Raw genomic sequence first — 70,398 nt, 5'->3', positions numbered from 1 at the left:
ACCCCATTACTATCTTAAATAGATAAATAAGTCGCTAGATTCAAGGCAGAGCCTTTTAGTGAAGTCCAATAATAATGAATTATAGTGACCTAAATAAACAGGATAGATAAAAACCGAATGTGTTAGTATCAAGTACTTTGAAAAAAGTCATGTCAAGAAAGATTAGGTTTTCAAAGAAAGTTCAACGAATTAAATTTAGGTAAAAGCATGATAGCCCCTTTATCATCAAGTGGATGTGTTTAGTAACTGGAAAAACAATCGAACTAAAACTAGTCAATAATTAAAAATAAGAAATGAAATTAACCCTACATAACAAATTTTCTTGGATTATAGATGAAATCGAGGCATGCGTACATCCTTTTGAAAGAATTTCTATCTCCTCTTTTAAAATGAGCGAGGAAGGGAGAGATAAAGACCTTAATGGGTTCTTTAATAAGAGAGTGGATAAATAACGTAAAGTCCGTCTAGAATTTAAATATTTTCACAAATTCTCGAGCTCGACATTTAAACGGCTTCAATTAGCTAACAATCTGATGGAATTCAATTTTTTGTGAATAATTCACATTTCATTTGTAACTGCTTTAAAAAAATCCTCTGTGAAATGTGGAGTTCTTGCTTCTACCATTATCAACCAAAGGATTCATCGTCCGTAAATGAGCACAAAGTCATTTATACTATATGCACCCTAAGAGAAAATACCTTACAAACGAGACGACTGACACTTACATTTTTGAAGGGAAAAAAACATGCGGCAGTGATAAAGGCACTAATCAAAAAGAACAAGTACTAGTTGCAACTATTTTCATTTAAATTGTTGGTGAATCTCCATAATCGTCCAAGTGACTCGGTGCCATATGCTGACAGAGTCATTTTTTCTAACACCACTGTGCGCCCTATAATCATCTATCACTTGATTATGTCGGCCTACATCTAAGTCCTCATCAAGTTCGCCGCTCTCTGCTCTGCTCAGCAGTCAGCGTTTGCAAACAGATGCTTGTGGTGGTTATGAACCGAAGCGCGCCTGTCACTGTCACCAAGTGCGATGCTTCAACTCTTCAGCCAGCTCCACAGAATACTCGCAACGCAGCCGGAGATGCCGGGCATTGTTGTAATTTTTGCAGCAGCTCTTTTTTGCTTTGTAAACCGCAATCTTAGCTAGTTTGGCTTGCTTGTAACTGGGTCAGTGGTCGTAATTGGAGCTTTGCTGATAATCACAGAGAGCCACAGGCAGCGACCGCTTGACGGCTGATGAAGATTCTTATTCTACTGATGTTGTACATTGTATGTGTTTAGGTTTTTTTGTATCTCTAAGCGCTATGTGTTTGCCCTGTTTGATCCGGCTGGCGCTCCAAACTTACCCACCTCTTACCTCCCGTTTAAATTTAGCATATTTTGGAATTTTTAATTGTTTTTGCTTTCTTTCTTAGCTTTTATCTTCTTTCATCTCTATGTAACCGACTCTTATTGTTTGCCGCTTTTGACTACTTACCGTAATTATACTTACTCACATTATCATTAGTTGCAAGTAACTCTTAAATTATTCGTAGTAATTGCTTGGTTGTTGTTTTTCGGTAAGTTCAACTCTTTTTTTGCTCGACACATTTTCCCTTTATTTCTACGACTTTATTTTTTGTTCTTCTTATTTGTGTGTCATTAATTTTGCTTTCTTTTCAGTAAGCTCGCGAAAGTTGTGATCTATTGTGGGACAGAACCGGTTATTAGATAAATTTTTCACATTGTCATTTATTTATTTCTTTGCGAATTTTGAATAAGGTCCTCTTACAGACCCTTACTTATTTTACTACCGTTAGAAAAACGACTTCAAAAATCAAATCGCTCAAAGCTTCTGCCGCATTAAAACCTGCCGGAATGAAATAGAATCGTGGCTTCTAAAATTCGGTTCAATAAATTGTGTCGTCCGTATAATGCTCGAAATCGAAAGTTTATCGTTTTCAAACAGGTCAACAAATCGTTATTTATAATCTTCCTCTCACTCATACATATATCTCAAATGAGACTTAATACGAGTTCTTTATAAACTAATATATTGACATTTATGTTCAGTATACTTTGACAAGACTGTTGCCGGAAAATGTTTAAAAATGTAGGAAATTTATTTCCAAAAGTAATAAGACAATATTGGGGGCCTCCCCTTACAGAAAATAGTGGGAAACGTGCGTGTTGACGCAGAGACAATGTCATCCAAATAGGATTCCATCAAAACCAAATAATCTAGCGGGAGGTGGTGTATGTTCAGCAAAATCAGATACCAAAATCGCCTTCCATTTGCCATTCCACTGCTGTGTGTCCCAAGTGGAGCAACTGTGAAGCAGATGAATTAGCCAGAGCAGCTGCCACTTGTAGATATTTAATCCGAATTTCAGTGGAGTCAATGCCTAACGTGCTCAGCCAGCAAACGTGATATGAATGGAATATACACGGCAATGCCACTATTAAACTTCAAAACAAATGACTAAATAGCAGACTAGAAATACCATATAATGATTATTATAGAAACTGTCAGGAAGTAGAAGAAGAAGAGGCAATAAAACATCTTCTATGCGAATCCAAAGCTTTGTATAGGAAAGGAATCTCAACTATCTGTCGAGGGTTTCTTCACGATGTTGCGGCGGTTGCACAAGTAAAACTTATTATACTAATTAACTTCATCAGAAGCACGAAGTTCAGAGACAAGACAATAGAGTGAAGGGATTTTAGTCCCGATGGTTTCACAATGGGTCTTCTTAAAGTATAGGTGCGTGGTCAGGTAGCCACTCTACCTACCTATTTCCACAACTGATGGTTAAGTCAACTTTAGCGCTAAGACACATTTCTGCCCTAAAAAATGGAGATAACCCTAACTTTACCAGGATAAACACTACCGACACTTAGAATCGCAACTTTTTGGTTCCACACATCAATATCATTCGTCCAGGCACGATAAATTGGCGACTCGTCTTTAAATGTTTTCTAAATAAAAGGCTTTCCAATGCCGCGATATATTTAGAATTAAGTTGTCGCCCAGAAATGTTGTAAAATCCAGAAATGTAGAGTCAAAAAAGTATTTCAATAAATCAACAAATGATGAATTTTCTTGATATTTTTACTAGTGTCTCAAAATGAAGTGTTTGAACCACTGTTCCTATCCGCTAGATCCGGCTAACAAATGCATACGTGCACACATTTTTGCCTAACAGCGTTTCAGGTACGTGCCACAAATGTAATACCCGCAATATCCTGCTGTCTAACTACCGAATTTCATCGCAAAAATTCTTAGCCCTTGCTCAGCAAATCGGTGGCTACCATAAACGAGCGACTATCGAAGAGATCAATTCAAATGTTTTGTTTGTTATTGCTTTTGGTCAAGTCGGTAAATGTACATATGTTTGCAGCAAAAGCTAGAGGCGCAGCAGCGCGCACAACTTCGAGGAGTATTTTACGGTATTATTCTATATATAAACACATGTTAGCCTAAGCCGCTGCTGATGCCACTAAATCGGTAAAACTACGTGGAAACAGCAGGAGGCGCTACGGACCAGTAAGTTCATATGTATGCCAACAAGGGGTATGCGATGATACTGGTTAGTTGCTTAACTAGTTTAGCTAATGTCAATGTTTCTATACATATGTTTGTAGGTATATATGTACACGCAATTCATATTTTCATTTAGTTGCGTTGGTGTTCTCGGCAACGAAATAATGGCAGAAACATTTGTCAAAGCGCCTAATTACAATTTGACAAGACACTTTTCAAGCGTCTCTTATTTCTTTTTCACTTTTCTTCAGTTTTTATTACTTTTTTGTGGCACTGTTTTTATATAATTATAACTTTTTTTATTGTACGTCTTTACGTGTTGTGCTTTACACTATTATTAGTTTACTTTTTGTGTTTCTATTTTCGGGTATTTTATGTGGTTATTGTTGCTTAATTTTTTGCCATTTTGTGTCAAAGTTATAATTTTCTCTGTCAACCAGAATTTTGTGATCTAGAAAATTTTAATGAGTTCGACTTTTTTTGGCATTTTTTTGGTATCATAATATTAACAAGTAAGGAAGAGCTAAGTTCGGGTATAACCGAACCTTTAATACTCTTGCAACTTGAAAAAATTAAAGCCAGGGCAGAACCTTCAGGTACATAAGTCCTTTGGATATATAGGGTCTAGGACGAGTTCTCACTCGATTTTATTCATTCCAAACCCAAATGTGTACCTTTATAAGAAACACGCTCGTATGAAAGTCTTCTACAGATCATATTACAACTGTTTATTAGTTATTGCAAAATCTTCATTTTATCATATCGTCATCTTACTGAGGACACAATAGACCCTAGGTCGCGGTGCATTACCTCATAACATTTATCTATCTTACTGAGGGTGATTAGGATCTTCCAGGATCTTTACATTTATTAAAACGTTGAAACTAGTGAATGTTACTTAATTGTTCCAAATCTTTCGACAGTTCAAAAGTACCACAATTTTCGAAAGAATTTACGTTCACAACGTAAACAACTTACCCAAGCTTAAAATTAATCCATTTTAGCTCACGTTTATTTGGATGACTTCATCGATCTAACTACTAAGCCCATTTTAGGAGAAAATTTAAAAATATTTTGATATTGTAAACGAACTGCGTCAAATACCGCGCAAAAATTATCACATGATTGCTCTTAGTTTCGAGCCTTAGCTATAATAAACGGTCTAGCGGTTTTTGTGATAGGAAAGAAATTCTATAAACCAGTTTCGAACTAGTGAAATTTCAAAACACCCCTTTTAGAAGTTTTCATCAATTTCACCTTTCACTCCCTACATAGATAACATGAGTCTTGAAAGCAGCAGCAACCTTGGTTAAAAATGGGCGAAAGTAATTTAAGATACTGTTCAGTACACATTTTCGACTTGCTTTTTCCATCCGACTTCGATAACATTTCTAGACTTACTTCGAAATAGTACATAACCAGTTATCTGACGTAACTTTGTTCCTTTTGACACGTCTTATCTACGTATTCGTATGACAGATTTGACAGCGTTCAACTTACAAAGTAGGGTACGGTTTCGGTGGAGTACCTTATTGCTGAAAATTGTGGATTTTTACAAAAGATAATAATTTGTATTTTTTTATTGCAAATTTTCAACTTTAAACGCGAATATCTCGAAAACTATAAGCTTCCTGCGGCTATAACCTCTCCTCTATCCGACCATACCCATTTTGTTCCCGAAATCCTGGGACGGTATACTAAAGCCGACCCGAAGCGTTTCTTTCTCATTTCTGGTGTTTTCTTTTTCTTTTTGCACAAAGCACGCCTTCAATGTACCCAGCACATGCCTTTCTTACATTCTAGTTCACAAATTTTCTACATAAAAATTTTGATTTTTTAATCGTTGATTATTAAATACGTTAATAGTTTTTGTAATTCGCTAGTAAAATTTAATTAGGTCAATGCTCAGACAGTTTTTCAATCACCTTTTTCGCAATTACTTTTATGCGGTTGATTGCCAATCAAATGTTCAATCAATCAGCTAATCAATCAGTTATTATTTCTCTGCATTTTTATACAAATTTGTTTCCATTTTTATTCATATTTGTTCTACTTCTTCACAAGCTGTTATTTCATTCTTTCTATTCACTTATATGTGAATAAATATTTGTAAGTGTGTTTCTTTCTTTTCAAATCAAGTCCATATATGCGATTTACTTACAAGAAATAATGGTTATAATGTGAAAGTAATTGTGTCATTTACCATTTGTCATTTTTCTGATGAGTCAATTGTACGATTCTTTCACTTCTCGTTCAATAGTGTGTAGTATAGCTTTACAACTACTATGTTGGAATATCTCGTAATGGAAGTATTTCATAAAATGGTTAAAATGAATTATAATTACTTGAGATTAATTAAGAGAATGTTACTATGAAAAGTTCAATACTGTTGATAGTTTTCAACATCACTTTTCCAAGCCTCTGAAAATTCAACGAAGTTTATTGAATCTTTAATACTTGTTACTAAATATTCAGATATTTCTAAGATGTTTGTAAGAAATCTACTAAATGGCTTGACGCGAAATATTGGTGGTCTTCATAATAATATTATGTATATATTTAAAATCGAAAGATGATGCAGATAACGTCGCCTTTAAAGCAGCGTTATAATAAACAGAGTTGGTATGGAAATAATAATTGTGGGACATAAACTCCGATAGGCGGGCAGTAATACATACTTGCCTTGAACTTATTGGACGTGAGCTCGTGCTTAGTTTAGGAATGCCTTGTTTCGCTAGCGAGTTAATTCATGGCAAGACTAGTGTGTGAACCTGGTCACTGGGGAAGCGCAGGGAGTTGTAAAACTGCTGAGAATGCAAGGAAAGGTACTTCCATTTCCCTATTAGCCGAATGGAAGTTGTCGGGGCTCAGCTGTCTTTTTATGGCTAACTAGTAGATGCCTATTTTTGCATTAGTTCAGTGAGAAATTACCAACTAAGTTCCAGCGAATACTATTCGGTCTAGAGGGTCGTCGTCTATAGTTGTGTGGGCTTAATCGAGATTTTGTTCACGATAGGGTTAAAATCTTCACAGACTCAAACTGTTTAAGTTTTTTTTAAGAAGACAATGGCAAAACTTCCCTTTTGATCGTTCCTGTTCATCAGTTGAACTTATGGCCGACAAATCAGTTAATATATAAGACAAGCCGATTTAGTTAGAAGGACATGCTGGCACACTGGAAGGTGTTGGGTAGGTCCAATTTCGAAACCATTGACACATAACAGCGTACGTCAATAATATCTGATTATTCGGATTGCAAGGACGAGGACTAAATGCACGCATGATTTCACAAATTGTGTGCTAAAGTGACCAACCTTTCAGTCAATGGAACTCAGTTAAAAATTCCAATGAAAATTATTGCATAAAGTGAAGGAGTAAAACAAATAAATTATGGGTTAGTTTGCTTATTGTTTCAAAAATTATCGAAAACTGTTTGAAACAAAAAGAAAGGTGAAGTTATATTATTTAGATGATGTCATTTTCTATTCAGATCAAACATAAACATTTTCAAGGTCCAAAATGCAACTGAAGCAAAAGGAAGTGCGAGTAGTGTTACAAAATAATGGTGGCACACGTCAAAGGACTAAATCATTGCCATTGTATGAAAATGCAAGGACAAATCAATGTCGTGTAAGGCACGATTGGGAAGTTACGACAACTGAGAAATGTCAATTATATAATATTCTAAAGTTTTGAGAAAGGGTAAGGGTATAAGTATACAAAGGATATATACATGCATGTATACACATATTTTCATGATCCATTTTCCTGTTCAAAACACATATATGTAAGTGGTGTTTACAATGTGCGGATGTTCATAGCTTAAGCTCACAGGTAGATAATAATATCTATACAAATATAGCCGTAAACACATAAATATATATATGTATATATGTAGGTGTATGGTTTTATGTCGGCGGTAATAGGTGTGACGTTTTCCTATTTGCATTTAACTTAGTGTAAATATTTATATATTAGTGTCCAACCCACAGAGCAAACTCTCAAGCGGCAGGTCAGCAAATGCACATCGTGAGGCAAGCAGAAAGAAAGTGAACGAAAGAGAGCTCTGTAACGCGTTACTAGCAGAAATTGAAACAGTGTTGCCATTACAATTATGTGAAATAGAAGAATTTATAAAAAAACTATTAAAATAAAATCGAATAACATGGCATCTTCAAAATTAGTTTTTAGCTAATATATTAGTATATTTCAATAGGTCATTGGAAAATAGGTGCATACGGAAGCTTCTAACCGAAGATTTTCTATAAATGTTTCTGTCAAGATTTCCTTTTAATCATTCATCGAACTTCTTGTTATAGCCTCAAAGGGATTTTTGTCATAACACCGAAGTAGATATTTAATTTTTAGTAACTAAAGCATCTAGCTGATCTGTCACAATCGAGCTGAATTTTGAAGGAACGTGTGAAAAAAATGCATACTTGTGTCGGTGTCTATACTACTGAGAGACTTAATTCCGTTGGCTCGCATAGACGAGTTCGGGAAGTCCTTAAAAATCAGCGCTAAATATTGAAACACACAATTCTCACGGCTAAATTCGAAAAGCGCCGAGAAAAGGGGGACTCCTGGTCGATACCAAGGTGCTTCTGATTTACTGTTCTAAGCAATTTTATGTATATATCGAACGCAGGTTCCGAGTAATAGTACCGCCTTGTATCATAAAAAATAAACTGAATATTAAATATAAATAAATTTTATTATAGTAACCATTTTGAAAACAGATGGTAACTCTTTCAACAACTAAATCTGTACATTTACTGTTGTTAAATATTTGCCGAACGGTACTCGATGGCTGTCCGCAGTGCACAGTTGGTTGTTTAGGCGATAAATGTCACAATGTTGCAAGCATAAGCCAATGTGCAACAATGCGCCCAGTGTGGGCGTAACAAATGCCAGTAGCTGAACTGGCCGGCCAAAGGTCCGTGCATAACTGTCGTTTTTATGCGAGCAAATTTCACATGTTTACATAGTTGTGCTCTTTTCAGCGTGCTCGTGAGCGGTACACCTAATGGCAACATCGGTTTGCTTGTGCCCTGCTAATTACCTGTGAATGGCCTTCAAGCAAAAGGAGCTAACTGCGTGTGTTTTCTTTTAAAATCTAAATGTACAAATGCATGTTCGTTGTTATTGTTTTTGCATTGTTGAAATCTCGAGCCGCGGGGCGTAAAGGCGTGCACCGTAAGTAGCCACAATTGCAGCAGCAACGACAGCGGCACAACCTCGGTGGTCGCAATAAGTGTACGTGTATATTGTGACAGCAAAAACAACAACTTTTAACAACTTAATAAATATGTATGTATAGTATATACTTGAACTAATTTTGGCTGCTTCTTATTGCCACACACTGTGCAACAATTCTGATTTTCTATTTTTTACTTTTTTGTTATCTTCCAGCAATGTCTCCTGCCATCTATCAGAAGAATGTTGATGTAAAATGAGGTACGAGTATTATTATCTTACGGATACACTCTAGAGTAAGTAAAAAGAGATCAACAGCACTACTCGACCAATTTGATAAGTCAATTTTGGCCACATCCTGAATAGAGGAAAAAATGTAGTGCAATATAAATTTCAAGGTTTAAGAAAGGTTTTTCGGATGTCTCCCATTTGAAGAATAAAAATACTTGACATGACTAAGTTCATGATTGCGAAAGGTTATAACTTCTACTGATTAAATTTAATCTTTATTTTATGACAATGTCACCCCATTTTGGACTTTTAGAACTTTGGCTGAATATTTAGAAAAAGTGTGAGTATTTAGATTTCATTTTGAAACCATTGGTGATGTTAAGCTCTATTGATAGGAAAAAACACATTACAAAATGTTTATGTTCATCCATGTTCTCCCACTCTGATCACGAACTGTAGTCTAAGGTATTCAATTCTGAACTTCCGGACGTCCAATCATCTGCGGATATGAAACCAGGAACATTGCTTTTGAGCCAATCTTGGGTGGTTTTTGACTTATGGGTTTGAGCAGAGTCTTGCTGGGAAATCAATTCTCTATTTAAACGAGATTGGCTCTACCACGCCTTCTAAAATATCCTGCTTGTACACTTTTTTCCGGTTTTAACCCTTTTTCCACAAAGCGACCATGTCGAATTCCTCACTTAAAACATTTTTTCATTTTTGGAAGATTTTGTAGTTTTGCTTATTGATAACTTCTTCAACAGAGAAAAGAATAAGTTTTGCCACTGAAAAGGTGGTTTGCAACTGTTGAGTCAAATTCGCTTAAAGCGCATTGTCAAACGTTGGAACGACCAATTCTCTTTCTTTTTTATTTACTGAAGAAGTTGCTATTGAGAATGCGTTGTAACTAGATGCTCGCATGTCAAATACTTTGTATAAAGCGTCTGCATGTTTATGTAAATATTTAATAACAAAAAATACTTCTTTGAAGTTCTTGAAACTTTTGATGTTCATAGAATGTGTACGGAATTAAGAAAGCCACAAATGAATAACTGTTTGGTACGACGCGGAGTCAGAATAATACTCTTCAATTCGCTTTTTCATATCAGAAGGAGCTTCTATCATGAATACGTACAATTTCCTTTAACCAATTTCTTCAAAATGCCAAAATTGGTGCCAGTCAAAGTGTTATACCTCACGACCAAATTCTCAGACAGCTGTGAAATTCATGAGCATGTACTTAATTATTTGAAGGTTACGTATAACTAGAAAACATGACATATCAAGTCTGACAGACACGGTATGAACATCTCAGTCAGCTTTTGGCTGATCTTGGAATTATTTGAAAATGGCGATCATACCAAAATTACAGCATATTCTTCAGTTATTATTCTTGATTTCACAATTTTGCGGTATTTATTTATAAGATTAGTTAAATGACCCCATTTACATAATGTCTCCAAAAATTGAATTTATGTCTGTTATCATAAAACTATCCCTTTGAATGAGTAAACAGTAAACGGCACAAATAAGTAAAAATAGAGAAATAGGCAAAGTCAAGCAACTGTTAAATAAGAGTAACAGAATGGAAGATAAAATGTAGGTTGACATGGACTAAATAAAATAAATATGCTAAAAAATAATTAATTTAGCGAAAGGGAAATGACAATAGCTTGCGACACATACAAAATGGATCATGCATTTAAAATTAAAACTTAAACCACTAACATTTTAAATAACAGACTGAATTTAAAAGAATAAATAAATTATAATTGAGAATTGAAAGAGTTCAGTTTTGATTTTGAAAAACACATTAAAATTAATGAGCAAATAACTAAAATGAACTAAGAAAAATTAAAATAGGAAACAACTCTAATTTCGTTTTCACCGAAGCTGTAATATCATTCATAAAAAACAAAAAAATTCCATAAAATATCTTGATTTTGATTGGCCATTTTGCACGAAAGCTATATGTTATAGTGATCAGATCAGAACTATAAATTCAGAGATTATAGTGCTGTGTTTGACAATAATTTGGAGGAAGAAGTTATGTGTAGAAGTTCACGCAAGTGAAGAAAGTCCTCTGATCGCCATTCACTTGGGATCCGCCATGTAAAAAACTATACCAATGAAAAACTACTAACAGTCTCGGATGAGATGATGACGACCTTGGCAAACGAAAAAGGACTACAATATTAGGGCATGCACCTAGAATGTCCGGTCCCTTAATTGGGAAGGTGCCGCTGCTCAGCTGGTTGATGTCCTCGTGAAAATAAAGGCTAACATCACCGCCGTCCAAGAAATGCGATGGACGACCGAAGAGAAGGACGATGTGACCAAAGATGCCTTTTATGAGTGCTTGGAGCGCACTTATGAGAGCTGCCCTCGCCACGATGTCAAAGTCGTGCTTGGTGACTTTAACGCCAGGGTGGGCAAAGAAGGTATCTTTGGCACTACGGTCGGTAAATTCAGCCTCCACGACGAAACATCCCCAAATGGGTTGAGGGTGATCGACTTCGCCGGGGCCCGAAATATGGTTATCTGTAGTACTAGATTCCAGCATAAGAAGATTCATCAAGCTACCTGGCTGTCTCCGGATTGAAAAACTACCAACCATATCGATCATGTTGTGATAGACGGAAGACACGTCTCCAGTATTTTAGATGTGCGTGTGCTCCGAGGTCCTAACATCGACTCGGACCACTATCTCATTGCAGCCACGATTTGCACCCGCCTCTGCGCAGTAAAAAACGCACGCCAACAAACACAAGGAAGGTTCGACGTCGAGAAACTGCAATCACAACAGACAGCCGAACGATTTTCTACTCGGCTTGCACTCCAGCTCTCTGAGAACACTCGTCAACAACTCGGTATAAGGGAACTGTGGGATTTTCGGAAAGTGCAAAAGAACAGCTGGTACGACGAAGAGTGCCGTATCGCAGCGGAGAGAAAACAGACTGCCTACTTCGCAACGTTACGATCGACCACAACACGTGCGGTATGGGAAAGATACCGAGAGTTGAAGGGGGAAGCGAGACGCATTTGTAGACAGAAGAAGAAAGAGGCCGAAATGTGTGAGTACGAAGAGCTTGATAGCTGGCCGACAGGGGTAATGCTCGAAAATTCTACGAAAAAATGCGGCGGCTTACAGAAGGTTTCAAGACCAGAGCATACTCTTGTAAAACCCCCAAAGGTGATCTAGTCACCGATGCCTAGAGCATACTTAAATTATGGAGGGAACACTTCTCCAGCCTGCTGAATGGCAGTGAACGCACAACGCCAGGAGAAGGCGAACCCGATTCCCCAATCGACGACAATGGAGCAGACGTTCCATTGCCCGACCATGAATTAGTTCGAATAGCATTAGCCTGAAGAACAACAAAGCGGCGGGGGCCAATGGATTGCCGGCCGAGCTATTCAAACACGACGGCGAAGAACTGATAAGGAGCATGTATCAGCTTCTTTGTAAAATATGGTCGGACGAAAGCATGCCCAACGATTGGAATTTAAGTGTGCTATGCACAATCCATAAGAAATGTGACCCCACAATCTGCGCCAACTACCGTGGGATTAGCCTCTTCAACATCGCGTTTAAGGTTCTATCGAGCGTATTGCGTGAAAGATTAAAGCCCACCGTCAACAAACTGATTGGACCTTATCAGTGTGGCTTCAGACCTGGAATTTCAACAACCGACCAGATATTCACCATGCGCCAAATCTTGGAAAAGACCCGTGAAAGAAGAACCGACACACACCACCTCTTCGTCGATTTCAAAGCTACTTTCGACAGCACGAAAAGGAGCTGCCCTTATGACGCGATGTCTGAATTTGGTATCCCCTCAAAACTCGGGGGTATCTAATACGGCTGTGTAAGCTGAGAGCAACACCAAAAGCTCCGTCAGAATCGGAAAGGACCTTTCCGAGCAGTTCGATACCAAACGGGGTTTCAGACAAGGCGATTCCCTATCGTGCGACTTCTTCAACTTACTCCTGGAGAAGATAGTTCGAGCTGCAGAACTAAATAGAGAAGGTACCATCTTCTTTAAGAGTGTACAGTTGCTGGCGTATGCCGATGATATTGATATCATCGGCCTCCACACCCGCGCTGTTAGTTCTGCCTCTCCAGACTGGACGAGGAAGCAAAGCAAATGGGTCTGGTAGTGAACGAGGGCAAGACGCAATATCTCCGGTCGTCGTACTCGCGACTAGGCACCCACCGTCGCTGTTAACGGTCATAAGTTCGATGTCGTAGATAATTTCGTCTCTCTTGCCAACAGGTGCTACTTTGGACTGAGTAGGCAATTGAGAAGTAAAGTCCTCTCTCGACGAACAAACACCAAACTCTATAAGTCACTCATTATTCCCGTCCTGCTTTATGATGCAGAGATTGGACGATTTTGAGATCTGATGAGTCGACGTTACGAGTTTTCTAGAGAAAGGTTCTGCGGAAGATTTATGGTCCCTTGCGCGTTGGCCACGGCGAATATCGCATTCTATAGAACGAACCGCGTAAGCGCTTTCTACGCCAGTAAAGAAGAAGAGACGATATAGTGGTCTAATCAGCGTATATGAGACAGACTTAATATATGCCTAATATTAAAAAAAATATATATTTTTTGCAAGTTGTTTCAATAAAATAAAATAAAAAAGAGTTTTTAAGATAAAAATAAATTAAATGAAAAATTATATACAAAAAATTACTTACAAATTTCGCAAGTTCTTTTTATGCCGCATTCACTCACTTTGCAAAGGTGATTTGCACATTTTTGCTGCTTTTTGCTTTCAATGTAAAATCTCCAACACTTGCGCACACAACAACCAAACAAGACGCGCTGGAAGAAATGAATTGGCCGAAAACGGTAAAGAAAAAATGCTGGTATCTGATGAAAGAAATTAACGAAAGAAGAAAAGAAGTTTGGCGAATGGCTGGGCGAGGGGAAATGAAAAGCGAATGACAAAAAAACCAACGCCATAGAAGAAGTCGGTCATGAAATCGCAAGTGACCCACTTGTAAGCAAACAACAATTACAACAACAACGACAGCGCCAACAACAGCAAACGCACAACAGCGCCGAGGAGAGCAGAGAAGCAAGCGAAGAAGAAAAGTGCAAATTACATGTAGATGCCAAAGTGGGACCGACGCGTCTGCAACAGATAAGGCCGACAAACCGGACACACAAAGTGGGCAACAGGCTGGCAACCCATACCATACACACATGTACACATCCCGGTGGTTAGGCAGCCTAGCGCACAGTCGGACATTAGGATTGACTTGTAAGCGCGTAAGGCGAAGAGTTGCATAGACGGCGCGCCGCAACAAAATCCACTTAATCGTCCGTGTCTATTCGCACCAAACGACGCCACGCGAAACAAAAGACTTAAGCAACAAACTTGTAAGCTGTTATGCGGCAGTAAAAAGCAGTTGGTGTATCGTCTACGCGTGTTGTTGTTGCTGTTGCGCGGCGCGCTGGCCGTTTACGGCATTTGCGGCTTTTTATTTTCACTATTTGTTCTCGTTCAACTTGTTGGTGTTGTTGCGACTGTTATTGTGCGCTAAAGAGGACACCATAATTGACAAAACTAACACAAGCATACACACACACGCTCGTACACACACATACATACCTAAATACTAGGAACCAGCGTCCGCAATCGTTAACGTCGTATTTGCCATTTTAGCCAGTTTTTATTGCTGTTGTTGTATTTCATTTATTTTTAACCTGTATAGTTGCTGTTAGCTTGTTTGCTAAGCTAGTCGTCTAGGATAGTTGCCTGTTGATGCAACAAGTTTCTGGCAAATCTTTGGACAAGCTGCTGTCGCCTTCAATTGGCAGACAAACTGAGTCAACAGCTGTCAATTTGCGAATTTGCTATAAGGAAGTTGAAAATTAGTAAACATAAAAAATAATGCCCCTGATAACGATAGAAATGCGAGCAAAAAATTTAATTTGGTGTTCTTTCTCAGCGATTTTGTTATTGATGAACAAATTTCTTAAAAGAAGTGCATAAAAAGAGGGCAAGCAATTGTGTTGCTAAGTTTACGTGCCTGAGACACCTCAAAATGTAATGATTTCAAAAGCAATATAAAAAATATGAATAACCGTTAACTTTGCGAGTGCACCAAACTATACCCAACAAAAACAAAAAAAGTTTGCATACAGCAACTTGATTTTGATCGGTCAGTTGTAACACAATATGTTTAGATATTATGGCTTTGTCTTGGACAATATTCCATCACCAAAATCCGTGAAAATATGTGACTTGTTAAAGAAAAAAATTTTCCACACAAACAATTTATTTTGGTTGATTTTGACAGTTTATAGGTCAGCTATAGAATATATGTTAGACGTAAGCACAATTTCAGATCAAGATCTCAAAAACTGAGTGACGAGTTTGCGTATATAAAGACAGACAGAGATGTCGTTACTTGCAACCCAAAAACAACAACGACAGTTCCTTTATCACGACAACATCGGCTCCTTCTTTTTTTCTGGCGAAGCAGTAAGTAGGCGAAGGCCGATTTTGCAAGTTAGAGGTTAATCTGAAGAAATCTAGTATATCAGCCTCTCGTTTGACCATCTCTTCCACCATATCCGAAGCTTGAACACCATCAACTTCTCATCCGCTGTGTGTAAGAAAAACGACGACCTCCGCATTTAGCAGAAGCAGCGCTTGCCGATAAAGTTCCTCTGGTCTCTCCAGCCTTATGTGGGGGTACTGACAATATTTTACTATCTCCTCAATATCATTAGCTTTTCTTTATCGGCGTAGATACCGCTTACAGTTTACGCGGTTTTAGTCGAGTTTGCAAGCACGAGGCTATTGAGGCGGTTTTTCCGTAGCGGGTCCCAAACCCAGCGCACAACCCTGGGGAGGGATGGTTCGTTTTCTCACTTCAGCTGGCCTTCAAACTGATATTTTTTGGCTACCCAGAAGATACTTGGTCTAAAACCGGAAGTTGTGAGCTGTTTGAATCATATAGTATGTAAAATAATCGTTTCTGGCCACTAACAAGTGAATGGCGATCGGAGAACCTTTCTCACTTCACTCCATCCCCCAAGTCATCGGTGTGCACCACAATTTTGGTAGTCAAGCGGCGATCTTCCTTCTGCTTTCTAGATGAGCACGTCGCTGGAGTGGCGCTCCCACCAAGATGCACTAACTCGGAGGCGACCCGTACTAGATCTTTAAACTTTCCTCATTTCATAACGGCAGCAACATTCTCACTGCGCTCATCTATCAGGAAAATCATGACAAAAAAAACAATTCTTACAGTATATGTTCAATCAAATTTGATTGTTATAAAAGAATATTACTGTAAACTTTTGCTCTTTCTGTTGGCTTCAAAACTTCTGATCTTTTTGCAAACTTGCTGGCAGAAATTGAAACCAGAACGCTAATTCTTTTTGTAACTTTTAGGCTACCCAAGTCCGTCGGCAAATCTTTTATTCATTTGTCCTGAATTTATGATCTAGAAAAGCTATATCTAACTAGCACTTGACCCAAATAAGACCCACCGTAATCCTGCGATATTACACTTCTTGTCACTATCAATAGAAAAATAGCCAAATATACACCCTGCAGAGAGTTCAGAACTGAACCGAACCCTAATGGAAATGTTAATAAACTGACTAGTCGGCGAGTACGGCACATCACATCACATATTACATATAATTTATTCTGCAATTTTTTATTTATACTTAACTTCGGGTAATTCGATACCGAAAACGTTACAATAACTTCGTTTGCGCTAGTAATTCATAATCAGTTCCACAAACTTTGCCATTCATCATTCGTTACGTTTACATTTGTTGTAGTCTCACTTTGGTACTTTATAGATCGTTAAAATTAATACTACGCTCACAGTTAATAAATACCAACAATTTTACTCTCAGCTGAAATGATTTGCAATTAGAGCAACCATCTTAAGTCAATATCAGAATTGTAGCTGATTGATACGCATTTTCCTACAGGGTATATAACTTTAAATACCGTGTATGTTAGGAGGACCCTTAAAATTTAATTTAAAAATAGTTCAAAGATATCTCGTAAATATTTTGGTTCCTTTCTAGATGATAAGGTGTGGCACATGAGGAAACAAATTTTAGTAGTATCTGATTTTATGTCTTCATGAGGAAGTAGACTGAAATTTACCGATTTTCAATTTTTGAGTTCTCATCGTGTAATATTACTTTTGAAACCTAAAAAACAATTTTCAGTGTGATTCGTGGTATATGAAACAAAACAACGGGTCTTAACATAATATACATAAGAGTATCTTTTAACATATATAAGTATGATTTTAGCTTTCCATCAACTTCTCGCAAAAAAGCCGATCCTGTAAAATAAAATCTCCGATTTCCACCGTTGCCTGATTTAGAAAATGCGTGTTTAAAGTATAACGTGTTGAAGCGTTCGGATCTAAATACTTCGATACTACAGATGATGGAACATGGATTATTTTATTCAGTATTCTATATTTTAAATTTAAGATGCAAATTTTTTTATTATTAATTTTGTTTAATCCGCGCAGCTTCCAAGGATTCTTATCTAAACAAATGTGTTTTTTCTCTTAAGAATCGCCCTAATACTCACACAGGTCGTTCTCAATTTGACTGTCCACATTTTTTGTAGAATATTGCAACAACAAGCAATGCGAACCGATACGCATGTTGCTCTAATAAATTGAAATGCAATCGGCATACAAACATACATACATACACGCACAAAAAAGACAAGTCTTAAGCTCATATAAGAGAATGGGTCGTGCAGCAGGTTGTCGAAAGAAAGAAGACCCAAAACACAAACGCAAAAGACGTTGTTGATAACAGTAGTACATAAATGTTGTTATTCGATTTTATTCGCATGGAACCTGTTACGCATTTAAACGCATTTTTCACTGTTCCATTTTAGAAAGCGCATTGCCACCGCATCGAAGATACCACGACTGCCGCTGGTCAGCCATATCCCTTATCATGCGATTGATGCGACGGCCGATCGGCGATCGCTTACTTTCCAAACCACCAATGCCAAGCGTGTGCCCGGTGTGTCGGTTCGTCGGGTGCGTTGAGCCTCACGCCCGGTTCGTAAAGTGTACCACCCTTCAGTTGAGCGAACAGATTCAGAACATGTTGTGGCGCTGTCAATGGCTATCAGCGACCGGTCAACGGCAGCCAAACAAAAAGTGTTGCGCCTATTTGGTTTGCCGAAGGATCTGTCTCGGACTCTTGTGGTTACAGTGAAAAATGTAAGTAAATAAAAATGAAAAAAGTTGAATGCATGCATACAGTTGAGTGTTGGCGATTAATAGCCGCCCGGAGGCAGTTGCAAGTTCTTGTGTGTGTGCGTACGTGTGTGATGTTAACATGCTGACCCACTTAGCGACAGCTTTGCAATTAAATTTCCATACACATACGCATAAATGTATGAAGCAAAAGAAAAACAACAATAAATACATCCACAATAACTGCCAAGAATGTCCATAAAGGCCACGCATAAAAGAAATGAAAAATTATTTTTTCGGTAGTTAAATATATACGTACATATGCGTTACTGCGGCTTAACCCATTGGTGGCATCACATTAAAGACGATGCTTTCGGTGGACCTGGCCCAAATCAGTTAAAAGTTCTCCGCTGACAGATGTATTGTAGATAGAGTATGTTAATGAGCAATTTCTAAAAGCCAGTGGAAATTTTGGCCAATAGGACTTGGTAACAGAAACTATTCAGATTATCGTTCTATTCAAAACAGCTGACCAATTTATGTTTCTAATAACGCCCATTTTGAAAACAAATTAACGATTTTGGGTCGAACATGCTTGAAAGACAGGAGTTTTGTGAATTTTGAACCGAGGAGAAGAGAAAAAACGTTAACGGCAAAGGAAAGAATATATTTAAAGATATACATATATTTTTAGTGTTCTGTTCACAACAATTTGTAACGAAACTGTAGCGTTCTCTTGAACAATAACCTTTCAAAAGTTCGTGAAGATATCTTTAAAATATAAAAGTTTCCACACAAATACTTGATTTTGATGAATCTGTTTGTATGGCTGTCATATCCTTTAGTAGAACGACATTGTCGGGAATGTCTATTATCATTCGAGAGAACATTCTTTGATATTTATATTTGAAGACTATATTTTTGAAATGTTTTCCGCGGCTACGTCACAGATGGTCCATTCGTTGAGACCAATTTTCGATGACTCGTTAGAGAATTTCGACTATTAACCGGCGAATGACATGCGTGTTGCTTTGCTTCAATGCCTGAATCGAAACGGGACTGCTCGCATAGACTTTAGAATTTACATTTCCCCACAGGAAAAAGTCTAACGGTATGATTTCTCATAATCTTGGTGACCAGTAGACTGGCGCAAAACGTGAAATTATCTGTCATTGACGGTTACGTTTTCACCGGCATCATTCGTGAAGAAATATGTACCGGTGACTCCACCAGCCCACCGACCACACCAACCCGTTGTTTTTCTGGATGAAATTGCAGCTTTTGAATCTCTTCAGGTTACTCTTTGTCCCAAATGCGGCAATTTTTTTTTTGTTTTCATACCCATTGAGCCAAAAATGGGCCTCATCACTGAACAAACTTTGGCTCGAAAACGTCGGATCTTCTTAGAACTTTTTAAGAACCTATAGAGCGAAGCGAAGACGTTGTCAGAAGGTCGAGTGGCTACAGTTCTTGCGTAAACGGTAGTTTGTACGCTTTAAATTTAAGATTTCAGCGTACAAGTCGTTCCATACGTCAGTCCGAGTTGCTGCAAACGGCGCCTAATCGACTCTGCTCGGTTTTCTTTACAGAACGTGAATTTTCGTAATAAATTTAAACGAAAGCCTTTCCATTATGAAATCCCAACCGATACTGTACAAAAATAATATGACAGCTTGACACGGCTCACGCGTGATCTGAAAAATAGCTAATGAAAAAAGTACCTCTATTTGGATCACCGGTTATATACTTTATAGGATTGTTAAAATGTTCTTGCATAAGTTTAAATTTAAAATACTCAAAAATAATATTGATAAAAGCTCAGTCGCCTCCAAATTTAATATCTATATAAATTAATATGAAGCACCTCATGAACATTTTAAGAATACTTATTTTAATTTAGATATAGATCGAGATAACTAGATCTTATTTGGGTCTATATAATATATTTTATTTCGCGTAACATGATATAGTTTTTACACTTTTTAGAATGGAATAGAGAAGGCCCTTCAAGAGTTTATGCTGGGGCATATCAGTTTACAAGCATAACAAGTGCTAAGCAATGAACTCCTTAGAACGCAAATCCTCGTTTTTTAGAGAGGAGTGGCACTAGTTATTCTTTATCCAATGAATTCGACATAGTAGTTTCTCTTATGTAGCTTTGGTGCTCAAATTCTTTATCAAATGCTAGATTAAGAATCCGTTGCATGGGAAGACGTTCTGCCTGAAACCCTGTTCAGATGGTGATCACTTTACTTGGATATTGCGACGCATAATGAAATCTGATAAAGTAAATACTAAAACCTTGTCTAAAACCACCCTCATGAGGTCCAATCCAATCCAATCCAATAGGCACTTTAGGACAATATACGCAAAATATATTAAGAAGGCTAATCACTCGGTAGCTGGTTCAAAATGATTATTTACCGATCTTAAGGATTAGCTATTAATTTACTTATTGTTGTATCATATCGGCTATCTGAAAAAAAATCCTTCCTATTTATAAACCCAAGCTCATCATTGGGAATGGTACGTCTTACGTGGAATCAGTGGCGTAGCTACAACTTCGGGCGCCCGGGGCCAAGGATGTTCTGCCGCCCCCCTTTATCTACCTACCTACAAGTTTCATGAGGTGGTTCGAACAAAAATGAATTTTTACAAAATATCTTCGATATTAAGTATATAAAATTTCGGAACTGGAAGCCACGCAAATTCTGAAGTTCCAAAATTCTCACATTACGGTTTTTGAGGAAATTGATAGTAAATTTACAAGACATCTTATTAAAAGCCATAGAAAAAACCCATTTCCACAATTTGCAGGAATTTTCGCACGAATTGGAGTTTTTAAATACCATTTTTGAAAATTTGGAGAAATAAAAGTATTTGTTACATTCAATGCATAGGGTAACTGTGAGAGTGACACGTCGCTAGACAAAGCTAGAAAAGTGCATCTTTAAGTTCTATCACTATTTTTAAGAAAGATATAAGCCAAAAGATATAAGACAAATTCAAAGACTGAAGAGTATTCGAGTAAAAATTAATATTTTACATTGTTATTCAGATTATTACATTGTGAGTGTACAACTCTTTATCTAAATAAATTTTGTAAAAAAATTTGTGGAAGTATTTTTCTGAATATTAAAAAACAGTTAAGATCGCTTTGCCGCCCCCCAAGACGTTGCGCCCGGGGCGACGGCCCTCTTCCCTCAAATCTTCTTCCTAAAAGCATTCCAAATTCGTATGACATCATTGTAAAACGATGACAAATACAATTAGCCGAATGAATGTATATAATACGAATCACTGATCACACTCACTGCTTCTTATTGACAGAATCTATTAAAGCGTTGACCCACATTTCTTGCGCGCAACCAATTTCATCTCTCTCTCTCCTTTCTACTCCTCATTGACCACATTGACAATAAACATATGTACATAGTACATAAGGTATTTATTTATTTATTTACGAAATATTATGAAATCAGCTCGTTACCAAAGTACTGCACATAAGTATTTACCAAAAAAATCACAAGACACACAGTATGGAAGAAGAAGAAACTCCCACAGCGAACGGTAAATTAAGAATTTCGCTGGTTATTTAGGTATGCGCTGGAGCCAGCAACAAAGAAACTAAGTATGAATACTTTTCCATTTCATTCTAAATTGGTGGGTAAACAGCGGCTGCGGTGAGGCAGTGTCAACACATGAGCAACAACAACGACACATACAGCGAGTGAAAGGAACCTTTTTTAAGGGGCAGTGTCGGGTAAGAGCAATAAGGCAACAAGAGGCAGTACAGCGTGACCGACGATATTACAAACTAACAGGCGGTTGGGCTTAATAATACCGCTTGAAGAAAGTCGAGAGAGAGGGCTCCAAGGGAACTGAGTAGTTATTAAACATGAGTATATACATATATAGTAGTATGTATTATGTATATGTAGATCTGTTGTTAAGCATGTAGGCGGTTTTGTGCGAAGATCAGCTCATCTTCATTACGAAAGGTATTCCCACAGCGAAAATGAAAATTTGGGCCAAAAGAAGAAGAAGCGGCTGTCGGAGCCCAACACACCGTGCTGCTAAGTGAAGTGTAGAACAGAAAACAAACAGACAAACAAAGCGGTTATTTAACAAAATCGTAACCACAACACCGCACCAATACAGCAACAACATAACTAAAATAAAAACACTACACATAGCCGAAATCTTAATTGGCAACGGCGGAGTAACTGCAATTCTGGGTTGATTTAAATAATAATAAAATTTTACTTTTTATAGCAGAAGTTGCCATTTCACCAGAAAATTAGTAATGTCATGCGCCTTTGGAAAAAAAAAGATATACATATGTATGTATGTATTCATATGATGAAAGTGTGGTTGTAATTGATAGAAGGGTGAAAGAAAAGCAAAAAAACATTAAGAAATACTGAAACAATGAGATGCAAACGAAAGGAAAAAGAACTGGCTCGCTGCTGTCACAAACTACCCAATACGGGCCCAATACGGACCACTAGCCTCGATTTAGTTACTTCATGCGGTCCATGATGTCATATGTGACTATAGTTTGCATATCATTATCTGTGTAGGTGTGTAGGAATACGTGTATGTAACCGTAAGTAAACCGCTGGGCTGAGTGCTAGTTCAGCCCATCAATGACTTCAGCCTTATTGTAGTCAAGCGGTTATTGCAATTCCTAGAAGTGCAGTGAATAATTTAAGCATAATAACAATGAGTGGAAGATAGACATTTTTAAGGTCTAAATTATTATATTGGCTATATGGGGGATAGAATAACGTATAGAACTATTTTTTTCCCAAAATTCAGCATCTAAAAGTCATTTAAAGCAGCAGAAATTCTTAAATTATTCCCCCATAGACGATGTCTACATCAATCCCATTCCTTTTTGGCACTAACCGCATCGTGGTTAAGAAAGCACATCTGCTTAACTTCAAAAAATAAAAAAACAAGTAAGGAAGGCAACGGAACATATTATACTCTTGCAACTTACAAGAATCAAAGCCAGGGAAATGGTGTAAAACCTCAATCTGAGGATCGAAATTCACGCAATTTTGTATATATGTACATATACTATATATAACTCATTCACTAACAGACACATAAGGTTTGTTAGAAAAACGAAACCCGTTATATGTAGTATATGGTAGTTTGGGTAGTATCGACGAGATTTTATCTATATTTCCCAATACCACATACTATTAACATGTCACATACTAAAAAATTAATCAAAGTCAGCCGGATGTTCGACAATCCTAGTTTTAGTTATATGGGGAGTAAGTCAAGGTTTCACTCAAATTTATCTACTTTAGGCACAAAGATATGCTGTTACGAATAAAACACGCTCTTTAATTTTTATTGATATAACTCAAATATTGACCAATATATCCAGCATAATGTCACCTGGAAGTTCGAAAATCGTTATATTAGGTATATGAGCGCTCAGGGAAGTATTGACCTGATGCAAGCCATTTTTAACATACAAACAAACCATTGTTAGAGAAGTACTATCCCTGAATTTCAATTATATATTATATATCTTACACTTTGACCGATATTTTCAATCAAAAGTCAACTATAGGTACAGGGGTCCAAATATTCGGTACCTAGGAGCTTTAATAGTTTTTTTTGCCTTTAAACAATTTTTGATCATAAGGTGGCATATACTTAAGACATTATTCGAGCAAAGTTTAATCCCGTTATATTAATTGCTTCTTGATTTGTGTACTGGAAAAGTGAACGAATCAAGTGGAAGTGGAGAGTTGCGCTATACGGGAAATAAACGTGGTTATTGTCCGACTTCGCTGATTTTCACAGTGTGACATAGAAATACGAAAAGAATGCCACATACCAAATTTTTGTCGAAATCGGTTGGTAGTGCCACGCCCATTGTTCAATTTTTACCCCGGTCCCTATAAAGCCTTGTCAAACCATCCCGGCAGCAAATTTTTGCGTCCCTGGCGTCTTTAGTTATTGATTTATCAAGCTTTTAATAGTTTTGAACAGTACCGTTATATGGGGTTTCCTCCGATTTCATCCACTTTCACACCATAGGTAGGAGTTCTTTTAATATTCGTGCTGAACGATTTGGTTGTTGTAGCTTTAGTGGTTTAGGTGCTATATACTTTAAACTTATTAGAGGGCGGCGTCACGCCCCCTTTTTCAAAATTTTTTCTCACAGGTGCCTCTGGCTACTACGATGCCCTGTGCCAAATATGGGATATCTTAATTTTGTTCTTAGTTACGGCACTTTATATGTTTTCGGTTAATGGCGATTTGTGGACGTGCCACAACTCGAACTTTTTTTCTACTAAGAAACCTGCACCAAGTTTCATCGAGATATCTCAATTTTTATTCAAGGACGGACGGACGGACAGGCAGTCAACCGGATATATATATAACTTTATATCTATCTCGACTAGTTTTAGGTGAAACGTACAACCGTTAGGTAAACAAAACTAAAATACTCTGTAGGAACTGGCTGCAAGAGTAAAAAATGTGTTTCTTAATTTGGTAAAAATTGTGAAATTTGGTAAGTGACTGTACAAAATAATGTGCAGTAAACTTTTTACAGCGCGGGATCATGCCCACTTTTTAAAAATGTGTGAATCCCATCTGTAAATTTCTTATATCAAGTCCAAGTTATGGGTTATGCTGGCCATACATCGACCTATAGCTCCTTTGTTTAAGGGAAACTTGATATTCAATTTTGATACTTCATTAAGTCTAATGCGAGTTCAAGATAATGCCGGACAGAAGTAGAGTGGGTCTCCCAGCGGCTCTCTCATGCCTACTTTTCTGAAATTTCTGCATATGTCATCGTTACTAATGTACATTTGGCTCGCATATGATGCCGGTGAGTTGTGACCTGTCACTAGGCCAACAACCGTCCTACAATCTTCTCGTTTAATAAAATATCTGCATTTAGTCAAGTTATCGTTTGCACGGACAGACAGTCACCCGAAATACAACTCGTCTCATATAACTATAGATATCTCTCTATATAAAATATCCATCGCGATTAGTTTCAGGAAATACAAAACAACAGCAGCTCTGTGCAACGAGGCAAGGGATGAGACCAATAACAACGGCCAATTTTCTTTCCACTTCCCGTCTCATCATCACCTCCATTTTATGGTACAAACTCGCTGGCAACGTAACACATTTCTCACATAAAATTAAGTTTCATTTAATTAGCGCGCAAAATATACAAGGCAACAACAAAAACAAATAAACGCTGATCAAGTTCAAATATCCACATGTTTGCAAATGGGTGCGTACTCACACATTTCGCAAACGCGAGAGTGTATGAGAGCTTGTGAGCAAACTCGGCCAAAAGTAGGTCAACGTTGCTGCTCTGACGTTCTTTTTCGAAAAAAGCAAGAAAAAATTCCGCAAATTATAAATTCACAACTGAAATGTAAAATGCAACAACAATAAAAAATACACTCTCATTTAGTAGTCATCACAACAAAAACAACGATTATGCCACAAATCGCCAGCAGAATAATCAAATAACAGAATATACTATAATTATCTATACAAACATACTTACACATCTACACTCCTATAAATTTACATATATGTAAATATATATATTTTTTTTTGTACAAAACATAACGGTTTAGCAAATAAAATGAGTTGCTAATTATATTTTATATGCTTTCGCTGTTGCTTTCGTTAGTTTTGCGCCTTCATAATTTGCTACTTAGCACCGGTGGTCCCAGGCTTCGCCACAGACGGAAAACATTATTTCAAGGCAAGAACTAAGTATAACAACTTATTTGGTATGAAAAGTAACTGAATACAGGAATTTTCATTATAATTATCGTTTGTTTATATTGTCTAGAAGATAATTTTGAACACTGTGAATATTCATTAGTGTTTGAGATATGTTTTTCGTTTTTTGCGATGTCGAAATTTGTTGAGCAAAGAATTTGCATTAAATTTTGTTTACGGAATCAATTTTCTGCTGCGGATACGTTGAGGATGGTGCAGAAAGCCTTTGGTGATGAGCCTATGTCTAAAAAAAATGTTTACAAGTGGTATAGTGAGTTCCAAGCCGGCCGTGAACGTGTCGAAGACGAAGAGCGTCCAGGGCGACCATCAACCTCAACCGACGAAGCTTACGTTCAACAAATCAAAGATTTGGTGTTGAAAAACTGTCGATTAACAATTAGAGACCTTGCTGATGAAGTTGGCATATCGAAAGGCTCAGTCAATACTATTTTGAAGGATGTTTTGGACCTCAAGCGCGTCAAATCTCGACTGGTACCGAAAACATTGAATTTTTTGGAAGGCGTCGCGTTGAAGTGTGTGAAACGATGCTTTCCGACTACCAGGGTGTCATGAAACGTAATATAACTGACGATAAGACTTGGATCTATGCTTACGACCCCGAAACAACCGATCAATCGAGCGAATATCGTGCCAAAAGAGAGCCGAGACCAAAAAAATCGCGCCAAAGTCGCTCAAAAATCAAGGTAATGTTGACTGTTTTCTTCGATTATCGTGTGGTTGCGCATTATTAATTCCTTCCAACCGGTCAAACAGTCAACAAGGAATATTATTTGAACGTTATGCGTCGTTTGCGTAACGCTATCCGCCTAAAAAGGCCGGAATTGTGGAAAGACAGTTCTTGGTTTTTACACCACGATAATGCACCATCCCATACTGCCCTCGTAATTGGTGATCATTTCACCAAAAACTCAACCCATATCGTTCCGCAATTACCGTATTCACCTGATATGGTGCAGTGCGACTTCTGGCTGTTCACCAAGCTCAAAAGACCGCTCCGGGGACAGCGTTTTTATACGATAGAGGAGATTCAAGCCGCAGTGACGACGGAACTGAAGGCCATCCCGGAAAGTGACTAAAACCAGTGTTTCGAAAATTGGAAAATCCGTTGGCATAAGTGCATTGCATCGGGAGGGGATTACTTTGAAGGGGATGAAATTAATTTGGAAGAATAAATAAAGAATTTTCAAAATAAATACAATGTCACCTTATTTTTTGCGCACAGTAGTAAATGTGACTGACAGTACTACCAACCTAAAAAAAAAATAATTCTCCAAATCCTTCGACGCGCGCAGTTTAAATTCAAATGTCACCTTATTTTTTGGGCACAGTAGTATATCTTTTTATGGAAAAGAACGAAAACGGTATTCTAAACATAACTTTCCAAAGGTATATCACAACATATAACGGATTAATTTAGACAGTATCTCCTTTGACGATAGTCCCAATATAAGAGGAAGGACGTTTGAGCCAAAATTCATGCAACTCTCAATAGATTCCAGAAAATCGAGTGTAAAATAATTATTGATCTAAGAACTATGAAGTACGATACCGCCAGTCAACCACCGTGTGCACCTGATTTAGCTCGGTGTGGCTTCTGACTATTTAGCAAAATCAAACAACCGCTCTCAGGAAACTGTTTTGAGTCAATTAAAGACATGAAATGTGAACCGCTGCGCGCATTGAAGGCTATTTCGTAAATTTACTTTAACAACTGGTTCGAAAAGCGTTGGCACAAGTGTATTGGGGTAAAGGGGGATTACTTTGAGGGGGACGACATAAATAAATTAAGAATTTTAAAATTATTAATAAAATCTTACTGTTTTTGCTCATAGTTATATAACGTCGTAGTAGAGTCGATTATTACATACTCTTTACATAATAAGGTCTTAATTTATATCAAACTACTATAAATAGATCAAAAATTATGTTTTATTCCGAGTATCTTTTTTTCTCAATGAATCAAAAATTAACAATTTCGTGTTCGGCACTGCAACCGATGAGTGGCGCGTAAGAGATTAAAAAACGTTAGCGGACGCTAATGCTTAAGTATGATGACCCCTTTTCATTCCTTTTACTTTTCTTCTAATTCTTTATATTATTCATGTATTTACATATACTTAGTACATGTGTATGTATATATTTTAAGCATGCTTTGTGCCTTATTTTTTTGCGGGTTTTGATTCATTTTTATATTGGCCAAGTTAATAATGCATGAAAGTGAATCAGAATACAAAATGAATTTGTACCGTCTTTCTTTCTTTATTTTCTCTTTGTCGTATTTACGTGCATAGTTTGATTTTCTTCCACCACCCCTCTCTCGCCCTAGCATACTTTCGTTAGCTTCCGCTTTTGCTAAATTTACCGCTTTATTTTCAAGTTCTTTTCCTCGACCCTTTTCGCCATTATTTGTTATTGTGCAGTGTCCAATGAGGTAGATCCATAAGTGGATGTCGTGGCACAGAACTTGTTTTTTTAGTTAGCCGCTTTACTCGCCATATACTTACATATGTATATGTATATATTAAACGAAAGCGACATCGCTGACATACATTTTTAATAGCAATCAAGTCTTTTAATGACTCTCGTATACTTGTAGAGCTATGTATGTATGTGTCGTATTAATTATACCATATACATAGGTACATATAATACTCACTTATATACAAAAGTTGATGTGTATTTCGGTTAGTGTGGCAACTAGGTAGAATTTTAATTTGATATAACTTTTTACCATATATAGCAATATATATAAAGGTTTTAATGGCCAATTCTATATATCGAGAAGTATAATTATCTATAATGGCAACAACTTGACGATGTCATAGTTTACGAGCTTAAAACAAGTAGCTGTGATAATTATGGCGTCGATCAAGTTGTTGTTGTTATAGCAGCAGAAAAATATCCGAAATTATTTGGCGAATGCTGCTGAGTTGTTAGTTCTTATCCCCATACAAGTATAATTAAATTCGGGTCCCTACTGCTGACGGAACGAGTGTTGATTTTACTCCAAACTTTATTAGTTTAAAAGGGAATTTAATGATTTTTTTCAGCAGCCATTCTGACTGAAAAACCCTCTCTCTTCTCCTCGACGCAGTGATCCAAGTGTTACAGTTGAAGGAAGAGGGAATTTCGACGTGTACTTTTTCTGACCCCTTCATATACCCAGCTTCTCTGAGACTTAGAGCACACTTCGCAGTAATACACCTTCCGACATACAGTTGAATAGTTGGACAATAAAAAAGAACATTATTGACTTCACTACGGTTTCATATAGCTAAAACATCATCTTACGAAAACATTAAGCGAAAACGGTAGTGATCGCATCACGAGGAACCCGTGCAAATAAAGGCAACCCAGAATTGACGATCAGAGGGGTTTGATATGTATTTGGTGGGATTGGCAGGGAACTATCTACAATGAGCAGTTCCTCTACCGCCAAACTCTTAAATCGAATCTGTATTTTCAACAATTGTACCGTCTAAGGCAAACCATCGCCCAGAAACAGCCAACTTTGGTCAATGGGAAGGGAATTGTGTTCCGTCGAAACTGAAGCTCCAGAAGCTGCGGAAGGTAGGTTTGGAATTCCTTATACCTGTTCATTTATACTTATATTCTTATTTCATATTCATATTTCATGAAATCATCTAACTCCTTCTTCATTAAAGATTTAATTTGTTTTTTGGTACTCATTCACTTAGTGCATTTCCCTCAAAAAAGCAACTAATATAGTTAAATAGTTTCACAAAGATAAACAAATTTTTATTTCAAATTAAAAAAAATTACGTTTGCTTGAAAAGAATTACACTAGTTTACAATCATTTTGCGACTGTGATGTTAAAGACTGTTTCTTGCTAATTTTGTTTTGCTAAAACCGAAAAATGTAGAAATAATTTACTAACAAATTGGATTTTTGTGTTGTCAAAGGGTGTAGAGGTCAAACCACCACCATTTACTAATATGACAAAAATAGCTGACACCTCAAATACCCCACAGACCTCTTAGCATATCATTCGCTAATTAGCTGAGGATGGTTATTAGTGGTTAAGCCGGATATGCCACAATTGTTGTGCAAAAAAACCTCTTTACTTAATGAACTATAATTTGTCAAAATATAAAGCATAATTTTAGGCGCTAGAGAAAATCAGCAAGTGCTAATGAATAAGAATAGAGTAGAATAGGTTCAAAATAGTTCCGTTCAAATGAAAAAAGATGGCAGGTGAAGATGAGTCATTATCTTTATTGATTTATTTATACTAGTTGTGTGTCGCATTCTGGAGACTTCACGGTTTAGCCTATTACTGCTGCTGCTTGTATGCTTACTTTTGTGACCGCGTGTAAATATTCAACTGCAATTAACTCACCAATACATGGACATATTCTACACAATACTCAATAGCATGTGTCTTCCGAACGACTCGCTTATCGCAAAAGAGATCGAATATATACATATATATGTATATATGTAAGTAAATATTGGCAATTATTGTTGTTATTAGACAAGTATGGGACGGCATATCGATCAGTCGGCAAACTGAGCGCGTTCTGGTATTACGACAGCTCACGACAGTGTTTGTACAGTAAAGAAACGTTTTGTTATTTCTGCATATATACATATATATATGTGTATGAGTATATTATTGTTTTGTTTCAAATTGTGTTTTTTGTTTATACTAAATTGAAACTTTAATACCTTCATATATAAATAAATATGTCCAATGAAGGCAATCTTCCTGTTGTTGTGTTTGTCTTGCTCTCAATTGTGGGTGGGCAAAGCAACGGTAAGCATTGTTTTTTATAAACTTAAACTTTTATTCCAATAACTGTAACATCTTCTTTATAAATCAATTAATTTAATTAAAGCAACAATAAAGGTTGATTTCGGTTACTAAGCTATAATGCTCCTCCCAATTGAAAAATTTGTCCGTACAAAAAGTGGATTTTGATCGGTCAATTTGTATGATAGCTATTTGCTATAGTGGATCTGAACAATTTAATCAGAGATTGTAACGTTGGTTTGGAGATACTAAACCATATCAGATTTTGTGAAAATACCTTAAACCACCAGAGTAATATTTCAGATTGCTTTTTTCGTGCTGAGTAACTCCTGCGACTCTTCTACTTAACGATTTTGTACTCTCCTAAGTAAGCATCTACAAAATACCTGATGTAATCTTTCTCATTAAATATACAAACATACATTCTAAGAAACTGAGTCAATATGAAAAGCAATTTCTGTACCCGAAGGGTTTTAAATAGCTGCCGGTGTTCTATACTTACTCATCATTTTAAGCGCTACTTATTGTTCGTAAATATCTAGAAATATCTGATTTCAACTATTTTCATTGGTCTCATTTTCTAAATCGGTAACTCCGAGTACAAAGATAACCCATATAAAGTTTGCATTTGACTGGTGACGGTCAAAGGTCACACGAGCAAAATTTAGAGTTTTCACTGGAGAGTAGAAAAATTAATTCTTACAGTCAGGAACAAAACCCCATATAACCAAAACATATATTTATCTTAAAAGTTGATCTTAATTATTTAGTCTCTCTAGAAAAATCTGCGCTTTATGCTCCGAGTAAAGATACATTGGAAACCGAAATTTAAGTATACTCGATTTTTTTTTTCACTATAATGGCATCTGCATACCGTTTACGGTCAGGCATTCTTAACATAGACCACAATGCCCTTTATAAAAATTCAAAAATGGGGAGAGGAAGAGAGAAATGGCAGCAAATGTAATAGTAGGGTGGTCTGAAAACATCAAATGAATTTCTCAGCTGAAAACAAAAGAAGAAGTCTTCACAAGTCCTGAGTCCCACTAAGAGAATCCAAAACGAAAACTCGGAATTTGAGGAATATTTTTCGAAAAAGCCACAATGCTGGCACCACTTAACAGAAAGCTTTCACAATTATACATTTTAATGTACGCAGAACTCAAATTTTAATTGTACTCGGAGCTTTTTCCGGTTATAATTTTTTTTTTAATTCAACAACGGCGGAAGGTGTTGCCGTAAATATTCAAGGTAATCCAAAGTTTCTATTTACAATTCATGCATTTGAAGTTGTTAGAGGTAAATCAGAAACCCGAACGCTTTAAAGCTATAGGTTAACAAGAGAGTATGCGAAGTAAGCTCAGAAAAATAAACAAAGGAAACAGTGTTCCTTAAATATATGGACCACTGCAGTATTATAAACTTCAATCTCTTCGATAATTGCCGGCAGTGACTTAAAAGCCTTCAGATAAAGCCCGGACATACTATATACATATGTATATGATATGTATATACTATGAAATAATTCTCAAAAAGCCTTACAGCTCTCTGGAGCGCGCCCGCTTTTAACCAAAAAAAGAAAACTTCAAATAAATGGTTTTTATTTATACATATGTATGTGATCTCCTGTAGCCATAGACTGCAACAACGCCAGAGGTGAATGTAAGGAGCTGCAATATTGCCCTTCTCTATACATATCCAAAATCGATACAAACTCCATACTTTTTTGTGATAAATCGAAGGGTATCGTCTGCTGTCCACGAACGGAGTTTGCCTTTGAGCTACAAAGTCAGGTCACTGATACAGATACATACGCTGAAAAGGGTAAACTCTTTATATTGCAAATTTCAACATTCATTATTAAACGAAAAAATGTATTTTGTAGCATGTTCTGAGTATGCAAAGTTTGCGCCCAGTTCTTGTTCAGAACCACTGATTTATGGAGGTGTGAAAGCCAAGCCAAAGGAATTCCCCTCGATTGCACTGCTTGGATCAAAAGATAATACCGGACAGATAGATTGGTACTGTGGTGGCACTTTGATAAGCAGACGCTTTGTCGTTACGGCAGCGCATTGTTTCCGAATGTAAGTAAGTGTGCATAAAAACTCTCCAAGTTCAAGACAATCAAACGAACAGCTAGCATAAGTCACAGATAACCTTTGTAATTTTGTGAAGAACCAAAAATCATTCGATGAATGTCGAAATATAAGAAATACTATAAAGGAGTATTAAAAAGAACTAGAAACAAGTAAGAAGTGATTGAGGTTCAGCGCGATCGAACATTAAACACCTTCACGTTTGATAGAAGGTAATCATTTCCCATAACCCATTTCCCATTTATCCTATTATAATTTGACCTTAACAGTAGTTTTTTCAAATTCAAAAATATTAGTACTTAAGTGAAATAAATGAGAAGTTCGGATGGTTTGCTCTAACAACTTATTAAAAAAAATCGAAACTTCCGCAGTCTCGCTGATGACGGTTCTATAATCGTTGCGGTCACCGGATTCCCACCCAGTCCTATCTGTGGTCCTTCCTCCACAACAAAACTATCAAATCTCTAATTATATATGCAACTATTTCCTCTAAGTAATTCAGTTATTTTTCACACATTTTCGTAACATTCTCTTACAGTGCCAGTAGCCTAAACATCGTACGCTTGGGCGAATTGGATTACAGTACTACGAATGATGCCACACAAACACAAGATTTCAATGTATTACATGCAGTTTTACATCCAAGCTACAATTTGGATCGGTACAATGATATTGCACTGATCGAACTCGACCACGATGCAATACTTAATGAGTATGTCATTCCGGCCTGCTTGCCATCAAAAACTGCTAGGTATAAAAACTTCACAGCTGTTGGTTGGGGTAAAACCGAAAGAGGCATCTCATCGCCACATCTGCTCAAGGTAGCATTGGATTTGTTTACCGGCGACCAATGTACTACATCTGTACCGGTAGAAGAAAATCTCGAAATGGGCCTTAAAGAACGCACTCAAATCTGTGCTGGCAGTTATCAGCATGGTATTGACACATGCAACGGTGACTCTGGTGGACCGCTTTATGTGCAGCATAAAAAATATCCTTGCATGTTGCAAGTAGCCGCCATTACTTCGTTTGGTTATGTGCAATGTGGCACAGCTGGCATCCCTAGTATCAATACGAAGGTGAACTTGTATTTAGACTGGATTGAGAATGTGGTGTGGAATGCGAGCCCATTGTAAAAATAAAGCAAAAACTTAAACAGATCTTTTAGTTTTCTAAAATCCAAGGAAGCACTTTTGAATGAAAAATCTCAAATAGAACAAGTAAGGAAAAGCTAAGTTGGGCTTTAACCGAACACTGCACACTCTTCTAACATGCAGGGATTAAAGCCAGGGAAGTACCTTAAGGTACATAACGCTTTTTAGTTATATAGAGTCTAGGGCGCATTTTCATCCGATTTTATTCATTCTAAGCACAAAAATACACCGTCATAAGAAAAACACGCTCTTTCAAATTTGGTTGATCTATGCGGTACAAAGTCGCTCGGAAGTTAGAAAATCTATGTATTAGGTAAACGGGGGCTAAGGGAAGTATTCATCCAATTAAACTCATTTTTGACACACAGTGTCAGCTTCACGGCTTTAGCATGTCCAAAATTGACATTTGTAGAAACTGTTTTATATGCTCTGACACAGAAAGACAGCCGTGATACACAACTTTATAGTGGCAAATATCGTCGATGAAGTCATAATTGGTGTAGACTTTCTAGCAAATCAAGGAAAAAATTTACTTGGAAAACAGGATTATGACTTATACAAATATGGAAGTGTTCGGATATGATAACAAATATTAACTGAGACGAGCGATAATAACAATAAGCCAGCAGAGTCCACCAAAATCAGAAGCAGTTATTTTGGCAGAAATAGAAATAGTCTCCCTATAGGAAAAACAAGTTGTGGATTCTCGAAGCGACAATGGCTATGAGAGGACAACATAAACGTGTTCCAGTAAGAGTACTTAATCAGTTGAAGCCACCAGTCAAACTTTCCAGAGGAGCTATATTAGGACAGTGTCAAGAGATTGAGGCTATGATAAACTGTGAAATACGTCTTGAGGAATATTCCATTGACAAAAACGACATATCGAGCAAAATTAATGCATGAACCAAGAAACTAGAAGCAAGCCATCAAAATACGGCTAAGCAACTCTTTCTTAGATACCCAACCATTTTCGATAAAGACGATTCCCAACCAGGAAGAACCAAAGTCGTGAAACATTTTATTAACACAGGCGATGCAAGACCAATCTGTCAGGCTTCTCAAAGCCTTCCTTTAGCAAAAAGTGAAGTTATAAGCCAAACCATACGGGAAATGAGCGAAAGCGGCGTAATTCTACCTTCAGCGAATCCATGGAATTCACCTGTGGTACTTGTCAAAAAAAAAAAGACGGCAGCATGAGGTTTTGTGTGGACTATAGAAGGTGATGTAACGAAGAAAGACAGTTATCCACTACCTATAATAGATGGCACGTTGGACTTGTTATTAGGCACAAATTGGTTCTCAACACTTGATTTGAAAAGTGGCTATTGGCAAGTGGAGGTAAATAAAGAAGACAAAAAGAGACAGTTTTTAGCGTAGAAGCCGAGCCATGACAATTTATCGTAATGCCCTTTAGATTATGTAACGCTCCTGTTACCTTTGAGAGACTTATGGATCAGGTTTTAAAAGAATTTCACTGGAATACCTGTTTGGTCGTCGAGAATCGTGTAGGATAAAAATTGCGATGAACTTGGAAAAGGTTTTTCAATGGATAGCTAGTGCTGGTCTAAAGCGCTGAGAAAGTGTTCCCTTTTCAAAAAGGAAGTAAGCCACTTAGGATACAACGGAGGGCATTTGTGGAATAAGGAACAGGAAGTGGCTTTCCAAACGCTGAAAAATCGGCCAATGTTAGCCTACCCGGCCCCAGGATCAGCGTTTATTTTGATTACGGGATATAGTCGGTATGCAGAATCCAATGTGGTTTAACGTGGGTATCTGCCTAAGGAGGCACAAATCTACGGTGTTTTCTATTACTAAAAACACACAGATCAAAACAATGCGTTGATCAGCGCCCCAAAGCGTAAGTATGTGCACCCACACCACACTCTAGAAGAACCAAGGCACCTTGGTCGGGTTCGAGGCCCATCTAAAACCTCTGCCGTACTCTGGGTCCGGCACCCGGCCGCAGTGCGACTCCACATTGGACTAATGTCCTTCCTGCATTTAGGTTTAAACCACAGCCACCACGAATCTCCCCAAACGGCCAAACCCAATGAGCAGACTGAAGAGAAGAATTCCAAGGAATTCTTAAGAACCCGACTGTATGATTTTTGTTGTCGCTTGAAACTCTAGTATTTGTTATATAGTCGGTATGCAGTAGGTGACGCATTAAAGTCGGACAATAAGCTAGCCAGAGAGCAAATATTATGTCAGGACAGTAGGCACGATGGACCGTCGTTGCTGTAGTGTGGAATACAGACATTTCTCAAACGCTGAGGCTAAAGAGAACATTTTAGATGCCCGATTAATGACAGCAACTTTATACTGGAATCCAGAGAACTACGAAAATTACAGTAAGAAGATCCAAAATGGAAATGTGTTATACATACATGGAGTGGAGATGAAAAAACGTCCAACTAAAGAAGAAATATCTGCAGAAAGCCCAGTTGCAAAGGCATATTGGACACAATGGAAGAATTTAAAGTGCCTGCTTCGCATATGGGACAGCGAAGATGGACAAACTTTCCAAAATCGAATGATTGTTCCCAATGTAAGAATTCACGAGGTTCTCAACGAACTGCACAACAGTCCAAATGGAGGACACATGGAAATAACTAAAACCCTGGAAAAATTAAAACAAAGATTTTATTGAGTTGGGTTTCGGCAATCAGTTACGGAATGTATTTCCAATTTTGCTGGTTGCATTGCAGTCAAAGGGCCGAGGTCCTGGACTCATGACCAGATGAAGCAGTACAATTCGAGTGCGCCGTTTGAGCGAATTGCCATGGACCTAGCTGGTCCTTTCCTTACCAATTAGGAAACATAAATACATATATGTTTTGTTAGTCATGGACTATTTCACCTACAAGTATAATAGATGTGGTGTTCCAATAGAATTACATTCTAGAAGAAATTTTGAAGGAGCTCTAAGGAAAGAGATGTGCCAGAAACTGTTCATAAAATTTATGGAAAGCAGGATTAATTAAATCCAAACTGAATATGTATACTATAAGTTCATGTGCCAAGCAGTAACCTTTTTAGTTGTGTTGAGTTGGTTGGTTGGTTCGTATGATGTTAACTAATTTATATTTTGCTGTGCCAAATGGAAAGTAAAATTTTACCAATGAAATCCTTTGATAACAGTTTATATTAACTAAAAATTGAATCCTTTAAATACATTTTTCTTTTCTGAAAAGTGAAAATTCAAACACCCAAAATTTTAGAATTGTTTTCAATTAAGAATTTATTTTAGAGATCATATTATAGATTTCATATTTATTATATTTTTTCTAGTTTCCTAAAAAATAAAAATAAAGAAGACGACATGAAATATTTGTCCATCGATTGGCGCACAGCCTTACTGGCAGAGATAAAGAGATGTTCAACTCCTCTCTCACTGGAAATGAGAGAACAATTGATAAACGTCAAAACCTCATGAACTTTGACAGTTGATCGAGTTCTGGAGGTTTTGACGTTTAGCAATTGGAAACGAGCGATGGCCACATTGAAATCTTACCAAACAAGTAAGGAAGGGCTAAGTTCGGGTGTCACCGAACATTTTATACTCTCGCATGAAAAGTGATAATCGAAATTTCATTATCCGTCATTTACATATTTTTCAAAAACCGTATTTGTGTAAAGTTTTATTCCGCTATCATCATTGGTTCCTAATGTGTATATTATACAGAGAAGGCATCAGATGGAATTCAAAATAGCGTTATATTGGAAAAAGGCGTGGTTGTGAACCGATTTCACCCATATTTCATACATGTCATCAGGGTGTTAAGAAAATATTACGTGCCGAATTTCATTGAAATCGGTCGAGTAGTTCCCGAGATATGGTTTTTGGTCCATAAGTGGGCGACGCCACGCCCATTTTCAATTTTTAAAAAAAGTTTGGATGCAGCTTCCTTCTGCCATTTTTCTCGTAAAATTTAGTGTTTCTGACGTTTTTTCTTTGTCGGTTAACGCACTTTTAGTGATTTTCAACATAACCTTTGTATGGGAGGTGGGCGTGGTTATTATCCGATTTCTTCCATTTTTGAACTTTATATGGAAATGCCTGAAGGAAACAACTCCATAGAGTTTGGTTGACATAGCTATGTTAGTTTCCGAGATATGTACAAAAAACTTAGTAGGGGGCGGGGCCACGCCCACTTTTTCAAAAACATTATGTCCGAATATCTTCTTCTTAATTGGCGTAGACACCGCTTACGCGATTATAGCCGAGTTAACAACAGCGCGCCAGTCGTTTCTTCTTTTCGCTACGTGGCGCCAATTGGATATTCCAAGCGAAGCCAGGTCCTTCTCCACTTGGTCCTTCCAACGGAGTGGAGGTCTTCCTCTTCCTCTGCTTCCCCCGGCGGGTACTGCGTCGAATACTTTCAGAGCTGGAGTGTTTTCATCCATCCGGACAACATGACCTAGCCAGCATAGCCGCTGTCTTTTAATTCGCTGAACTATGTCAATGTCGTCATATATCTCGTACAGCGCATCGTTCCATCGAATGCGATATTCGCCGTGGCCAACGCGCAAAGGACCATAAATCTCTCGCAGAATTTTTCTCTCGAAAACTCGTAACGTCGACTCATCGGTTGCTGTCATCGCCCAAGCCTCTGCACCATATAGCAGGACGGGAAATATGAGCGACTTATAGAGTTTAGCTTTTGTTCGTCGAGAGAGGACTTTACTTTTCAATTGCCTACTCAGTCCGAAGTAGCACCTGTTGGCAAGAGCAATCCTGTCGCCTTGTCTGAAACCTCGTTTGGTATCGAACGGCTCGGAGAGGTCCTTCCCGATCCTTACGGAGCTTTTCGTGTTGCTCAACGTCAGTTTACACAGCCGTATTAGTTTTGCTGGGATACCAAATTCAGACATCGCGGCATAAAGGCAGCTCCTTTTCGTGCTGTCGAAAGCAGCTTTGAAATCGACGAGGAGGTGGTGTGTGTCGATTCTCCTTTCACGGGTCTTTTCCAAGATTTGGCGCATGGTGAATATCTGGTCGGTTGTTGATTTTCCAGGTCTGGAGCCACACTGATAAGGTCCAATCAGTTTGTTGACGGTGGGCTTTAATCTTTCACACAATACGCTCGATAGAACCTTATATGCGATGTTGAGGAGGCTAATCCCACGGTAGTTGGCGCAGATTGTGGGGTCTCCTTTTTTATGTATTGGGCATAGCACACTTAAATTCCAATCGTTGGGCATGCTTTCGTCCGACCATATTTTACAAAGAAGCTGATGCATGCTCCCTATTAGTTCTTCGCCGCCGTGTTTGAAAAGCTCGGCCGGTAGTCTGTCGTCCCCTGCCGCTTTATTGTTCTTGAGGCGGGCAATTGCTATTCGAACTTCTTCATGGTCGGGTAATGGAACGTCTGCTCCATCGTCGTCGATTGGGGAATCGGGTTCTCTTTCTCCTGGTGTTGTGCGTTCACTGCCATTCAGCAGGCTGGAGAAGTGTTCCCTCCATAATTTAACTATGCTCTGGGCATCAGTGACTAGATCACCTTTGGGGGTTCTACAAGAGTATGCTCCGGTCTTGAAACTTTCTGTAAGCCGCCGCATTTTTTCGTAGAATTTTCGAGCATGTCGGCCAGCTTATCAAGCTCTTCGTACTCACGCATTTCGGCCTCTTTCTTCTTCTATCTACAAATGCGTCTCGCTTCCCTCTTCAACTCTCGGTATCTATCCCATCCCGCACGTGTAGTGGTCGATCGTAACGTTGCGAGGTAGGCAGCTTGTTTTCTCTCCGCTGCGACACGGCACTCCTCGTCGTACCAGCTGTTCTTTTACTCTTTCCGAAAACCAATGGTTTCGGTTGCAGCTGTACGTAAGGAATTTGAAATGCCGTCCCACAGTTCCCTTATACCGAGTTGTTGACTAGTGCTCTCAGAGAGCAGGAGTGCAAGCCGAGTAGAAAATCATTCGGCTGTCTGTTGTGATTGCAGCTTCTCGACGTCGAACTTTCCTTGTGTTTGTTGGCGTGCGTTTTTTGCTGCACAGCGGCGAGAGCGAATCTTAGCTGCAACAAGATAGTGATCCGAGTCGATGTTAGGACCTCGGAGCGCACGCACATCTAAAACACTGGAGACGTGTCTTCCATCTATCACAACATGATCGATCTGGTTGGTAGGTTTTCGATCCGGAGACAGCCAGGTAGCTTGATGAATCTTCTATGCTGGAATCTAGTACTACAGATAACCATATTTCGGCCCCGGCGAAGTCAATCAGCCTCAACCCATTTGGGGATGTTTCGTCGTGGAGGCTGAATTTACCGACCGTAGTGCCAAATATACCTTCTTTGCCCACCCTGGCGTTAAAGTCGCCAAGCACGATTTTGACATCGTGGCGGGGGCAGCTCTCATAAGCGCGCTCCAAGCGCTCATAGAAGGCATCTTTGGTCACATCGTCCTTCTCTTCCGTCGTTCGTTATGTCCGAATATGCCCCTCCCTAATGCGATCCTTTGCGTCAAATTTCACTTTAATATCTTTATTTATGACTTAGTTATGACACTTTATAGGTTTTCGGTTTCCGCCATTTTGTGGGCGTGGCAGTGGGCCGATTTTGCCCATCTTCGAACTTAACCTTCTTATTGAACCAAGGAATACGTGTACCAAGTTTAATCATGATATCTCAATTTTTACTCAAGTTACAGCTTGCACGGACGGACGGACGGACAGACGGACAGACAGATATCCGGATTTCAACTCTACTCGTCACCCTGATCACTTTGGTATATATAACCCTATATCTGACTCTTTTAGTTTTAGGACTTACAAACAACCGTTATGTGAACAAAACTATTATACTCTCCTTAGCAACTTTGTTGCGAGAGTGTAAAAAATATGTAAACGGAGGGATTTGTTGCATCGTTCAATACCACTTATAAAATATTTAAAACAATGAAAATGAAATAAATTTGTGAAATTTAAAGGTATTTGGTGAAATGTTTTGTAATTTAAAGCATCATAGTAATATTTTCAATGGAAAATGATTAAAAACATTTAATGATTGAGAGCTAACAAGCTTAAATTCTTTTATTGGGTATTGAAAGGTCAAAAGTCAGTTGTTCTAATATTCTTTAAAAAGATTTAAATAGTTTCTCCATTATATACATATATAGTAATATTTATTCGTACTAAATGTTGGGTGTTTTAATTTAAATGCCCAAAAATTATTATTTTCATCAATCAGGTCATAATGGAAAATGTTATAAAAAAACGCTTATTTTGAAGCGCTCTCACACTGGAATAAGTTGGACATCCCTTTATTCCTGCTTACTGGCACACCTAAATAAAAATAAAAATCTTAATCAAATCTTGTACTATTGGAACTGGGCATTATTTGGTATTTTGTGGATGTTGTTTGCAATCATTGCCACTCTCTAGTGATGAGTTACGAAGTATTTTTATAATTCTTCAAAGCTACTTTTATCTAACTAGTTGATAAACAAACTTCGCAAATACATAGGCACTATCATTGTTACCCGCAGTATATACATACACTTATTTTTTTTGGAATTATATGAATATGTAAACATTTATTATAAAAAATGGGTACAACCTAAACAAATGTATAAAAAACTGGCAACACTTTGACCGTCTACCGTGTACAGTCAACTTTGCTGTAAACATTGGTACATTTTTCGTGAAGAAATTCTCGGTAAATCGCTAAAGTTAGTGAAAAATTGTAAAAGTATAAGTATGTGAGAATTGTGTTGAGACATTTTGCTAATGCGATTTATACCTCTCAATGCTTGGTGCAAATATCTGTGTTTTAAGCTTAAGCAATTAAATTCTGGAAAATTTCGCAGTTTTTTACTACGTAGACAAAGTGCTTGCAACCTCATTCTGGTCCGCACTACACCACAAGTACAACAACTGTGCTATACGAAAAGCTAAAAGAATAACTCAACGAGAACCACGAAAACGTTCAACCGAAATTATAAAGCAATAGTTGAGACAATATAAAACCGCAGAAAATACATAAAATATTCAAGTCATGGACGAATCAAACATGCAGGATAAGGAACGTTTTGCCAGTCGGGAAAATCATTGTGAAATTGAAAGACGTCGAAGAAACAAAATGACGGCTTATATCACTGAACTTTCCGATATGGTACCCACCTGCAGTGCTCTAGCCCGTAAACCTGACAAACTGACTATACTCCGTATGGCTGTTGCACATATGAAAGCTTTACGTGGCACAGGGAATACAAGCAGTGATGGCACTTACAAACCTTCTTTTCTTACTGATCAAGAGTTGAAGCATTTAATATTAGAAGCAGCTGATGGATTTCTATTTGTGGTGTCTTGTGATTCTGGTCGTGTTATTTATGTTTCAGATTCTGTTACTCCAGTATTGAACTACACTCAAAGTGATTGGTATGGCACAAGCTTATATGAACACATTCATCCTGACGATCGCGAGAAGATACGTGAACAGTTATCCACACAAGAGTCACAAAATACTGGTCGTATACTCGATCTTAAAACAGGTACAGTGAAAAAGGAAGGACACCAATCGTCTATGCGTCTTAGCATGGGTGCACGTCGAGGTTTTATATGTCGTATGCGAGTTGGCAATGTAAATCCAGATACAATGGTTGCTGGTCATTTAAATCGCTTGAAGCAAAGGAACTCACTCGGTCCTTCTCGCGACGGCACCAACTACGCTGTAGTGCACTGTACGGGATACATAAAGAACTGGCCACCAACTGATATGTTTCCTAGTGTACATATGGAACGTCCAGTAGATGACGAAATGCATTCTTCACATTGCTGCCTAGTAGCAATTGGGCGCTTGCAGGTGACATCAACTGCATCCAATGATATGACAAACTCTAATAATCTGTCAGAATTTATAACGCGTCATGCAATGGATGGGAAATATACTTTTGTCGACCAACGTGTTATGAATGTTCTCGGTTATACCCCAACAGATTTACTTGGGAAAATTTGCTACGATTTCTGCCACACTGAAGATCAAATGAATGTAAAAGACAGCTTTGACCAAGTACTCAAGCAAAAGGGGAATTTTTCGTTAATGTATCGCGCACGTGCTAAAAGCGGTGAATACGTTTGGTTGCGAACACATGTTAATGCTTTTCTTAACCCCTACACAGAAGAAGTAGAATATATTGTGTGCACAAATAGTTCAGCCAAAACACTACATTCGAACACGGGACATGATGCTAATACCCCTGATCAATCGACTGCTGAACATGTCTACGTAGCACCCGTTGTGGACTACACTTTACAAGCTCGTCGAGATGTCACACCATCGGCAGGCACTGCGGATGGTATGTATGCCACTCATGGAATGATCGGGTCACACATACCCCCACAAAGTGGAATGACTGGGCAGCAAAGCAATAATGTTCCACGCCCTGGCTCAGCACAAAACGCCGTAGCTTACAATTATGATGCTACACACTCGCCACTAAGTGGCTATCCACCCAATGCGGGTGGCCCATCACCAAATACAGCACATATGGCAAAAATACCGAAGGCTAACAGTTCTCCAACTCCTGCGGCGCCAACCTGGACGACTCTTCGTCAACAACAAGCTGTATCTGAGGGTTATCAATACAATCAAACGAGTCCGGCACGCTCACCGAGTGGTCCAACATATACTCAATTAAGTGCCGGTAATACCCGACAAGGTAACTATCACACCGGAAACAACACGCAAGGTGCTGCTCCGCCACCTGCAAATGCTTCTGGTATGTGGGGCGACTGGCAAAATCCCGCTCAACCACAACATCCGCATGGACCTCATGCAGCTCCACACACAGGTCATGTATCTCACGTCGTTCATGGAGCACATGTGCAAGCCGGTCAACCGCAAGGTCAGGAGTTCTCCGACATGCTGCAGATGCTAGACCAAAGTGGCACAACTACGTTCGAAGACCTCAACATCAATATGTTCAACACACAATTTGAATAAGTAGTGCCTAATATAAATGCGAAAAAGGATACAAAATAGTAAAGCATTTGTGTAGGCTTGTAACATACATACATATGTACGGATAAAGCAATATGTCATATGAAAAATATGTAGAAAGTATTAGCAAAGTAAATTTTAGAACTATATTAATATTTAGAAGTTACTTTTTTGTGGCAATTTTGTAAAAACTCATTTATATTAATGATTTAAATCATATAGAGTGTCGAACCATAGCACAATATTATTGCCGATAAAGCACGTTTCAAAATAATACTAGAAATCGTCACGACACTGCATTTTTTACAACTCTATTCATTGACTTGAACACTCGAATAGCGCTGTTAACGTCAAATATTATATTTTGTCATTGCAACGTCATATGAAGTAAATAACATCATTAAGAAAGATGTACATTAGCTAGAACGTACAAATTTTCAACTATAAAATAACAAATTGCTTATTTGAAATTGTATTTGGGAATATAGTATCAGTTTATTAATTCAACAAATAATTACAAAGGGATGGGAAATTTCACCTTAACAGTAACTTATAACCGATAATAGTACCACAATTTTTATTTTCACTATGTTTTAAACAAGAATAAACTTATAAACGAGTATGCGCGGACTTTAAAGTTTGTGGCTGCATCAATGTCATTACTTACTGTTATTTTATTCTTTACCAAAATTTGTATTGGAGGTACATATACATATGTATATGATATTACGTACTCATATATAAGTTTTGCATGAGTATTAAGGCCAAACAATAACACTCGAAAATCTAAAAGGTGCTTAAACAGCAACATTTGATACAATTGCACGGAAATGACCACCAACTGTTTATACTTGAAATTTATTATTATTTGCTTAAAATTCGCATTTAGATATTTAGATTTATACATAAGAGAATATATATGTATGTATTAATTTTTTATACGGTTCAGAAGAAAAGAGCATACATGCATTGTACTGCATGCAAAAGAATTGTGAAACTATAAAAAATTGCATAAGTTTAAAAAAATAATGTTAGTTTATTTTATATTTATATACCATCGCAGGATACACTTTCGAAGACTAAATGCTTCTATAACATTCAAATAATCACGGGTATAAATTAAATATGAAATATTACATTTTATTGTCTGACAGTGTACTTTTATTTCAATAAAGTTTATCCCTTTGATAAATCTCACTAATACAAATATACATATATTATTTGTTTAAAAATTAGTTAAATTCAACTATGCGAATTTTCGGCTAACTCGAATGTACAGAGCCTTTCGAAGGTGCTGAAATAAGTAATTGAAGGAAACCAAGTTAGTTGGTTAAGGTAGTAGTCTGGTAACTTGGGTTCAAGGAATCGAAAAATTTTTCTTTGCTTAATTTGAAAGTACAATGTCTTGAGAATATACTGTGAAAATTTCAGACAGAAATTCGAAATATTTCGGGAGTTATAACGAGTTTCCTAGAGCGCCTCGGAGTCGTCTCTTTCGAAGTTGTTGAATTTTAAACTCGTTTTTCTCAAAACATTGTTTTTCTGGTCGGCCCGGGTCCTAATTTTTTTTCTACTGAACCGATTGCTTTCAAATTTTAACAGGTTCCTCTACACACTTATAGTTCTCGTCGGAACTAACGAGAATTTTTTCAAACCTAACTTTTTATTTTACAACCCTTTCTTTGCTAAAATAAAAGAACTTTTTTTCAAAGTCCGCCATTTTATTATTTACCCTTGGAAATTTAACTTCAGTAGTTCCCACCAGAATGACATGTCTATAGATTAAGAATAAACAAGAATATTTGATTTCAGATAACATCAAGAGTCAAAATCACCCGGGCCACCTACGTTCATTTTTTTTTTTGAGGTTCCAACTTCGAGTGACAATAATAATAGTAATAAAGTATTAAATTTTTTCAAATACATTTTTTTTTATATATTCAATATGTAAATAAAAACAATCTAAATATTCAAGATAATTCATTTTTATTTTTCTATAAAAAACCACCCTCTAAAGAAGTCATTAAAATAGGCATAAGTTACCAGACTACTACCTTAAAAGATTTGAAATGTGGGCTGAGAACCAATATGTCAAACGTATTATCTCTGAAAATGGAACTGAAGACCTTAAATAACTAAAAAATTTTTTTAAAGTTTTGGTTTCTATCATACATAATACAATTGTCAAACAATTGAAGCATAATTTGCTAGAACTATGATAGATTTACTCGAATTTGAAACCGAAGGAACGTCGTATCACTGCATATTATATACATATTCTTTCGGTCATTAGATATTTTTACATTAAATAAACCAAAGATTTTCTCTTATATACAAATCAATATTTACTTTATTTTAAAAAATTAAACTTCCTAGTTGACACATTACAGTACCATTTTTGGCAACTAATTTTTAATCGTCGGCCTTTTCTGGTGGCGGTCCACACGGCTGCAACATACGCTCCATCAAATTAAATCGAATGCGCGCTTTAGACTCATTTTCAGCAATTGCAAAATAATTCAGCATATCGTAATGTCCCATATAACTAGCAAGGGAATCGCGATGTTGATTAGTTAGCCATTCAAATTTTGTTGTATCCGCATGTCCGGTACCGATATACTTGCTCTGCAAATGCTCTAATTGGCTGTGTATATTATACCTTTCACCCATTTTAGAAAATGTATATTCCAATAAAACTAGGTAGTTAAATTAAAAATGAAATCAATTTATTATGAAAAGCACAGAGAAAATGTTGTGTATGTTCTAGGGATGTGCAAAACAGTTCCGATAAAATGTTTTATAAGTTTACGTCGATATCCTTAGCTGCAAGCTTTAAATTGCATTGAAGCTAATTTTTAAAAGATATTAGAATTATTATATTAATTGAAGAATCCGACTATTGTGATAGTTGTGTGTTGGCAATAAATTACTTCAGTGGTTTGGGGGTAGTTCATTTCTAAAAAATCATTTCTTTTAAAATATAATATGTAAAAACAAGGTCATATATTTTTTGGCGCGTATAGAGTTTTAAAATGTTTAAGCTCTTTACCGGCCTTAAAACTCTTTATTTGCTGGTTCCTACAAAATTAGTCTTTCGCAACAACCAGTTTTATTTTACAAGACAAAAAATAATTACTTGTGTTGCTGTGGAAACGATGCATTATTAACATTACGACCGGAATAAAATCGTTGCTGGTATATAGACCATTCACTTAGAGCCTTATCACACACGGCAACTTTTGTTGCGGCAACTCTTAGTTTATAGGCGAGGGGGCGACGAGGAGAGGAGAATCGCGCCGAGTTTCCAGTGTTCAGCAACTCGCTTTGTGTTCTTATTCGTAACAGTTCGCTGCGACGTTTTTCGGCATTCGTGTTCTTTCTTTCGTAGTACATAGTTGCATTTGCGTATATTTTTTTGAAATTAATATTTTGAATATATATAAAAATTTAATTTCATCTTTGGTAAGTAATTTAAAATATGTATACAAATATACATAATATAATATAAATATTTTAGTAAATGGAGTATGACGAAAAAATCTAATTAATTAAAGATATTGTGAAATGTATAGAGGAAGCTATACAAATTGATTCAGACGATAGTAAAAGGGTGATATATGTTTGTTTTAATAAATAAATGTATTTCTTAATTGACAGAGCTAATTAATATATGTGATAGAGTGGCCCAAATACCTATATAGGAAAAAGAAACGACAATGGGTTAAAGTAAAGAGTAGACAATGGGTTAAAGTAAAGTGAAAGGGAATGAGAAAAAAACTCGAGCAGAGTTGCGCAACACAAGTTGCTCGTGTGAAGGTAATGGGCGACAGCAAAAGAGAATCGCCCGAGAATTAGCAACTAAAGTTGCCGCATGTAATCGCAAACTTATGGAAGTGTCATCACTTCACAGCTGTTCATATTAAACCGATTAACAAAATAAAATATATCGATAAAATGCGGCGTTTTGCAAAATCCAACGTATTCATTCGAAGAAAAATATTATACATGAAAAAGTTTGCAATTATAGGCAAAGAAAATACATGTTTGATGTTAAAATAAACGTTACTTCATGCGTAACTATTTTGTATAAGCAGGAATTATTTCGATATGTGTGGAAGAACTTGCTTGTAAATGCTTACAACCATTACACATATGTATCTATAAGGCATATTAAGCTAATTTATTTTAACATTTTTCTAGAACATTGGAACCGAAGGATGTATTGTGCGCTTGTAGATATAAGTCAACAAAATTAGTTAATACTACAAACGAAGAAAAAACCGAAAGAAATGTTGCACCAAAAATTGATGAACAAAACTCTAATACCATTCTTGAGAGTACATTACTTACTCCAGAGTGGCGGTCTGAGTTTAACTGCGGTCGAACCTATCAACCCTCATATAACATGACACCTACTGATATTACACCTGTAATAGTATCTACTGATCATTTCTGCGACGATGGTAATAATGAAGAATTCAATACCCAATCTCAAGTTATTGTGCCTATGATGTGGGGCATGATACCATTTTGGCATAAAGGTGACTATCGCCGACATGGTTTATCAACCAATAATTGTCGGTTAGAGCATATGCTGGAATCAAAATTATATCGTGGCCCATTTCGAAGAGGTCAGCGATGCGTGGTTCTATGCGAAGGCTTTTATGAATGGCAGACCACAAAATCAGCTAAACCCTCAGAACGAGCAGCACATCTATTATATATGCCACAAGCGGAAGGTGTAAAAATGTATAACAAATCCACATGGACTGCTGATAATGTCAATCTATTGAAAATGGCTGGTCTTTTCGATATATGGGAAGATGAGAATGGTGACAAGATATATAGTTATAGTATAATAACATTTGAATCTTCAAAAATAATGTCTTGGCTACATCATCGTATGCCTGCCATACTAGAAACCGAGCAACAAGTGAATGTAAAGAATTTGCTTGAACTTGTATACACTACTAAACTCGTCTATTTTTCAGGATTGGCTTGACTTTAAACGGGTAACAGACGATGAGGCCTTAGCTACTTTGCGTCCTGCCACTAAATTGGAGTGGTATCGTGTATCTAGTTACGTCAACAATTCGCGAAATAAATCAGAGCAATGCAATAAGCCCATAGAGTTGATACAGAAAAATGATTCTTCTAAAGATTGCAATAACACAGGTAAATCCTTATTAAATTGGTTGAATGTGCGAAAACGTCGAGAGGAGCAAGCAAAACAATTAAGTGAGGATGAGAGTACCAACGATTGTGGAGGTGGGAGCGGTGGAGGAAGTACGGCGAGTGAAAGCGATGCTGAAAACCCGCCAAAGCGACCGCGTTTTCGCGATTATAAAAAAGCTGTTAGGGAAGCAGCTCTGCTCAACACTGTTCCATCGACAGATAGTGCAAGTGAAAAGCAGCAAACTTGCGACGAAAGCTAATTCAATGAAGTCGTTATTATATTTTGCTATATTAGCTATCTTTGAATTTCTACATAAACAATGTAAATTACCATTAAAAGTAATAGTTTTCAACATCCGCTAATTTCATTTAAAGGTGTGTTTGTTAACCAATTTAAATAAAGAAAAATAAAGGAAAGGTTTTTCGCTCATTATATGAGTTTTTTTTTATAAAAGGTATTAGGTTAAAGCGTACTTACAATGTACCGGTTGGGCCTGTAAAATATGTTTTTTGGCGCGTAATGAATTTTAAAATATTTGAAATTTTAATCTGATAAAGTTATGTGTTAAATGATATTCTTACTGGCTTTATCTTAAAAATTTATTTCACTTTTGAAGTTTTTAAATATAAATTAATAGAGCAAAATTTAAATTAAATTTTATTAAACTTTTAAAGTGGGTTCTAAATCGATTTCTCTCGATATCAAATAAATGTTCATGGTTACGATTCCAATTGGAATACGCACAATTTTTTTTATGACCATTAATTCACTTTTTTGAAAAAACTTAAATATACTGATGACATAATTAAGGATTTATTATTTCATTTATACTGGCAAGTTAAACTTTATTCGGTTAAGTTTTGTCCTTAAACTTAAAAACATAATTTGATGCAATAAGGTAGAGCTAAAACATACATTGAGATTCAACCCTGTAAAAAGGTAGAAGAAGGAGACCGAAAATCAAAGAGAAAAACATAAAAGTCTGAAAAATTATCTCCTGTCGCGAAATAAATTGTTTTTCCTTCTATTCTAAATTTTTGTTAAAGTGAATTTTATTTATTTATTTATTCGACAGATCGAGTGTAATAGAAATTAATATATGAAGATAATACCAAAATAAAGTAATTGAAAATCAAAACTTTCGCCATCTGAAATTACATACATACTTATATGCGGGAAGAGTGAAAAATGGGAATTTTTCCAATTGTCATCGTTTGCATTGCTATTGGTTGTTAGATTGAAAGCTAACTATATTAGTGCATTGATGTTGCATCCAACCGTAAATCATATGCACATATACATATATATTAATTCTAAGATGCATTATATTTCTGAGGATTGTGAAAGACACAAATTTATAGTGAATAAGTTTATTTGCAACTATGAGTTGGCTCAAGAATAGGTTTACTATAGACCAATAAATGCCGATGGGTCATAAGATGTGCAACTTAATACTGTGATCCAATTTATTAAAACGCAGTAAAAAGAAAAGCAAAACGTTATTGTGACTAGATATTTTAATGTGTTTTACTGACATTGTAATACCAACAATTCAAAAGGTTAATTGCGTGGAAGGTTAAATTGGCAATTCATGCTTTATGAAACATATTTCTTCGAAACAATTATTATATGGTCTTGCTGCACTTTCATTTCCACCCACTATGAGGTAGAACTTAAAAGAAAAAAGGTTATTTATTAATAAGAATGAAAAAAAAAATGATTGGATGACTGTTTAAGTGTTACATAGACGGTTTCCTAAATTTTGCAAGACTTTAAACATAATCGTGTTGTAATTGTGGCATTAAGTAGTTTTTATAATAATATAATTTTTTATTAAGCCAGGTCTAAATTATCTCAAAGTACATTTAAACTAATTAAAATCACCTTAATTATTTGTTGAAGTGGCAAAGAATATAAGAATGTTTTAGAGGAATAAACCAAGATGAATATTAACCATTAATGTATATTTAGGATACAAAAAGACAAAATGACATAAACGTTTGAAGAAAACTTTAAAAGTAAAAATCTACAATAAAACGATTCTACAGTCATAAGCTTTAATGTTTGAAAAAGAAGTATTTTATTCAGCTTTTTGAAGCTGGCAACATTGCATTGGCCGATGAAGAACACACGATGTTTAACGATTTAACTAAACGAGTGAACGGGCAACGGGCTGAATATTTTCCTTTTTTTCTTACTTCCCTTGGTGAGGAGTTAAAAATAAAATTTTCGCAATGGAATATATTGCTGAAGTGAAAACAAGAATATCATAATTAAAAGAAAATTCTTTTTGAAAACAAAGAACTTTGCGATTCTTTTGTTAGATTTGAGTTTTCCTCAAACACAAAACAGAATACATAAAAAAATAAAGGAATTTAAGTGAAGGTAAAGCAAGCGTAATGAATCGTTTTTGGTACAAATTTTAATCGTCTCTGTTCGAGTGAAATACAAAAGACGAAAAGAATAAAATAAGAATAGAACTACAAATTTGCAAAATATCTAAGGGAATTTCGTTGGTCTAATTGGAATGCAATAAGAGGAAAGGTATCTACAGAGAAAGATATAAAAAAAATGAAAAAACAAGAAAAAGTGGATTGAAGGTTCATTTGTTTAGGGAAAGAAAAAAATAGTGATTCCACTGTTATATTCAAGGAAAATAATAGCTAAAAAGATCAGAATCAGGAAATGCTTTGTGAAAAACGATTTATCAATATTAAAGAAGTTATACAACTCTTTACATTTATAGACAATGAGAATGTTTTTTACAAAGTAAAATTTAAATTCATTGTTTGCAAAATAATACATTCTGCCGGTATAATCAAACAATTACCGTGGATATGTTATATAATTCGTTGCTGTATCCCATCGCGGTGTCTAATGATGCATTCCTTCCCCAATTTTGATTTCATTTCCAAAACATGAACTAATATATTATATGTGTTTCTCTATACCCAGTTGCTGCATTATTACAACAAACGACAATTACAATAAAAAAAAATAAAGATACTACTACTATTTCGTCAAATAACCAATTGAGTTATTGGCCATTGTCTATCATTCGGTGCAGCAACGTCCTGCTGAAAGAGAAGCTAAATAATCATACCAGCGAAAGTAAAAAATAAGTGGTTCTTTATTAATAAAATTGTAAAAAGATCTTCGTATAAACGTTATAATTCTTTGTTCAACGCTAGCCTCCATTAAAAACACATAGTACTTGGTGGCCTATAGTTTTATAAAAAAAAGTTATAAGTGCAAACGCTGTGGCGTTCAAGAAATATCTATATTGGGATATTCTGCCGATATAAATAAAAACTAAATACGAGAATTCGCATTTACGAAGAACGTTAAGTTGTGCGAAAAGAAGACTTATTTGATGTACATTTTCGACTACAATTGTTATTCTTCTTTGTATCGGCGGTAGCTACAAATTAAAGGAACGGGTAAACACACAAAAGGATTATAGTAAATAGAAACGTGTTAAAAACACGCAGCGGCAGCGTCGTAAAGCGTCAAAACAACGGAGGCAACATAGACTTCGGTATACTTCGACTTGTGAATAATGAGCCGCCATGAAGGTAAAGTTTTATGAACTGCGAAAATGAATTTTAATAAAAAAATATTAACACTAAATTACTTTAAATTGTAAATAGGAGTCAGTTGTGATTCTTGTCTCAAAAGCAACTTTAATGGTCGCCGCTACAAATGCTTGATATGCTATGATTATGATTTATGTGCTGATTGCTATGAAGATGGCGTTACATCTACCCGTCATTTGGTCGATCATCCAATGCAATGTATTCTTACGCGTTCCGATATAGAATTGTTTTTCGGTGGCGAGATGCTCAACTCAGAGCAACCACAAAGTTTCACATGCCCCTATTGTAAAAAAATGGGTTTTAGCGATGCTACGTTACTGGAGCACGTTTCGGCCGAGCATACGGAGACCAGCCTTGAGGTGGTGTGTCCAGTATGTGCCGGACTACCGGGAGGCGAACCGAATCTAGTCACAGACGACTTTGCCGGTCATCTAACATTGGAGCATCGAACGGGACCACGGGAACTAATTTCATTTCTAATATCCTTTTTGAATAATACCAAGTTTAAACATAAGACACCATATAAGCTATATTCATACATAGGTTTTTTCTGTTTCTGTTTCTTGTTTTTAATATATCAAATGGGTTTCCTTAATATATATCTTTGAAATATACGATGAGCCATCAGCAATTCGGCATGGTGGTGGCGTACGTCGCATTCCTGGTCGTACTCTTGGAGGTCCTCGTGCACGTCGTTCTAATATGCACTTTAGTTCATCGAGCGGATTATCTGCCCTTTCTCCATCCGGAAGAGAATCAGTAGATCCTATTGCCGAACTACTTTCACAGTTATCGGGCGTGAGAAGAGGTGGACCACAAACGTCTCAGCTGCAACAATTGCAAATGCAAATACAATTGGAACGACAACAAGTGACGGTATCTAATTTTGTGTTTCTTATGTTTATATACAAGTACATATGGTTTAGAACATTATTTAAATGAACCTGTCTACATACATACATACATATGTGTGTATATTCATGCTGCAGTAGAAAATTGCGCAGTTGTACAATTTTCACAGGAGTCAACGCGGTGCACATACATCCGAAAGAATGACGAAATTATTTGTTTATGTTTTTAATTTCATTGAAATGTTTTTGTTTTTTTTTTGTTTGCGCCATCTTTTTATATACTAATTAATGTCATTTCTTTGTTCATTTTTGTTTAGGCAACTCGCCAACAGTTGGAGCGTTTGCCCCGACGGGCTCATCCGATGGTCTCTTCATCGAATTCGAATGCAACCATGCCAGAGGTGATAAGCAGCGGTCCGATATTAAGCGGCAGTGGTTCTGGTGGCAGTGGTGGCAGTGGCGCAAGCGGTTCTGGTAGTCTCAATGGTGGTGGCGGCAGTTCATGTCGCACCAACGAATGGACTGTTAATCCATCACTAGCAGCTCAGCAACAATCGCAGTCAGGTCTGACAGGCAACGCCGGAATCAACAACAGAGAAGTAGGTTTTATATTAACATTACATCCGACAACCGAATATGTATTTCTAATTTATTGTTCTGATCTTTCCGAATAGAGTGGAGGCGGAAGTGGTAATGTAAATGGGAGTAGTGGCAGCAATGCTAACAATATACTCGGCATGTCAATTGCTGGCGGTGCAGTGGGTACGGGTGTTAATAGCGCAAGCAATGGGGCTGACGTTCAATCACAGTTTTTGCTAACAAAATTCATGCAGCCAACATTGAGTGATACAGAATGGGCTGAAATGGAAAGAGAACGATCTGATCGGTATGTATGTAGAAAAGTGTTTTTTATACAAACTTATCATTTGTTAGGAATTGAATTATACATATTTAAACAGATTTCATATCAAAAGCGTTATGGTTTTCTCTTTGAACGCATACATAGCTACCAATGCAAGCAAAAACTAATTTGTAAATATAAAACATATTATTTATTTAAAAAAATCCGGAATTGACAGCTGCTGGAAAGTACCCGATTATTAATGTCTTTTTTAGTTTTATTTATTATATTTTTTGTAAGTTATTTATTTATTTATTAATATTTTTTTTTATATACAAAACTTACAAATAGTTGTGTTAAATGTCGGAGAACCAATATAGAAATACACATAAATATTTTTCAAATTAGAGTCGTCTATAAGTGAAATATCAATGTTCGCGATAATTTTCCGTCAAGTATTCTATTGAAAGTACAATTCTTGATGCCGAGTTCGGCGCGTTTAGATTAAAATACTTAACTAATAATTTACCTTCTTTCTCTTCAATGTAGATCACAATTTGTACAAGCGCTTGTATTGTCGACTCTTTCCTATGACTCACTCGACACCATTGCAATTGGTGGTGGCGAGACGGAGCGCGATAATCGTGGCGAATCGCAGGAAACCAATAGTGATAATGTAAATAACGAGAAAGTCTCAGCAGCGAACACAAAAAGTGATGCTAATGCGAGGGAATCGTTGATGAACAACAACACCGATGCCTCCGCACAAACTACAAACACCAGTGGTAGCAGTAGCGTTAGCGCCGGAACGCCTGGTAGCGGCCGCCAGCAGGTACATCAGCAGCAACAGACCACTCCGGAGGATATTGCCGACGAGTACAAACAACTGCAGCAGCAACAACAGCAGGCACAGCAGCAAACCTACGCATCAAAAAAGAAGTCAACGAGTAACAGCGGTGTGAGTGGCGGCGCTGGGGGAACTGGAGGAAAGCCAACAGCTGACAGAGGCATTGAACGGCGGGGCCGTCCACCACCTCCACCAGTTGGTGGTGGCGCAGCAGCTGCTGGATCACAGCCCCAACAACAACATTCTAGGTAGTGCTATCGTCCTCATCAGCCATGACATGAACATAAACAGCAAATACTAATAAAACTGCAACATAAACAGAAACAAAAGAAACATCAATTAGGAAAACGGCAGCAAAAGTACATCTACAATCACAACAACAGCAATTCCACATTTAGCACATGAACACTGGAGACGAACGATGCCGTCGACAAATGAAAAAACACAACGCTATAAACACAAGTGGGGGCAGTTAAAACCAAAATAAAAGTGCTTTGAAACCGTATGCAACGTGGCTAAAGGCTAAAGGATGATATGATGGACACATATAGAAGCAGCAAATGCAACAAGCAGAGTAAAACATTATAAATATGGTTTATTAAATATATTATAATTATTAAAATTTATATAATTATAAAAAGAAAAACAAAAACAAAGAGAAGGCAACCCAACCAACACACCTATTGTAATGAAATGAACTAATTATAATTTTAAAGAAATTGAATATTTAAAATTAAAGGAAACACTATTAAAATATAAATAACCAAATTATCTGTAGCATGACCAATTTGAATATACACTACACGTTTAAATGAATGTATGGAGACAAAGTATGTTTATGTAAAATGAACGCGCGCAATTATGTAGGTCAAAGGAAGCGTGAGGTGTGTAAAGAGTAGAGTTCAAATTGGTTATTGTGGTTCAATTGTATGCAAAATGCTACGATTTTGATATAAAACATTTTAGTGTGAAATTTCGGAAGGTTTTTAGCGCGTGAATAGGTTTTCAATTATTCTCTATTTATGCAACCTGCGTTCATGTACATACGTCCTATTGCAATATCAATATAATTACATATATTTATTTCGATAACAGTTAGATATTTGTTTTTCGCACAGCTTATTTTGTCATGTGCAAAAATAGTTCGATCTTAAATACGAGAAATATGCCTTCTTCCATTCACCTTTGTTCTAACGACTTTTCATGTGATTTCTCAATTATAAATTATTAGCTAGTAGGGTTAATTTTGTTTATAGATCCATATAAGTGTAATTGAAATACTTTTTATTGGGAGAAATACATATGTCACGTGGTTTTAAAAATCATGCAAATGTCTGTATTGAATTTGGCGCGATCGTAAATATATAGCACATCATCAACCAGCATTATTTCTTGTTATTCTGTTTTTAGATCTGTTAATTGGTAATCAATTTTGGTAATTTGTCAAAGCTTAGGTATTGTTATTAAGGCAACAGATGAGCTAGATGTCTGCTTAAAGTCATCCTCGGTTAATGCTTCAAAAACGCATTTTTGTTAAAAACGTCAGAAATTACTATACGCATACTCGTTAGTGGAAACAAAAAACTTACGGCAGGCGTAAATATGGATGCCAAAATTTCGAAAAGTTAAAAATGATTGTTTTTTGTTTTTATTTTTTTATTCGACGAAACTAAAATTTATTTATATACTATATGTATACGTGGCGAATGCGTAAAAACAACGGGTTTATATAAATTGTATAATTTCAAAGCGTAAAAGATAAAATATTTAATGTCTATAGAAAGTAGATATCATAAGCAAAATATTGAATTGCGGGGATTGGTTAGCGCAACTAATACGCATCTAATGTTTAAAAGAGTCCCTACGAAACTGGTAATGAGTTCTTGAATTTGTGAATGAAACGTTTCAAATGATGATATGATTGTATTGTAAGAATATTTAATAAATTTAAAAGTATTACAAGGTTATTTTAATTTCTTGTGCCTACATAAATCAGTTTTTAAGCAAGTAAGAAAATGAAAAATCGCCAATTTTATTATTTTTAAAAATATTCTTCCCTTAAAATAGTTTTTCGAACACTGAAAGCCAATTGTTTGTTGAAAAAGGCTGTTTGTGAGCCTTACTTTTACCCGGGTATATTAAGTTTGTCAAATTATTTGTAACACGCAGAAGGAAATGTGGGAGACCCAATAAAGTAAATATATAAAAGATCAGCGTGACGAGCTGAGTTGATTTAGCCATGTCCGTCTGTCTGTATATACGCGAAGTAGTCTCTTGGTTTTTGCACACGTCCCTTGCAAAAGCTGCTCATCTGGCGGAATCGGCGGTATTAGACCACTATATCATATAGCTTTTCACGAAAATTGGCACGGCTTATTTGCCAAGGCAACGGTACAATATATGAAGAAAGTAAAACTGACTGATCAAAATCAAGATACAAATTTTTTTACTCTTTTATGCTATTATTAAATGTACCTGTGAAAGATCTTATAGCTTCGCTGCAACCGAAGTTGACGCTTTTCTTATTTATATTAAATGCAAACATCTACAATGACTGACAAATAAATGTTTGTTTACCATTCTTTCAAGTTTAAGCAAAACTCTGTTTTTTTAGCCTGGTCCTTATTAAAACCTTCCAAATGCTTTTTAGGGCTATCCACGTCTTTTTGTCAACTCTAAGTAAAAAATCAGATAAAACAAAGTTTAAACTTTTTCCATCTTTATATATCAACATATACATATTAATATTTTAATTCTTCTCTAATTTTATATATGTATTTTTCAATAAACATAACTCACTTGTCACATTAAAAGCGCAAAATAGTAAAAAGTAGTGTCAACAAATTTTTATCGGAAATTTCGTACTATATTTATTTATTTGTATATTCAATACGCTTCATTTAAAAGGAAATAATATAGGGAGGGATAACTCAAGATGTTATTTTTGCAGCAAGGATCAAGAACAGATAGTTCTCATTGTGTGATTTTGTTATTAATATATTCTAATAACTTAAATTATCATTGATTGTGTTTAGACTGGGCATAGTGGCCAAATCCTCCATATTGACGACAGCCTGATGCAAGCAAAAGTACTCCTCAACAGCTTGTTTAATAAAACGTTCATCTGAAAATTCCGTTATGTGTGTAGCTCTACCAGTGTTTTTCGACAGAAATTTCAATTCATACACAATTGATATCCAAACTCACCTGGGTATTGATTTTCCAAAACTATTGAATGCGCCAAACGTTTTGCCAGTTTTTTAAATAAAAACCGGTTGGATATGAGACCAGCACGCATTGGTTTCATTAAATGTTTCACCATCCATGGCGAGATACGACGAATGCAACTGCATATGAGCACTTCGTTTAGTTCAATCGATGGACTGCACGTCGCGAATTCGTCATCGCTATCGTCACCAAAAATTTTTTGAAATTTCCATTTAATGAGATCATGCCACCGAAAATCTTCTTCAAGTAATCGACTCAATGACTCCGATAAACGACGCCGTTGCATATACAATTCACAAGGCCATAAACTGTGCCGCATATTTGAAACTGGTCGTTCAGTATGACATGGTAAGGATACGTGTTGCTGCGGCGAACTATCCACGTTAATTGGCGATGCTTCATTATCCGAAGGAGAATTTATAGTTTGCTGATGTTCATTAGAATTTTGTTTTAAATCGTGACCTAACGTTGCACTTTTAATCTCTTCCAATACACTGCGTACTTGTGGATCATCCACTTCTGAATTCGAATTGAGACCCAGTAATTCCTCTAACTCTGACTTTTCCTCGCTAAATAGTTGGTCTAATTCCTTAGCGATTTCGTCATCTTGTTCTAGTCCAATGCTATCAGCATTTAATTGCATTGTCGGCGTGCAATTGTTTGTTATAGAACATATACTCATTTCAATCACCTCCTTAAGCTTTGTCGGACTTGTATCATGTGTCATTTTTGAATTGTCTCTAGTCAATTTTAATTTTGAGCCTTCGCCCAAACTCTTCTGATTTTGCTCACGGCCGCTAATGTCAAGTGATATTTTATTATAGCTGCTCTGAGTTGAGCGATGGTTTTTTGAAAGTTTAAGTGGCGTGCGTCGCGATGTTTTTGGTCTGCACATCTTATGTGTGGCAGCCACTTTAGCTACAGTTTCTTGATTGAGACGATTTTGAAACATTTCGATTTTTTGTTCCAACGATAAACCAGAAGGGGTACTACAAATATTGTTCGGAGCTTCTGTTGTTGAACTTTTAGGATCATAATCAAATAAAAACATGCTTTCGTCCGTTTGTGTCGCTTTTGCCTTACGACTGCATAATAGCCAAGTGTCTTCATTTGCATCAATAAATTTTGTTAATTTACCCTCCAAACGATTTTCTTGTGTATTGCGGCGAACTTCAGCTATCTAAAAAGTTAGTTGCGTATATTGATTTAATACAATTTGTCCGCTGATGAACTTACAATCTTTAGCATAGTGCGTTGATAGCGGCGTGCATGCATACAAGACTTTAATGCCCTATCCTCCAGCATACGACAACACTCCTGCAAGGCCGCCTTCTCAATCGGAAGCTCAGAGTTAGAAACCGCATCATACTTTTCAGTTATGTTTGCGCGCCAAGCATGTATATTTTCTATCAGTTGCTTTTCCAAATAATTACAGTAATGCTTACGAACCTTATTAAATTAAGTTTTTAAAAGTGTTAATATGCATATCCTTTTTAAGTATAAAATATAAATATACCATATCTGTCAGACGGATAAATAGTTCGGAGTTGGTGTTCTCGTCGTCATTGCTGTGTCCTTCAGCTTCATTATCATCATAAATGTCTTCTTCCCTGTCGAATCCAATATTATGATTATTGTTCAAATGATTAGCGTTGTAAGATTCCGTACAATTCATTTTAATATTATATTCTAAAATTTTATGCTTCTTTGTTCCATTTGCTTACTTTCCACGTTCGTATCGAATTTATTTTGACAACGAGTAGAAGAGACATAAAAAGGAACTACGATTAAGGAAGTGCGCACACTTCATACATTTGTACATATAAGTACATATGTACATACATCCAAACAAATCATTGGACTTTACTGAATTTTATTTATTTTTTTATTTAATGCAATATATTATGAACCACAATGCTTGTATCAGCCATTTCACGTAGGGGAAGAATTTTTCCTGGTTTACAAAAGAAGAAATTACATTTTACCCAAAACTATTTGCGCTATGTTTAAGAGTTCATATGGGTATTGTTGTTGTATTTACAAGCACATTTCAATATTGAATATCACCCTACTAAGAAATTTGAGAGGTATTATGTGTACGAAGTAATTAAAGGTAAGGAGCTCATAGGCATGGTCTTGCATCAAATTCCTTTAGATTTTACAGTAGAGGAAGACTTCATTAATACATTTCATAAATAACAACAATAATATTTGTATTTACTTTTTTTATTTAAATATTGTTAAGTATATTTCGTTTTAGTATCGCACATTTTTTATTTAAGTTGAAAAAGAAACAACGAAACGATTTATATGATTTTTACAGTTTTTTTTTTTATAAATATACATAGGTATATGTGTTCCTAAATTATTAGTTAAAAATGAAATAAATATTTATAATATTTAATTCGCACGTATACATACAATTTAATACACAAATGAGTAACTGTAGCAACCAATTATTAACGTTTATTTTTTAGCAAGTACAATCTACCATAGATAAATATTTTAATCGCTTTTATTTATGTGTCCTATGAAATCCGCTAAAAAATGTGGATGTTAGTATGTACTCTTTTGAGGATTTGTTTTACGTAATTATTAATATTCTCGTTTTACGAAATCTTTAGCATTATTCATTCCATTACAATAATTGCTCTGCCGATGCACTTAAAATCTATTTTATACAATATTAATAAATGTATTTGCAATTAGTAACTTCGATAATACATTGTAAAGTATGTCAACGCTACCAACATCATTACTATCACTATTTTTTTAATCCTCAATTACATATGTATATTTATTCAAAATTTGTTGCATTTATCAAGCTTTTCGTTTACCCAACTTCATAAGAGAATTTAATCGACGTTCTTATATAAGTATATGTACCTTTTTAAATTTATTAAATGGTTTATTATAACCGAAAATTAAATAATTTAAAATGAACAATGTTTGTTGATACTGTGAATGCATGCATATTTCAAGTTTGTTCTAATGTGTATATTTTCACTTCTTCAACAACATCTTTTATTTTATTTTTTTCTGCATACAATTTCTCACAAGTTATTTATTAAATCTATTTTCATCACTACATACATATAAAAAGATCAGCTAGCATTTACTAATGCTTGTTACTCCGTTCTAAGGTTGACTTAAGTTTCTTAACATATTATACATTCCATAGAGATGCTGACATGTAGAGTTATTATCGCAAGTATGTATAATTTGTTTAAGGTGTGTATAATAATAATATTTTTTTTTAGCAATCATAGCTACGTCTTTTGCTATAACTCAGACACCTATTTATTATAAAAAGCCATACAATAGGAATTTGAAATCTGCACAGACGAAAAGTTTAGTCTAAATCGACAACGCTATCATCAAATCCAAACACGTTGCCCTGTTGTTGCTGGTTTCCAGTTTGACTGCCGGTATTAGTGTTTGTTGGTTGTGGATCATTATTGTCGCTACTATGAGGTTCAACATTTAAGACATCACTTTCCATAACTGTGACGTCTGATTGTGGTACTTCTGTCATACTGTGGTCCATCACACCAACATCGGTGTTTGTCAAAACAACGTCATTTATATTTTCTTCATCGCTTAAAGATTTACGACAGATTGGACATGTACCATGTAGGTCCAACCACGGTACAATGCAATTTTCGTGATATATGTGCAAGCATGGCAGCCTTCGTACTATTTCATTTAAGCGAAAATCTTCCCAGCACACTGAGCACTGTGTTTTGCGTTCTACATCTTCGGAGGTTACATGGACTTTGGGAATTTCATCTATTTTCTCTTTTGGCAAAGGTGGTGGACCGGATGTTTCCATTTGATTAAGTAGTTGAGTAACAATGGTATCAATACCTTCACGACCCCAGGCATAGTCTCCAGGATTTCCCATAAAAAACATTGGTGTAGCTCCAAAGTAACCATCTTCACCTCCGGAGAGAGATTGTAAAACATCAAGAAGCACAGTGTCTAAACTTCCGAGATTGGGTGGATGTACTCGACCTCCCCCAGGACCACCGCTTGCTCCGCTATTATTCCCTGAACTGCTAGCCCCTCCTCCACTTCCCAAAAGCATGCTACTGCGTCTGTTCGCCGGCCCAATTGCAATTTCTATGGGTCCGTTGCGGGACATTAAAAGTGTTTCTATTTCCCCCCGTATTGCATCTAAATCAACCATACGATTTAAGCTAAGTGCATCAGAACTACTATTGCTGGGTCCGTCAGCTAAGCTTGATGCACTGCTGCTGCCACTAGCAGTATTCGGTACTGATGGTAGCTCTTCCACAAATCCACCGGAGCAATGAGGGCAGGTGAAATCTGTATTTGGAATGTTTACTTCCATACTACACACATGGCAATAGAATCGTGTCGGCAGTGGCGCACGTTCATCAATCACAGCTTCGGCCATTCTGGTTTCGTTTGAAGTTTCAGCCAATCCAATTGAAGTAGGTAAGGTGTTTTCTTCAGAGCCGCCTGCAGTATTGCCCGTTGGTATGGAATATGAAGGTGATTTTTTGTTGTTACTAATTTTTACTTATTTAATTTAAATTTTTGAAAATCGAATTATTTGTTTCTCTCTCAATTAAACTATTTATTGGGACCTTGCTTATTTTCTTACGGTATTGAATTCGGTGTGCTCACTTTTAAGTTCCACTAACTTCAAGACAATTTGACAATCAGACAACCGTTGTCCAATTAGTCGAACAATTTTGTTGTTTTTGTGTGTTGAAATTTACCGATTTTTCCTCTTTTCCATACTAAATCTTGATTTATAAATTGTTTAAAATATTACATATGAGGTTTCACGTAATGCAATTGTAGTATTTTTTTGATGCGCAACTTGTAACGATTGATAGATATTTTTAATTTAAGACTTTTATGTTATAAAGCTGAATGAAAGTTCTGCTAAAATAATTCCATTGAGTTCCACTTAGGAAGTGTTCGTAAAGTGTATAATGTCAAAAGCCACTGCTTACTCACCGTTTATCGAAACTCTTTTTAAGAAACTTAACATATTGCATATTTTTCAAATATTTAATCAAAATTTACCAAGCTGTTATTTCTATTTATAATCTAGTCGACCCGTTTTACAATTAATTTAATAAAATCGCTTAAAACATATTTTTTTTTGTTGAATCTGGCACCTCCTTTTAACCTCACTTTATTTTGACGAGTTGAGGCTGTCAGATAGAAACAAAAAGTCATCTTGGTGTTTAGCTCAGTTTAGCTGGTTTTGTGTTGGTCATTGAGAAATATTTCATTCTTCTCCTTGGAATATAATTTAATTTTTATTTATTTGGATTAACTTGAGAAAATACAGCTGCAAAATGTCTATTATGGCTTATAACGGTGGGTGTCTCGTCGCTATGCGCGGGAAGAATTGTGTAGCCATTGCAACTGATCATCGGTTTGGTATACAAGCTCAAACTATTAGCACAGACTTTGAGAAAGTTTTCCAAGTCAATCCCCGTACATTCCTGGGACTTGTTGGTTTGCAGACAGATATACTAACTGTGCATGATCGTATTATGTTTCGCAAAAAATTATATGAAGATCGAGAAAATCGGGAGATGACACCGGAACCTTTTTCTGCTATGATATCTAATTTTTTATACGAGCATCGATTCGGACCATACTTCATTGAACCAGTAATCGCCGGCTTACATCCCAAAACTTTGGAGCCATTTATATGTAACATGGATCTTATTGGATGTCCAAATAAGCCGGATGACTTCGTAGTTGCAGGTACTTGTTCGGAACAACTGTATGGTATGTGTGAAACCTTATGGAAGGAAGATCTAGAGCCGGCAGAATTATCAGAAGTGATATCTCAGGCTATAGTTAGCGCATTTGATCGTGACGCTATTAGCGGCTGGGGTGCGACTGTTTATATTATTGAAAAGGATAAAATTACTAAAAAACAAATCAAAACACGTATGGATTAGAAATATGTTTACCTTTTTATGAAATAAAATGTTTTATGAAATTAAAACAAAAAATAATATCTTTTTAAATATGTATATGTTACATTTTGCATCGATTTGTAAATGTAGATGACAACGGTTTGTTAAATTTCTCCAATTTATGAGTCAAATGGGCTATGCGTTTTCAATAACATTTTATAAATATTGCTTTCTGGAGATGTATATAAAACATACAAAAGTGATTTATCACGTATAAATATGTAAATAGCAAAAAACTGTCTCCAAATTTAGAAATATAGCCAAGTTGGCGACCATCTTTGTTCGTCGACTAAATTTAATTAATGCTGTAAATAGATGTCAATTTAAATCATTATAAAATTTATTAGCAATTGGTTTATATTATTTTTTAACACAATATATCTTATAATTTATATATGTATGGATTAGTCATCTTTCCATTGTACACTTTTTATCGCCATTGCCAGGGCAGCTTCTTTTGTCTTTGCCCCACCTATAAATCCTGTTGAGTGTACAAAAATTAAGTCTGGTATATTCGCTGTCGTTGAAAGCTCTTCATCTCGTAAACCTCGCCAAGGTTGTGGTAAAAATTTTCGCCCCAAAAAACTGCTAGGGGAGACAGGAACGCCAGCAACTCGCCAACTTTGTTCCTTTTCCGAAAAAATTACTAGTTTAGGAATACCCACAACGTTATATTCTTTCTCGAGATCAGATAAATGTGCTTTCCAAGGACAGAAACGTTCCAATATCAAAATTTCACCAGTCTTATAAATAGATTTAGCTTGTTCTAATGCTTTCCGAACATATTCTCGTGCCTTTATCCAAGAGCCGGCCATATCTAAAACATTTTCTACAAACTCTTTTCCAACCAATTCTAGAGCAAGTTCAAAGCGTTTTTGTTCAATTACACATCCCTGTTCGTCTTCCCAAGAGGGATTTAATCTGTGCACGCGTGAAGCGAGGTGTGTTGATATTTTATACAGTGGTTCACCCACATTTTCGTACATTGGAATTCCGTTATCAATAGCGTCCATCTCGCTAATAAAATTACGATATATTTGAATAAAACTCAACTTTAAATTTTCCGGGGATAGTGGAGACTTTTCATATTCTCTTAATATACATTCTATTACCCGTTCGCCATAATGAGCATAAATAAGACCAGCACTACTCAGCCTGTAAAGAAGTATTGTTTTTTTGTTTTGAGTTGTAGGATTAGGAAACTTGCCGCAAAGAATTACCTAATCTTGAACTCGTTCCCAAGTTCCGGTCGCAGGGAACTAAGTGTTTCCGTAAAGCTTCTTTGATGATGATCATACCATTTTTGTTGATGATTGAATTCGGCTCCTACATCAACTATTATATCACATTTGTCACGCAACAATTGTTCGTCTCGGCTCCTAAAAATGCTAGCGTTCTTGTATTCAGGCAGTTGTTTAAGCATAAAACATGCTAACACTTCATCGCAATGAAATGTTCCACTGTGAGTGCCAATTACAGGAACTTCGTTACGAGGGCGCTTAGGTGATTTACAATCAGAGCTCATTCTAAACAAAATGCCTAATGGAGTTCTTTGGATACGATGCTGAAAAACTGTATAATATAACGTATATACGTTGATTTTGTTATTTAAGAATTCGTTTTTAAACTGTGTTTACCTTGATTCCAAGCGCGTTTTGTTGCAAAGGTAATCAACTGGCACGTGAAATGGTTTGCTGTCATTTTAGTCAAATAAGAGTTGCCCTTTCTTATCGCGTATTTCCGAAAATATTGTAGCTAAATTCGGAATTTGTAATATCTTACATTTCTCAAATTTTCTGTATCAATCCATCAATTAAAGGGATGTCCAATAATCGCGATTTTGGTAAAATTATAACACGAATGCAATATTAATGTTCGATGTTCCTAAACCTGGTTTTATACAGTACGATCAAACGTACATGTACATATGTCGGTATGGCCACTTTTAACAATTGCAGGTAATAAAAATTTCCTATAAGAAGGTGAGGTAACTCTAAATGCAAAGTTGCCGGGAGTGAAGCTACAAAAGATTCTTATGTTAACAGAGTATAATTAAAACATATGTTGGGAATCTGGAACGTAAATGATGTGTTGCCATTAATGAGACAATTAAGCATTAATGCTGAATGTTTATACAATTTTAAGTGACGGAAGGATTTAATCAAAAGAGGGAAACAGAGTATTTTTGAAAGCAAACATATATTTCAAGAAAGAACGAATTTCGGAATTTGTAGAAAGAATTTTTTATTCTGTCGAATTTGATTTGATTACATAGAGTAGACTTCAGCGGCAGATACGCTCAGGATGAAAAGAAAACGCGTATTTCAGTCGACGGATGAACGAAAAAGTACAAAATCTTGTGAAAAAGATATTTTTATTGACAGAAGAATTTGGACTAAGGCAGAGACCAGAGCATTTTTGAATGCGTATATTTCTAGAAAGGATGAATTTCGGAATGTACGGCAAAAAAAATTTGCTATGCAGAATGTTTTGTCTGATTTAAAGAGTCAAGGTGTTTTGGTAAGTTTTGACTAAATATTTATTTGAAAATAGCTATCAGATATTTTGTAACAGTTCTATATGTATTTATTTTTTTCCATTGAAGTACCAGACTACAACGGTGGATATGCTCTCAACAAAACTTAGAAACTTGGTTAAAGCATACAGGCAAAGTACTGGCAGCATCAAACGAAAGTTTGCTGTTCCCTGTATAGCTCCGTTTATGGATTTGATGGATGAAATATTTTCCAATAATGCACGTGTATCCAAGACCCGCTCCATTATGTCTGGACAACCGCCTAACAATACCATCTCATTAAATGAAATGGATCAAACAAATTTCCATCTGGGAGCAGAATCGGAAGAAACCCATTTCCGAGAAAAGCAAATTTTTAGTAACAGGAGAATATGGACCAGCGAAGAGATCGAAGCATTTTTAAATGCCTATATTTCCAGGAAGGAGGAATTTCGAAATAAACGTAAAAAGAAGTTTGCAATGCAGAATGTGCTACATGACTTGGAAATACAAGGTGTTTTGGTAAGTTTTAAATGTACACTGAACCATTTTTCTATTTTATTGCAGGGACTTTATTGACTATTTGTTCTTATTGCAGAGCCAGCCTACAACGGTAAAAACACTCTCAACGAAGTTGAAAAATTTGATCAGAGCTTACAAGTATGGTATCGACAATAACAGTCGGACAAATTCTTCTTGTGAAACTCCGTACGCAGCTTGGATGAAAGAAATTTTTGCAGATGATCCAAATATCTCCATAAACATCCCCTGCAATTTGTATGAGCAATCAACGAGTAATACGCCCACAATAACCGAAGAGCAGTTATTATCCAACTGGGGTACAAATGTAGAAATAGACTATCAAAAATTCTCGCGACAGTCCGCTATCTGCAATCGGGATAAATACGGAAACGGGCAAGGGAAGATAACTTCCCCAAAACAATTGGTCACATGTTCTACACCATTACCACAACAACATCGGCCAGCGATGAAGTCAATAGATAAACTACCCGAAAAAACGCAAAGGTTTAATGACAGGAGAATTTGGACTAAGAGGGAGACCAGAGCATTTCTGAAGACATATATTTCGAGAAAGAGAGAATTCAGAAAAGTAAGAAAAAAGAAGTTTGTTATGCAGAATGTACTACAAGACTTGCAAAGAAAAGGCGTTTTGGTATGTTTGAAATATTTACTTGCATCGACCTCGTTGAAATTTACATAATTTTTTATTGGGTTCCATTGCAGAGTCAGAATACAACGGTAGATATGCTCTCAACAAAATTGAAAAACTTGGGGAGAGCATACAAGCAAGCCATCGAAAATAGCAGACGAACGAATACTCCCGTGATAGCTCCGTTTGGGAGTTTGATGGAAGAAATTTATAAAGATTACTCAATCACTTGCAATAATCACACAATATCCAAGAAACATCAAAATATTGTAAAAAAATCACAAACAGCTGACAAGAGAATATGGACTAACGAAGAGACCGAGGCATTTTTACATGCCTACATTTCAAGAAAGGAGGAATTTCGGAATGTGCGTAAAAAGAAATTTGCTATGCAGAATGTTTTGTCTGATTTGGAAAGCCAAGGTGTTTTGGTAAGTTTATTTATTTGAAAACAGGTATCAGATCCCCTTAATAGAATTGTACCTATTACTGCCATTACAGAGCCAGACCACAACAGTGGACATGCTCTCAACAAAATTTAGAAACTTGGTTAAAGCATACAGGATAAGTATTGGCAATACTAAACGAAAGGCTGCCGTTCCCTGTATAGCTCCGTTTACGGATTTGATGGATGAAATATTTTCGAATAATGCTCGTATATCCAAAGCCCACTCCGTTATGTGTGGGCAATCGCCGAACAATACGACCTCATTAAATAAAATTAGCCAAACTTATTTCCGTCTGGCGGCAGGATCAGAAGAGAAACATTGCCAAGATATGCAAATATTTAGTGACAAGCGATTTTGGACTATTGGTGAGACCGAGGCATTCTTATGTGCATATATTTCTAGAAAGGATGAGTTTCTGCATGTTCGTAAAAAGAAGTTTGCAATGCAGAATGTGTTACTTGACTTGGAGAGCCAAGGAGTTTTGGTAATTTTTAAATATGTATACTATTTACATCCAAATAGTTATATACTACCCTAAACTTAATTTGGTATTTGATTTTATTACAGAGACAACCTACAACTGTACATATGCTCCAAACAAAATTGAAAAATTTAGCCAGAACTTACAAGCAAAGCGTCGAGAATAAAGTGCGTGACAGTGATAGTTGTAGTGGGCCATGTGCTGATTTGATGGAGGAAGTATTTGGAGGGAATCAAATTGCCACCAACGAACACATTATTTACTTGTATGGTCAACCATTGAGCAATACATCCATAGTAGATGAGGAGGAGTCATAGGTCAATTGTTTTATATACTCCGTGAAAACAACAACAACATATACAAGACATATAATATTAGAAAAAGAAAAAATAATTAGCTGAAGAACTAGACAAAGTAACGCCACGCTTGAATTATATGTACTTGATGGTTGTTGTTATGTAGTAATTATATCATGTAAGGTTTCAACGTGGTATTTTCCTCATTTACCGTTAAAAATTAAAATTTGGATAATTTTTTTTATTCCCTTTGTAATTCCGAAAATTTTAATTAAAAATAATTTTTAAACTTTTAGTCCTAAATATCGTATTTAAAATTAAAAAAAAATTAATCCCAAATATGGTACTAAAATTAATTGGATTAAAACTTTATTTTTAATTTGAATCCAAACTACTGAATTGAAAAATATTAAGTAATATAATTAGTAATTAAAAAAATATTCCAATTTTTGAATAATTAATTAATTTCTAATTCCAATGTTAGGAATTTTTTATTTAAAAATTAAATTTTTAATCCCGATATTGGGGATATTTTTTTTTAATTTTAAATTTTCTCTTTTTAATCCCAACGCAAACCCGATTCAAAATTCCAATACGAACATCGGAATTAAGAATTGAAATTTGAATTTTGAATCCAATTCTATCCAATCTAATTTTTAGTCAAAAATATTTGAATTAAAAAATTCGCAAAGCTAATTTTAGAAAGCGTCAAATATTTCATTTTTCATAATATATGAAAATTTCACCGAAATTAGGTTACCTAACTAATAGTACTTATGTTTTTATGATTAAGGTGAATACTCTTGATAATATGTACTTTCAATTTAAGTTTTTGGTGTAAACTTCTTTTTTGTTTACATTTAAGTTTTTATTGCCAATTTACCTGATTGTTCTGTGAAAATTGATCTTGATACAGAGTTTTATAAGCGGACAGCTAATTTAACACCAATGAAAATGTACCGCTCAAATTTTGCTAAATTTTCTGCTATTGCTATTAAATTTCT

General features: G+C 36.2%; 10 protein-coding genes across 10 annotated transcripts; 6 read left to right on the top strand and 4 right to left on the bottom strand.

Moving 5' to 3' along the window:
- The first annotated feature begins 30,666 nt into the window (after window positions 1–30,666).
- LOC120766530 (serine protease snake-like) lies at window positions 30,667–34,051 on the top strand. Its single transcript, XM_040092100.1, has 4 exons — window positions 30,667–30,775; window positions 32,405–32,596; window positions 32,658–32,856; window positions 33,407–34,051. The coding sequence occupies exons 1-4, from the start codon at window positions 30,706–30,708 to the stop codon at window positions 34,002–34,004; spliced, it is 1,059 nt and encodes a 352-aa protein (XP_039948034.1). The 5' UTR covers window positions 30,667–30,705; the 3' UTR covers window positions 34,005–34,051.
- A 7,570-nt stretch (window positions 34,052–41,621) lies between these two features.
- LOC120775422 (aryl hydrocarbon receptor nuclear translocator homolog) lies at window positions 41,622–44,825 on the top strand. The gene has a single exon (XM_040105607.1). It carries the CDS (start codon window positions 42,025–42,027, stop codon window positions 43,969–43,971), a length of 1,947 nt encoding a protein of 648 aa, XP_039961541.1. The 5' UTR covers window positions 41,622–42,024; the 3' UTR covers window positions 43,972–44,825.
- Window positions 44,826–45,935: 1,110 nt separating this feature from the next.
- LOC120778224 (splicing factor 3B subunit 5) lies at window positions 45,936–46,749 on the bottom strand. The gene has a single exon (XM_040109985.1). The coding sequence runs from the start codon at window positions 46,636–46,638 to the stop codon at window positions 46,381–46,383; it is 258 nt and encodes an 85-aa protein (XP_039965919.1). The 5' UTR covers window positions 46,639–46,749; the 3' UTR covers window positions 45,936–46,380.
- Window positions 46,750–47,918: 1,169 nt separating this feature from the next.
- Window positions 47,919–49,576, top strand: LOC120766400 (abasic site processing protein HMCES). The gene is made up of 3 exons (XM_040091848.1): window positions 47,919–48,095; window positions 48,169–48,907; window positions 48,960–49,576. The coding sequence occupies exons 1-3, from the start codon at window positions 48,076–48,078 to the stop codon at window positions 49,401–49,403; spliced, it is 1,203 nt and encodes a 400-aa protein (XP_039947782.1). The 5' UTR covers window positions 47,919–48,075; the 3' UTR covers window positions 49,404–49,576.
- A 3,127-nt stretch (window positions 49,577–52,703) lies between these two features.
- LOC120767031 (E3 ubiquitin-protein ligase Kcmf1) lies at window positions 52,704–55,531 on the top strand. The gene is made up of 6 exons (XM_040092877.1): window positions 52,704–52,719; window positions 52,795–53,219; window positions 53,356–53,616; window positions 53,909–54,190; window positions 54,266–54,477; window positions 54,982–55,531. Exons 1-6 carry the CDS (start codon window positions 52,704–52,706, stop codon window positions 55,529–55,531), a joined length of 1,746 nt encoding a protein of 581 aa, XP_039948811.1.
- A 2,599-nt stretch (window positions 55,532–58,130) lies between these two features.
- On the bottom strand, window positions 58,131–60,260 carry LOC120767032. The gene is made up of 4 exons (XM_040092878.1): window positions 60,024–60,260; window positions 59,744–59,956; window positions 58,487–59,687; window positions 58,131–58,403 (listed from the first exon to the last, which is right to left on the bottom strand). The coding sequence occupies exons 1-4, from the start codon at window positions 60,180–60,182 to the stop codon at window positions 58,282–58,284; spliced, it is 1,695 nt and encodes a 564-aa protein (XP_039948812.1). The 5' UTR covers window positions 60,183–60,260; the 3' UTR covers window positions 58,131–58,281.
- Window positions 60,261–60,947: 687 nt separating this feature from the next.
- LOC120781666 (E3 ubiquitin-protein ligase Iruka) lies at window positions 60,948–63,420 on the bottom strand. The gene has a single exon (XM_040113891.1). The coding sequence runs from the start codon at window positions 62,925–62,927 to the stop codon at window positions 61,860–61,862; it is 1,068 nt and encodes a 355-aa protein (XP_039969825.1). The 5' UTR covers window positions 62,928–63,420; the 3' UTR covers window positions 60,948–61,859.
- A 288-nt stretch (window positions 63,421–63,708) lies between these two features.
- On the top strand, window positions 63,709–64,494 carry LOC120772673 (proteasome subunit beta type-3). The gene has a single exon (XM_040101414.1). It carries the CDS (start codon window positions 63,847–63,849, stop codon window positions 64,462–64,464), a length of 618 nt encoding a protein of 205 aa, XP_039957348.1. The 5' UTR covers window positions 63,709–63,846; the 3' UTR covers window positions 64,465–64,494.
- Window positions 64,495–64,870: 376 nt separating this feature from the next.
- Window positions 64,871–66,303, bottom strand: LOC120772665 (MYG1 protein). Its single transcript, XM_040101402.1, has 3 exons — window positions 66,120–66,303; window positions 65,703–66,054; window positions 64,871–65,637 (listed from the first exon to the last, which is right to left on the bottom strand). Exons 1-3 carry the CDS (start codon window positions 66,181–66,183, stop codon window positions 64,887–64,889), a joined length of 1,167 nt encoding a protein of 388 aa, XP_039957336.1. The 5' UTR covers window positions 66,184–66,303; the 3' UTR covers window positions 64,871–64,886.
- A 171-nt stretch (window positions 66,304–66,474) lies between these two features.
- LOC120772656 lies at window positions 66,475–69,696 on the top strand. Its single transcript, XM_040101391.1, has 7 exons — window positions 66,475–66,661; window positions 66,758–67,002; window positions 67,088–67,519; window positions 67,596–68,171; window positions 68,243–68,599; window positions 68,670–69,101; window positions 69,185–69,696. The coding sequence occupies exons 2-7, from the start codon at window positions 66,787–66,789 to the stop codon at window positions 69,413–69,415; spliced, it is 2,244 nt and encodes a 747-aa protein (XP_039957325.1). The 5' UTR covers window positions 66,475–66,661; window positions 66,758–66,786; the 3' UTR covers window positions 69,416–69,696.
- The last annotated feature ends 702 nt before the right edge of the window (window positions 69,697–70,398 follow it).

This window comes from Bactrocera tryoni, chromosome 1 (genome assembly GCF_016617805.1).
Source record: "Bactrocera tryoni isolate S06 chromosome 1, CSIRO_BtryS06_freeze2, whole genome shotgun sequence".
In the NCBI taxonomy this organism is placed as follows: Eukaryota; Metazoa; Arthropoda; class Insecta; order Diptera; family Tephritidae; genus Bactrocera; species Bactrocera tryoni.
Note: the sequence above shows the minus strand (reverse complement) of the source record. Positions and strands in the feature narration are given on the sequence as shown.

What these genes read in the sequence shown, in the direction of transcription:
- LOC120766530 (XM_040092100.1), top strand. Translation starts at nt 30,706, where the DNA reads ATGTCCAATGAAGGCAATCTTCCTGTTGTTGTGTTTGTCTTGCTCTCA. An exon ending in TGTGGGTGGGCAAAGCAACG is followed by an intron (nt 30,776 to 32,404) that starts GTAAGCATTGTT and finishes GATCTCCTGTAG; the next exon opens with CCATAGACTGCAACAACGCC. An exon ending in AGATACATACGCTGAAAAGG is followed by an intron (nt 32,597 to 32,657) that starts GTAAACTCTTTA and finishes TGTATTTTGTAG; the next exon opens with CATGTTCTGAGTATGCAAAG.
- LOC120775422 (XM_040105607.1), top strand. Translation starts at nt 42,025, where the DNA reads ATGGACGAATCAAACATGCAGGATAAGGAACGTTTTGCCAGTCGGGAA.
- LOC120778224 (XM_040109985.1), bottom strand. Translation starts at nt 46,638, where the DNA reads ATGGGTGAAAGGTATAATATACACAGCCAATTAGAGCATTTGCAGAGC.
- LOC120766400 (XM_040091848.1), top strand. Translation starts at nt 48,076, where the DNA reads ATGTGTGGAAGAACTTGCTT. An exon ending in ATGTGTGGAAGAACTTGCTT is followed by an intron (nt 48,096 to 48,168) that starts GTAAATGCTTAC and finishes ACATTTTTCTAG; the next exon opens with AACATTGGAACCGAAGGATG. An exon ending in AAACCGAGCAACAAGTGAAT is followed by an intron (nt 48,908 to 48,959) that starts GTAAAGAATTTG and finishes TCTATTTTTCAG; the next exon opens with GATTGGCTTGACTTTAAACG.
- LOC120767031 (XM_040092877.1), top strand. An exon ending in TGGAACGACAACAAGTGACG is followed by an intron (nt 53,617 to 53,908) that starts GTATCTAATTTT and finishes ATTTTTGTTTAG; the next exon opens with GCAACTCGCCAACAGTTGGA. An exon ending in GAAAGAGAACGATCTGATCG is followed by an intron (nt 54,478 to 54,981) that starts GTATGTATGTAG and finishes TCTTCAATGTAG; the next exon opens with ATCACAATTTGTACAAGCGC.
- LOC120767032 (XM_040092878.1), bottom strand. Translation starts at nt 60,182, where the DNA reads ATGAATTGTACGGAATCTTACAACGCTAATCATTTGAACAATAATCAT. An exon ending in TTATCCGTCTGACAGATATG is followed by an intron (nt 59,957 to 60,023) that starts GTATATTTATAT and finishes TAATTTAATAAG; the next exon opens with GTTCGTAAGCATTACTGTAA. An exon ending in TTTGGAAAATCAATACCCAG is followed by an intron (nt 58,404 to 58,486) that starts GTGAGTTTGGAT and finishes CGGAATTTTCAG; the next exon opens with ATGAACGTTTTATTAAACAA.
- LOC120781666 (XM_040113891.1), bottom strand. Translation starts at nt 62,927, where the DNA reads ATGGCCGAAGCTGTGATTGATGAACGTGCGCCACTGCCGACACGATTC.
- LOC120772673 (XM_040101414.1), top strand. Translation starts at nt 63,847, where the DNA reads ATGTCTATTATGGCTTATAACGGTGGGTGTCTCGTCGCTATGCGCGGG.
- LOC120772665 (XM_040101402.1), bottom strand. Translation starts at nt 66,183, where the DNA reads ATGACAGCAAACCATTTCACGTGCCAGTTGATTACCTTTGCAACAAAA. An exon ending in AAAACGCGCTTGGAATCAAG is followed by an intron (nt 66,055 to 66,119) that starts GTAAACACAGTT and finishes TATATTATACAG; the next exon opens with TTTTTCAGCATCGTATCCAA. An exon ending in GGGAACGAGTTCAAGATTAG is followed by an intron (nt 65,638 to 65,702) that starts GTAATTCTTTGC and finishes ACTTCTTTACAG; the next exon opens with GCTGAGTAGTGCTGGTCTTA.
- LOC120772656 (XM_040101391.1), top strand. Translation starts at nt 66,787, where the DNA reads ATGAAAAGAAAACGCGTATTTCAGTCGACGGATGAACGAAAAAGTACA. An exon ending in TGGAAATACAAGGTGTTTTG is followed by an intron (nt 67,520 to 67,595) that starts GTAAGTTTTAAA and finishes TTCTTATTGCAG; the next exon opens with AGCCAGCCTACAACGGTAAA. An exon ending in TGGAAAGCCAAGGTGTTTTG is followed by an intron (nt 68,600 to 68,669) that starts GTAAGTTTATTT and finishes CTGCCATTACAG; the next exon opens with AGCCAGACCACAACAGTGGA.